Here is a 52,429-nt window from a genome sequence, read left to right as displayed (position 1 = left end):
AGAACACCGCTTGGGTTCTATTTGATACAACAAGGAACGTCCTCTTTAAATGCAAAGTTCTTTTGCTAATTTCCACGGAGAATACAGAGTTGGTTAAGATCCTGGAACTTCTGGGAGGGGGTTGCGAGGGAGGGCTGTGGAACGCAGGGAGGGGCTAACACAGAAACCTGAGACAGTCCCGGCACAGGTAACACTTCCCCTGGGTTTTAAAGAATAGCTCGCTCTTTATGAGCCAGAAGGCACAAGGAAAAGAAAGGGCAGAGAGGAGGAGGGTGGGAACTTGAGAGGAGGAGGCAGAGCTCGCCACTGTAAAATGCAGATTTCAGAGTCCATTGTTTAGAACTCAGTTCATCAGTGGAGAGGTCGAGGGAGAATTCAGACTGACGTAAATTTCTCAGTGCCTGAGAAGGAAGATTCGGTCTGGGGACCCAATGTGGTTTGGTGTCTCTGCATCACAGGCAACACATGGGGGAAGTGGTGGGAAGCAGGAACTCGTGGGCACTGCAGACAACTCCATCCTATTGGTCTGGGGGTACAGAAGTGGTCAAAACCCTGCAGGAGCAAACACTATGCTTACCATGTGGAAGAGTAATTGAGATACCGTTAAGAGTAGTAGTCTTAGGCTTACGTTAATGCTTGCCAAAGCTGGTCATAGTGGGCCCTCAATCCCCATTGGCATCAGAAGGGGAGAGTTTTCACTAAGGCCCAATAGGTTTCTGCCATGTTGGGTTTCAGCAGCAGCCACAGGGCGCACACAGTGCTCAGGAACCCAAAGAGGAAACTCATTGTCCTGAGGAGAGACATAAACAGAACCCTGGACCCACACCAACACCAGGTCAGGTCTCTTCCAAGTGCCAGTAGAAAGATCCTTCCATTGCTCCCGAGGGTGATTTGCAACAGGATTGCTTATCTGCAGTGGATGCTCCAGCAGAATCCACCAATAAAAAATTTAAAATATGTAAAACAAGGGAAAAAATAGAATGTGGAGAGGAATGATGAGTCCCTAGTTCCCCCTTTTTTTTACTTTAGTAAAATATGTTTGTTTGGATTTTTTTTAATAGTTCAAATTTTTCTTTTCTTTTTTCTTTTTTTAAATTAATTTTTCTATTATCAGCTTGATACAGTATATTCTTATCTTAATGGATTCTTTTGGATTCTCCAGAAGGTAATGTATGGTAACTGCTTTTTCAAGTATGATTGAGAACGTGTCACCCAGACACCTTGGAGATTAAGGATAACCCTGAAGGTCACTGACCTCCATTTGTTAACAGTAGCATGCCAGCTAAGCCTTTTCATTTTCACAATCCTCTTCAAGCTGGTGTAGTACCTACTTTTCAGGAGTGGCTCTGTGCAACATTTATTGGCCTCCTGAAATTCATTTAGCCCCCCTTTGAAGATACCTTAAAATTTATGAGCCTGAATGTAGCCATTATAAGACCATTAGTTATACTCCTTGTGAGCTGCCTGTTTTTTCTTTATGGTTCTAAGTTGTTCTTTTGCAGAGCTGCCAGCCTAAGTTGTGCTAGGATCAAGAAAAATGGGCCTTGGCAGTTTGTGTTCCTGGAGTTGTATCCATGCCAGTGGATGCCCACACACTTCAGAAAAGAATTTGACATTGCTGCTGCCATTGTTGCTGTTATAGCAGTGGCAGCCACCGCTGCTATATTTATGGAATTACCATTTCATAATTGCTTACTACAGCTAGCACAGTGGAGACCCTGGCAGCAAAAGTAGCTACCACAGTTAGTTAATCTTTCATTCTATTGGACATGATAAATTTAATTCAATTGTTATATACATTTTGATTGGCTTTGAAAATTATAAATTTATAAACTCAAGTTCCATTTGCTTTTGGGATACCATCTTACAAGGACTCCAATTTGCAGTAAGGCTCGTTAAGGAAGGGAATGGCTCAGTTGCCCTTAGCCTAGTGGCTATGGGTGGGTTAGGACTTCTGTTGGTCTTTTCTGTGTCGAACACACAGATTGCAAGCCCAGTGCCACTTTGAGATCTTTGGCAGCAGTTGACTCTGCAGCTCACACATGATTGAGCCTGTATGATAATGAGTATTCAGAGATGGGTAATGCCTGGGGGCGCTCACCAACCTAAGACAGAGTGCCTGAGTGGCCTGGACAGGCATCTCCATGACGGGTAAGGGTGACCTGCTGACATCCCATGCAACCTAAGTCAGAAGCTCATTTTTTAGTAAAAGGGGGACCTGTAGGGCCCTGGCGCCCATTTTGGGTAACTGTTGCCTTGCTTACTGACCTTGACCTTGATATCCTCCCTATGCTAATTCCCTGCCAGGTTCCACCCCCCTGAATGCTTAAGGGAAGCTCCTTGTCTGTGTATCCTGTATATTGAGCGTTAACAGCTTAGATGAAAGATTGTAAAACATTGATAGCGAACTTCTGCCCTCCGGTGTTCTCCCATTGTGCTGTAAGCCTGTATTTAAGACCTCCTCCCTCCTTCAATAAATGGCATTTGGAACTTAAAAAAAAGAGTCATAGTCTTGGACTTGGTTCCCAATTCCAGGCACAGCTTCAGAAGCTCTCAGAACTCTGGGATAGTGGACAGCCCTGACTCCTCTCTGGTTTTAATGGAATTGGTTTGAGTTTTTCTCTATTTAGGATGTTGGCTATGGGTTTGTCATATAGGCCTCTTATTATGTTGAGGTCCTACGCTCTCTCTCAGACTTTTACCATGAAAGCCTATTGGCGGGCAGTGGTGGTGCATGCCTTTAATCCCAGCACTCGGGAGGCAGAGGCAGGCGGATCCTTGTGAGTTTGAGGCCAGCCTGGTCTACAGAGTGAGATCCAGGAAAGGTACAAAGCTACACAGAGAAACCCTGTCTCAGAAAATCCCTATTGGATTTTGTCAAAGGCTTATCCTTGATCATGTCATTTGTATTTAAGTCTGTTTATGTGATTTGTGATTTATTTTTATTGATGTTGTGTGTTGAACCAACCCTGCATCATTCAGTGGTGGGGTAAGAGGAACATCTGACATTCATAGCATGCTTCCGTTAGCCACATCTAAGCTTCTGCTGAGGAGATGACCCTTGGTGGGCCCCTAGATAGCTTCAGGATGGGTCAACCATGTGGTTAAAGGGCTACGATTCTCAGTCTCCACCCCCAACCCTCGGGGGTGGGGGGTGGGGAATGGGGATCAGATTCCATCACCAAAGGCCGAAGATGAAACAAATCATGTCTATGCAGTGGAGTCTCCATACCTGCCCTCTCCCCCAATAATAGGATTTGGAAAACTCTGGCTTGGTGAACACGCTGGGGTGGTTTGGAAGGTGGCATGCTGGGAAAGGGAACTTGGAAGCTCCTTGTTCCCCATGACCTCTCGCCTTGTCTTGTACATCCCTTCGATTTGGCTGTTTTGGAGTGAATGCGGTCTGAGTGTGAGATGTCTCCCATAGGCTCTGGTTTGAACATTTGGACTTCCTCAAGTGGTGGTGTGATTCTGGGGGGTGATGGGACATTTGAAACATGGGATTTCACTGGTGGAGGCAGTGGTCTAGCTCTGGTCCAGGGTGTGAAACCATACTGCAAGCTCCTGCTGCCGCCGACGGGCCTCTGCATCCCCCAGCCTCCCTCAATACCATGGGCTGCGCCTTCTAACTGGGAGCCAAAAATCCCTCTCCTTCCTCCAGCGGCTTCTGTCAGGAACTTTGCCACAGCAGTTTAAGGCCCCCCGCAGCCACTGACCCAGTGACAGAGCTGCTTTCCTGGGGTCTGTGAGCTATTCTAAGGATTTACTAAAACCTGAACGGGTGTTGCAGGAACTGGCAATTTATAGCCGGTTGGTCAGAGTCCGGTTGTAAATTGAGCCTTATGACTGTCGTTTGAAGAGACAGGGGAGGCTTGTGGTACTGAGCCCTTAACCTGGCATCTGTGTTAAATCAAGATGATTAGCATGGACTCGGGCAAGGATGTAGCTCAGTGGTAGAGGGTTTGCCTTAACTTGCTATTCAGTGACCTCGGTTTGCTCCCCAGCATTGCCAAGAGATGCTTAGCATCGGAATTGAACTGTAGTGCAGCCCTCTGGTGTGAGAAGTGGATAATATCCACACACTCTGTGTCAGAGCATTCTGAGTAAGAGTGAATTTTTTTTTTTCCCCTTGCAGGAAGAATTTTTTGTTTTTGTTTTTGGTGAGACTTCATTAAAAAAAAAAAAATTCTAGGTTTTCCTCCATTAGAGCCTCTCCCATTCTTGAGGTTTTCATTTTGTCTAACGTTTCCTTAATACATCTATGCTAAAGAGACCAGATCGGGTGGTACATGCTGTGCCAATCGCTCCAGCACTCTGGCAGAGTCTGAGGCAGGTGGATTGCTGGGAGTTCAAGGCCAGTGTGGTCGACATATGGAGTTTCAGACCAGTCAGGGCTACATAGAGAGAACTTGTCTGATGACAAACAAACAGTTAATCCAAGGGGGCCGGAGCGACGGCTTAGCAGGAAGAGTGTGGACCACGCTTCGGGGACTGAGTTTGTTTCCTAGCACCCACCCTGGGCAGCTTACAACCACCTCACACTCCGGCTTCGGGTCATCCCAGGCCCTCTTGCCTCTGTGGACACCTACATTTGTGTATACTCTCTCTCTCTCTCTCTCTCTCTCTAAAAAAAAAAAAAAAAAAAAAAAAAAAACAATGAAAATAAATCTTTATCTTAAAAAATGATCCCAATGAGCCATGAGTCATCTGGACAGGAAAACGTCCTCCAGAAAGCAGTCAGTTCTAGAAACATCAAGAAACATGGCCTATCTTAAGACACACTGAGAGGAATAGCTGTCCCCTTAATGAGGTGGGGACTTTCGCACCCCAGAAACCCTTCATTCACCGCAGCGGCTATAGATCTTCACTGCTAAGCCAACCCAGTTTCTGAGTCCTAACGCAGGAGCATGACTTTGTCTGAGCTTCCTCCTTTTGATCTCCCTGGTGTGAGCATGGCCTAAATCCTAACCCTCCTTACCCAGCCACTGAGCGCTCTCTCTCTCTCTCTCTCTCTCTCTCTCTCTCTCTCTCTCTCTCTCTCTCTCTCTCTCTCCCTCTCTCTCTCTGAACCACACCCCACCCCCCCAGCTGCTGGCAGATGGCCATTGCTACACCTGTCTGCTTTCTTGGCCTCTAACTCAGAAAGCATGACTTTCCCCTTAGTCATCTCTCTCCAAAAGCAACCTGCCCTGTTGTTTTTTAATTAATTGCAAACTCCAACAAAATTATCCTTGAGTTTCTCTCTTGGTCTGTTTGTAGACCCTTTTAGCTGAGTCTACGCACCTGTAAACAGGACTCTGTCCTGAGTAACACTTTATACGAGACTAGGAAGAAGAACATTGGCCTCTACCCACTGAAGCTGGGCATGTCTGCGTAGCTGGCTCTGGGCTATGGAATGTGTGCTGCAGTGACAATGTGCCAGTTCAGAACCGAGGCCCTTGGAGGTCTGCATGTTTCTGCTTGCTGCTCTCAAATCCACCATCTGCCATTTGCCACGAGAAGCTTGCCCTGGATAGTTGAGACCCAGAATGGGAGGCAGGAAGAGTTTACCTTGACTGCACCCATAGCCTGAAGCAACAAAACCCAACATCCAGGAGCTAAGGCGAAGATTTCTAAATAAGACACTGATGTTCTTCTTTTATTCTTTTTTCAGAAGCCAATGAAGTTGATGTTTCACAGAAAGAAAGGAAGAGGGAGAGGGAGAGGGAGAGGGAGAGGGAGAGGGAGAGGGAGAGGGAGAGGGAGAGGGAGAGGGAGAGGGAGAGGGAGAGGGAGAGGAGAGGGAGAGGGAGAGGGAGAGGGAGAGGAGAGGGAGAGGGAGAGGGAGAGGGAGAGGGAGAGGGAGAGGGAGAGGGAGAGGGAGAGGGAGAGGGAGAGGGAGAGGGAGAGGAGAGGGAGAGGGAGAGGGAGAGGAGAGGGAGAGGGAGAGGGAGAGGGAGAGGGAGAGAGAGAGAGAGAGGGAGAGAGAGAGAGAGAGAGAGAGAGAGAGAGAGAGAGAGAGAGAGAGAGAGAGAGAGATATCCAACTAATGTATTTGTTTGTGTTCAGACCTACCCTTCCCATTCAACTCTGCTTGTACTGGGAAGGGCAGCTAATTCCCAACAGGTTGTATCTTACACACTATGTGTCAGCCGCCTTTGGCCAGGTTCCATCAAGGAAGGCACTGGAAAGATGACAGGATGTTCCTCCCTCACTCTCTGGTGAAGATGGCATCTTTCACATGGCTCCCAGCTCTACAGGACAAACCCTGCCCTGGTGCTGATGGCTCTGGAATTTGAGCTCTTTCTTTGGACTTCCAAGTCTAGAACTGTTGTTGGGGTTTTTTGGCTCTTTTTTTTTTTTGTGTGTGTGTGTGGGGGGGTTGCTACCCAGCTTTCAAATAAATCACACATGGAGGCTTATTCTTAATTATAAATGTCTGGCCTTATCTTATCTTGTTTCTAGCCAGCTTTCCTTAACTTAAATTATCCTGTCTACCTTTTGCCTTCGGGCTTTTCCCTTTTCTTACTCTTACTCCATGGCTGGCTGTGTAGCTGGGTGGCTGGCCCCTGGAGTCCTCCTCCTTCTCCAGCTGCTAGCTCTCTCACTCCAGGTTTCTCCCTCTATATATCCTCTCTGCCGGCCAGCCCCGCCTATCCTTTCTCCTGCCTTGTTATTGACTGTTCAGGTCTTTATTAGACCATGAGGTGTTTTAGACAGGCACAGTAACACAGCTTCACAGAGTTAAACAAATTCAACATAAACAAAAGTAACACACCTTAAAATAATATTCTACAATACAGAACTGTAGTGGTTCCCTGCTGGTTCCCATCTCTGGGTCACACCATTGGCTCTTTTTTAAAATCTCCTCAGCAATTCCATTTCCTATAAAACCAAATCCCGGCTAACCTGCCTCTCATTGAAGCACCTAGAGTGGTTTGTGTTTTCTAACCTGACCACTGTACAGAGTTAGTTGTAGTGGGTAGCCGTTCCAGCTTTGACCTGGAAATATCTCCCCCATTGAGGCTTCGGTAACTGTCACACCTACAAGGTGGAGCCAAGAGAGGACCCTGAAGACCCGAGATCCGGATGAGGGAGCTCGCTTGGTTCCTGGACCCTGGACACTGGAGGTAGACTGAGCAGAGTTCTCCAGAGAACACCACCAGACTGTGCTATATCTTTCCAAGACTCTGTAACCTATTCCTTCACTTGTAAGTTACCCCACAAAATAAACCTCCCTTTTAACTACGTGGAGTTGCCTTAATATTTTAACCCAATATGTGGCGCCCAATATCTGGCACCCAATGTGGGGCTCGAACCCACAACCCTGAGATTAAGAGTCTCATGCTCTGTCGACTGAGCTAGCCAATAGTTAGTCACTTTTTTAAGCTGAGCCTACAGGAATGTAGAGTTTGTGGAAAACATCTTGTAACCAAAGGGAATCTGAGAGTAATGCCAACACTCAAAAGAGAGTCAACGGATTCTGGTTGTCTTAGTCAGTGTTCTATTGCTGTGAAAAGACACCATGACCACAGCAACTCTTATAAAAGGAAGCATTTAACTGGGGGTTTGTTTACAGTTTCAGAGGGTGAGTCCGTTCTCATCATGCTGGGGAACATGGAGGCATGCAGCTCGATCCTATGGCAGAGAGAGAGAGAGAGAGAGAGAGAGAGAGAGAGAGAGAGAGAGAGAGAGAGAGAGAGAGAGAGAGAGAGATCTGGCTCCAAAGCCCACCCCCCAGTAACACATTTTCTCCAACAAGGACACACTCAGTCTAAAGAGGCAGCAACCTCGGTTCGAATCCGAGTCACAGCACCAGATGTTGGTTTTGAGCAGCACTCTTACCCTGTGAGGAAAAGTCACAAAACATGACAGAATCCACTAACATGAGTTCTATTAAGATGAGGAGAGAAGGATAGATGTGATCAGGTCTGCTGAAAGGACACATGAGTGAAGGGGCATGGGGGAACATGGGGACTGGCTTTTAAAGGCCAAGCCCCACCTGTGAACACAGGCCCACATGGCTACCCATGCACATAGATCACATGGTTGCACCACACGCTTTACAAAACCACGCAGCCACAGGGTCATGGGTCACGCAGGACATATGACCCAGAAATGACTAGGTGGAAATGACTAAGTGTCCCACTGGGCATTCGTGACCCTGGGGGCGTGGTGGGAATTCCTATCAGCCATACCTCCTAATCCTTCCAAGCAGTTCACCAACTAGGGGATTAAGCATTCAACTCTATGAGCCTATGGGGGCATTTTTATACAAACCACCACACTGGTGATGCTATTTGGAAATCTTAGCTCACACTGCATGAATCTAGAGAATTTCATCGTAAGATTAATTATTTCTTTTTTGAGCTTTTGTGAAATGAGTTTGAAGATTTTTTTTTCCATTACATGTAACTAAATGTGATGGAAACTTGATGATACTTGAATGATAAGCCAATCAGAGAAAATATGGTCTCCACAAGCCCCTGTCAACATTTGGGACATCTTAGAGATGGAGCAGGGGTCTGGGAAGTGCATCTTCATGCTGCTGTTCTTGCTGTGTGGTTACTTTTATATCTCTGTTCAGATATAGATGGTATTGTCTCTATAAGTTTGGCAGCCTTAGACAACAGACATTCACTCTTTCACAGTTCTGAAGGCCAGAGATCTAAAATCAAGGCTCCAGCAGAGCCAAGCTCCCTCCAAAGGCTCCAAGAAAATCTTCTCTTGAATCTCTCAGATTCTCATAGTGGCTTTTAGTATTCCTTGGTTTATGAATGCATAAGTCTAACCTCTGTTCCTCCCCCACCCATGTGTGTGTATGTGGGTGTATGTGTGTGTCTGTCTGTCTGCCTGTCTGTTATAAGGAAGACTAATCAGATTTGGGGCAAAAGCCTACTTCCAAATAAACTCATATTCGGAGGGCCAGGTAGACATGAACTGGAGTGTACAATACTTAACCCACTACATAGACATTCATCATAACTGTTTGTAGCTAAAGTTTTCCGGTGTCCCGTCCTGCCAGCAGTCAGGACAAATCTCTCCTATTAGCGTCCCCCAAGGAAACACACAGAGACTTATATTACTTATAAATTGTATGGCCGTGGCAGGCTTCTTGCTGTCTAGATCTTACATCTTGAATTAACCCATTTCTATTAGTCTATAAGTTGCCACGTGCTCGTGGCTTACCGGTATCTTAACATCCTCTCATGGCGGCAGCTGGCAGTGTCTCCTGACATCCTTCCACTTCCCAGCCTTCTCCTCTCTCTTTGTCCCACCTATCCTTCCTGCCTGGCTACTGGACAATCAGCACTTTATTTATTAAACAATTAGAGCAACACATTCAGAGCATACAGAACATCCCACCGCAAATGTTGTTATCACAAAAAGTCATATGTACCAGGCTTTTTCTTGTTTTATTTTGTTTTTTGTTTGTTTGTTTGTTTGTTTGTTTTGTTTCTGTTTTTCAAGACAGGGTTTCTCTGTGTAGTTTTGGTTCCTGTCCTTTATCTCACTCTGTAGACCAGGCTGGCCTTGAACTCACAGAGACCTGACTGGCTCTACCTCCTGAGTGCTGGGATTAAAGGCGTGCACCACCACTGCCTGGCTCAGGCTTTTTCTTTTGGGCCACCAACCAGCTGCCAAATCATGACATGGAGACTTATTATTGGTTTTGAATGCTTGGCCTAGCTTAGGCTCATTTTTTACTAACTTTTAATTTAAATCAACCTGTTTCCCTTTATCTACTTTTTGCCTAGGGACTTGTTACTTTTCTTTCTTTCTATGTATCTTACTTTCACTGCTTTTCCTGTCTGGCTGGCAGTTGCCTGGCTTCTGGCCCCATGTACCTCCCTTGTTCTCTCCTCTCTTCTCTTCCTCTGGAGCCTAGATTTCTCTTCTTATTTGTTCTCTCTGCCTGCCAGCCCCACCTATCCTTTCTCTGCCTAGCTATTGGCCATTCAGCTTTTTATTAGACCAATCAGATGCCTTGGGCAGACAAGGAGAAATATGCAACACATCTTTACGTAATTAAACACACATCCTTACATTGTTAAACAAATGCAGCATAAACAAATGTAACACATCTTTTACACAATTAAAGTAATATTCTGCAGCATAAGCAAATGTAACATATCTTTACATAATTAAACACACATCCTTACATTGTTAAACAAATGCAGCATAAACAAATGTAACCCACCTTTACACAGTTAAAGTAATATTCTGCAGCATAAACAAATGCAACACATCTTTGTCCAGTTAAAATAATATTCTGCAAGTCATATTACATGAATTACTTACATAAAATATTTGTTAGTAAAATCATTAGCATGCTTACAGTAGCACAGAGATCAGTATTGTTTTTATTGTAGCTAGATCTCAGTTGACATCTGCTGAAGGTATAATTTAATTGTGAATAAGTCAAGATCTCTATTACGCAGAGATTTCTCACACAACACACAATGCACACTCCATAGCTGACACCCAATAATGTCAAACCATTAAGAACAGTTCCAAGGGGCTGGAGAGATGGCTCAGTGGTTAAGAGCCCTGACTCCTCTTCCAGAGGACCCGGGTTCAATTTCCAGCATTCACATGGCAGCTTACAACTGTCTGTAATTCCAGTTCCAGGGGAACTGGCAAAACACCAATGCACTTAAATATATATATATATATATATATATATATATATATATATATATATTTCCAAAACCATGATGTAAATAACAAAAGGTCTAAGAAACTAACTCAAAGCAAAATGCACATCAACCACAGTGCATTTTCAGCAACAAAGCCATCCTTGTAGGGCTGTAAAGAGATCATACCTTGGGGGACAGTGGAAGTTTTGAAGGATCTTCTGTGTTTGAAAAAAGGTTTTTGTTTTTGTTTTTAGTCAGACAAATAACTCCCAATGTAATGTGCTTTAAAAACTCAGGCTTTCAAACATGATGCTTCCCGAGTGGAACATACTTTTGAAACTGGGAGGTCAGAATGGAGAGACTGGTTCTGATGGGAGAGAACTGGTTTTGTTGTTTTTTTTTAATGTTACAACTATGCCAATTTCAATTAAAGAGACAACCACTAAAACATGGCTATTAACCTAACCACCAATTAGAAAGCCTACACATGGAAAGTAGATTGTAGCTTATTTGCTGGAACCCTCAATTACTAATTGTAGTGTTAAAATCAAGGTAGACAGGCTGGTCAGTGTGCTTAGGGGATGGAGTAATAATTAAGAATGAATACGGATGTGACATTGTGAATGAAAGCTTGAAGTGAGAGAGAAGCAAGTTAAATCAGGGGATCCCTCACCCAAATCCACAGGATCCAGAGGGGATCCCTCACCCAAATCCACACGTAACCAATGAGGAACAGAGGCTGAGAGCAGTGACTGGCATGGATTTCCTGCCTCTGGCACACTTGCGACCACACTGCCCTACATCCTTGTAACTCCACAGACAAGGGAATAAACACAAGGCAGTCCTTAAAAAGGCCGAAAGTTTCCAGCAAGTGACTTAAAAATATTAAGAGCCATGTGCAAAGGGGGAATGTTTGTTCATATTTCTCACTGAGCATAGTTTCAGTTCTAAATTAATCGTATTCAAATATTTAGGCATGGGGCATACATGTAAGAAAAAAATTTAGAATAAAAATTGCCAAGCCATGACTCATCAAGCAAGATTTATATAGCACAATTTATTATTAATGAATCAAAAAGTTTTTTTTGGTGCTGGGGACTGAGCCACAGTTATCCTTAAGGCTTTGTAGGGAAGTGTACATATCTTCTTTTGATATCTAATTTAAAGCATCAACTTAAAACCTGCCTAAATGAGGAAAATTGCCCCATAGTTTTAAATACAAATATTGGGAAACACAAGGTGATTTTAACAGACTTTGTAAATTTCTATATAGTCAGTAAAGAGTTCTGAGATGAACTGCAATTAAAAAAAAAAAAAAAACCCAAAACAGGAACAACTGCAGTCTGATATCATCAAGTCCATTTATCATGAGTTGGTCAATTTTTAATGACTGCCTTCTCCACTCAGAATTCTGGGAGAGCAGGATCCCTGGGCTTAGCCTGACGCAGAGCAAGAATGCAGTAATGCTGCTGAACTGTTCTCTAGTTCTTACCTTCCGCATAGACGGATCGAAGTCGCTCTGGACAATTCACCTATTATCGGATCATCTCTCCTTCCACGTCTGTTTCACACTTCAAACTGAGTACACCCAAGGAAACCACACCGGGCCTCCACCACAGCTTGTTTTACCTGTAGTCCTACATCCGTCCGGTGCCACCACATAACAACCCAGGCCCGCTTACACACTTCTAGACACTTCTTTCACACCCACCTTCTGAGCTAGTTTAGAGAGTTGTCACTGCTTTTACTTTTATTTATTTTTAATGACAAACTAGCCTAGTCCCTTCTTCAAAATCCTTGGAAACGAACCCCCGCACCCACCCCCTACACACAAATAAATTCCCTCCTTATAATCATCTCAGCTGCCTCCGGGAAAGCATCTACGTTCTTCAGTGTTGGTTGGTCTACCTTCTTCTTTGCACATACCTTCAGACTGCTGATATGCTCTCTCTCTCTCCCGCTCCAAACTTCGCTTATTCAAAACGAATACTCCCCAAACATTTCGCCTGCCTCCCCACGACCTGTATCTGCTGTTCCCTCTGCCTCGGAAGCACTCCTCCTTCCTTGCAATGACCTCCTCTGGCAGCTTCTTACAGTTCCTTCAAGATCTAGCCGCTCGCAAACCTCTGACCATCACCCTCCTTCACAGACGTCCGTTTCCACGCTCCTCAACACTTTGAAGACTCAGACTGTTCTCATGTTTCATATGAAAGCAACAGTGTGCCGTATTGTTTTTGTGAGAGACCACGCTTCCGTTCATTCCCACGCTTTTAGAGATGGAGAAAGACGAACCACCGAGGTGTCATGACTTAACAAAAGGGACACAAGTGGCTGGAGGCGAAGAGCCTGGGCCAGAACACAGACTGCCAGGCTTTCAGCCACATTTAAAAAAAAAAAAAAAAAAAAAAGCCACTTTTGAAGTTAATTCCCAATCACTACAGTGTAACACAACCACATGGTTACATTGTTGCTTTGACATTCAAATCCCCTTCCCCCAGGTTTCCTGAAGGCCAACATCCTCCTTTGGCATCCAGTGGTGACGGCAGGGTTCCTCTCCATCTCTATCTTTCACAGCCCGGAGTAAGGGGGGGTGGGGGATGCTCTGTCTGAAAGACTTCTGTTTAGGATCGGTCCCTGCTGGGTTCGTTTGTGTTTCTGGAAGCCTTCAGCGCCCATCCGGACGTGAGCGGATTTTAGGATCGGAAGCGGTTTTAATCAAACTCCTGGGAAGAGCAACATTGCAGGGCGCTCAGAAGCCGCCTAGTCCTGCGTGGCAGGACAAACAGAAGGGCTTGTCGCTGCCACTGACCGGCCAGACGGACGGATGCTCGGGTACAGCCTCCAGCGACCTGCAGCCCCGGGGGAGGGGTCCTCCTCCGTCCAGCGGCGCGGCAGGAAGCCCCGGGGGGCGGGGCTCCAGGCCACACCCCCATCTCTGATTGGCCCCTTCGAAACAGGCGGCGAACCGCGGCGGCGGCGGCGGCGAACTGCGGCGGTTGGCCCCGGAGTGCTTGCACGCTCAGATTGAGCCCGGGTCGCCCGGCAGGGAGAAGTGACTTCGCTCCCGGGCTGGTGAGTGACTTCCCCGTTGGATTTCTTTTTTTTCCTCCCCAACTTTCCGCCCCTTCCTTTCCCCGGCGGTCCCGCGGCCTCTCGGCTGCACGCACCTCGGCCCGGACTCCCGCCCGGAGTTCTAGCGTCCCGGGTGAAGTTCAGGTGGGCTGCAGAGCGGTGGGATCCCCTCTCCAGGAGTTCTGCGATTGGCTGGCTGGAGGGAGCCGAGGGCTGCGATTGGCTGCTGGGGCTGTCACGGTGACGTTTCAGCTCGCCTCCTGACACCTGCCCGCTCCGGTGGGTGCGTGGGGGCGACAAGTGTGAGCTGGCCGGCCCGCGGGAGGGGCGCCGAGGTGGAGCCGCCACCCGGCCAGCTCTGAGCGACAAGCTAGTGCAGGATGGATGGCCAGGGCACCCTCCTCCTCAGCGCCCAGCCAGAGAGGGTCACTGGATTCCCCCATCAACGCCCTGGGAAAGACGTGATGTGAAATCACGGGCCCTGGCCAGACTACGACTCACGATCACACTGCTGTCCCGTCCCGTGGCAGGCACTTGCAGGCTCTTCCCTATTTGTCCTCTGCAGGGCTCCGATCTCCCAGACTTAACGGAATTAGGGAACCTGAGTGGCGCCCTTGCGCAATGCTCTCCCACCCACACCCCTGGGTTTGGAGAACTGAACTGGGGGAGGCTTGCAGAATGCCCTGGGGAGGATGGAGGAACCCTGGCGTCCGTCCCTATGCAGCCGCCCCCGGGTTGCATCCTAGCCCTTTGAAACCGAGGGACCGAGTCGTACACATTAGAGTACTCTTTACATTTTTTTTTTTTAAATGTGTTTTTCTGCAGGCCCAGTCTAGGTCAGAGTTTGGGTTTGGCACAGCCCACGTGAGAGCGTTAATGACTACCCTTAGAAGATAAGCAGCTGTGAACTGCTATGGGCTCACTTCTCTTGAGCGTGACCACAGAATGATTAAAACTTGGGATTTTCCCACACTTTTGAGTCCCTTTAGGAGGAAGGTAGTAAGAATATTCTGGTGTGACTCCCGACGTGGTGTCATAGCTGACTCATCGGTTTAAAAAAGCTCACTATGGCCAACTGACACTGAATGTTAGCTGTCTGCTGCTTTGACGTTGTTGAGTTGAAAGTGGGTTTTTCTGTTTGTTTTGGTGTGTGTGTGTGTGTGTGTGTGTGTGTGTGTGTGTGTGTGTGTGTTTTAAAGTGTTTCAGAGTTGGTAAGCATGTGGAGTTCGATAGCACTTTTTTGCTAGATGTGCAACTTTAGTTAAATTATTAAATCTTTCTAAGCCTAACTTTCCGAATCCATTTTTTAAAAAAGATTAATAATAGCTTCCCCTTTATTGCCACGAGGGCTGTGGGGATTAAATGAAATAATCCATAGAATTACTGTAACATAATGCCAGACACTTGGTGATTATTATTTCCATGTTATTTAACTTGGGCTAAAAGTTATAAAACTATTATTTTTTATTAAGCGGCTTCCCTAGACTGTCTTGTTTGTAAGGCTTAGATTGGTGCTTTGCTATGCAAATAGACTTATTTAGAATATTTCGTGATTTAAAATTACAAATAACTTATGATGGGAATTCAAAGTGTGTGATGGGAGATTGTCAAAACATGCACATCATCAGTTAAGAAAAAGGAATTCAATGGTGTTTAGAAATGAGTTCAAAAGGAATGCTTCCTAATTTGTATTTTCCCATTTGGTTTTTATTAAGCTTCCCCCTCCCTTTTTAATATCTTAATTTCAGTTTGGAGATAAAGGGCAAAGTCACTTACCTCAATAATGTTTTTCAAACTTACGGTTGAGAAAAGTGTAGAATTAAAATTAATGTGTACAGGGTTGGGGATTTAGCTCAGTGGTAGAGCGCTTGCCTAGCAAGTGCAAGGCCCTGGGTTCGGTCCCCAGCTCCAGAAAAAAAAATTAATGTTATTATATTTATTAATTATTATTATATTATTATTATTGTCTTTATATATTATTATTATATTTATTGTCTTTCAGTAGTGTGTGCTTCTTACTCGTTTTCCACGTTTGGATTAGGTACACCTTTACAAACCTAATGATGGGGTGTATATTGAGAGAATGGGAAGCAAATCTAATTTATCTCAAGTTGAGTTTCTTTATATTTAATTAGAATTTTATAATCATAGAGAACTGCCTCAGAAGTAATTTTTGCAAGACAATGGTTGAAATTACACTTCTTAGGTGTTTCTTCTAAGAACCCAGTAAGTTTTCTCATTGAATTACACTGTGACACACCAGATGTTTTGATTAACAAAAAGTTACTAAGTATTTCATATATGAATTATAAATCTTCACAGAACTTGGCTGTAATACAATGTAGGACACACATGAAATGTAATTCCATCTTTGTTGCTGATAGGATCTTGGGAGTATTTACCCATCAATCAGTCATATGCTAGGTATGGATGGAGTGCTTCATGCAACATAAATTTGTTGTAAGAACATATTATGTTAGCTATGGTGGAGTCTCTCTGTCTCTCTGTCTCTTTCTTTGTGTGTGTGTTTGTTTGTTTGTTTTGGGGGCTGGAACTGTGGGCTTTATGCATGCATAGGCAGCCTATGACTTATTTATATTTCTGGCTGAAAATAAATTTAGTTATTTAAAAATGTTTGACTCTATTTAAAAATGTTTGACTCTATTAAGGATTCTTTCTCTCTCTCTCTTTCTCTCTTTCTCTTTCTTTCTTTCTTTCTTTCTTTCTTTCTTTCTTTCTTTCTTTCTTTCTTTCTTTCTTTCTTTCTTTCTTTCTTTCTTTCTTTCTTTCTGTCTTCTTTCCTTCCTTCCTTCCTCTCTCTCTCTCTCCCCTCCGTCCCTCCCTCCCTTCCCTCTCTCCTTTCTTCTCCCTCCCTCACTCTCTACGTTCCTCCTTCCCTTCCTTTCTTTTGACCTGTGCTGTGTGCTGGTTTGAATGAGAAAGCCCCCACCTCCACCCCCAGGCTCATATGTTTGAATACTTGGTCCCTAGTTGGTAGAACTGCTTGGGGAGGATTTGGAGGTGTGGCCTTTGTTGGAGGTGTGTCACTGTGGGGCTAGCCTTCATTCCCAGTTAGCTCTTTCTGCCTCATGCCTGTGGGGTGGAGCAGATGTCAGCTCTTAGCTACCACTCCAACTTTCAGATAAGGATGTAAGTTCTCAGCTACTGCCCCAGTACCATGCTTGCCTGCCTGCTGCCATGGATGGTCGTGGACTCACACTCTGAAACTTTTAAGCCCCAGGAAATTCTTGCTTCTCTAATCTTCCTCGGTCATGGTATCTTATCACAGCAGTAGAAAAAAAAGCAACTGTTGATTTGGAACCCAGGCTATCCTCCTGTCTTAGCCTTCTGAGTGCTGGGATTAATGGTGTGTACCACCATGTCTAGAGAAAAGTTGTTGCTTTTTACCCACACATATTTTCAGAACAGTACGAATGTTCCTTAAACTGTTTGATAAGTTTTCAGTTAATGGATAATTACATATATTTTTTCTAATATTTTGTTATGTTGGTGTACCATGCAGTCTTTTAATTGGAGTGATGAAATTGAACTGATTTTAAATTTGTTTTAAGCCAGGCGGTGATGGCGCACTCAGGAGGCAGAGGCAGGTAGATCTCTGTGAGTTCAAGGCCAGCCTGGGCTACAGAGTGAGTTCCAGGACAGGCTCCAAAGCTACACAGAGAAACCCTGTCTCAAAAAAAAATTTGTTTTGAATGTTTTTGTCAAGGGGTGGGGGCTAGAGAGATGGCTCAGTGGTTAAGATCGTGTACTGCTTTTGCAGAGGACCCAAGTTCAGTTCCCGGCATCGCTGCTGCAAGGTAGCTCAAAACCACCTATGACTAACTCCAGCTCCAAGAGATCAGGACCCTCCTTTGTCCTCCTTTACCTGAACTCACATGTATATGCCTTCTTAAACATGCACACAATTAAAAAAAAACTTACAAAACAGTTTTTTTGTATCCCAAAACTAAACTGAAATTTCTAAGATGAAACTGAGTTTTTCAGATTCAATATCTGCCGAACACTGTAAGAGACATTTTCAAATTCTCTAACAAGGGAACTATCTCTGTATTTTGTAAGTGATATGTGATGTTTTAGTAAGTGAACTGAAAATCTTGCTCCTGCTTTCTTATAGTTGTGGAGATTGAAAGGCCTTGTGTATACTAGCCAAGTACTCTATTACTGAACAATGTCTCAGTTGACAAATTGTATTTTTCTGAAAAGTCTTCATCCACTATTGAAGCTGCATTTTTTGGTAGGTGAATATACCACAGATGTATGTCATTATTAAGTATTACCTTTTAACCCTTAATAATATACATTGAGGTACCAATCTAGTTTTTGCTTTATGTTAATTTTTCTTCTTTGAATTTTGAGGCAGGATCTTGCTATATAGCCCAGGCCTTGAAATCTTAGACCTACTGCCTCAGCTCCCCAAGTGTTAGAAGGTTCAAAGCCACACAGATGTATTGTCTTGTAGTTTGAAGATAAAAAGACAGAGTTTTAATGGTGCTTATGAATGAAGGTGTGGGCAAGGCTGTATTACTTCTCTCCCTCTCTTTGCCTTTTCCAGTGTCCAGGAAGCCCCTGCATTCCTTAGCTCCTTCCATCCTCACAGCCTCGGTCTAGCATCTCAGATCTCTGACGTTTTCCCATCATGACGTCTCTTTGCCTCCTATGACTGTGGCCTTTCCTCAACCCTCTTTTAAGAACTCTTGGGATTACTTGGGATCCAACTCTTGAGATGGATCATCTCTCATCTCAAGGTCTTTTATCTGTCTGCAAGGTTCTTTTTGCCTTGTCCCAGCAGATATATTTTGCAGGCTCTGGGCAATAAGGATCATCTCTGGGTACCATTTGTCTGTCTGATACAGATTACAGTATAATAATATGACTGCATCCAGAGGGGCAGTCATGTGCATCCTTGAGTATCACAGTGGTCAGAGTCCTTGCCTCTTTGTGCGATTATTTTGTCCTGCAGTCTTGGAACTCTGCCTGCCCTCCAGACTTGGTCGTTTGCTTTTCTTAGTGAGCCCTCTGACTTAACAGCTCATGTCACTTGCAGGTACTTCGAACAGTCAAAAATCCTTGCCAAGCTCAGAGTCGCTCTCTTGATCTGTGGATCAGGATGTAGCTCTCAGCTACTTCTCCAGCACCACGTCTGCCTGAGTGCAGCCATGCTCTGCTGCGCGATGATAACGGACTGACCTCTGAAACTCTAAGCAAGTCCCCCAGTTAAATGCTTTCTTTTCTAAGAGTTGCCTGGGTTGCTGTGTCTCTTCACAGCAATAAAGCAGTGACTAAGACAGAGGTATATGTAAATTCTGTTTGTATCTGCAGGGGAGACACTTGTGGATACCAGTTCAGTCAGCGTTATCTGGCATTGAACTACTTTTGGGGCTTCCTAGTTCTCCCCCCTTCAGATTGCGCTCCCTCTCCTGGGGAGGCTCCTTATGCTGCCTCGCTGTCTGTCCCTGTCTCCCCCTGGTTCCTTTCCCTCAGTTCTTTTTCTTACATCTCCAGCCACATGCATCTCGTTTTCTGCTCAACTCAGTTCTGTTTTACTCCTGTATCCCTTTGTCCCCAGGGAGCTTTTTAAAACTCTGAGTGAGATCATGCCCCGACTCCTGCATTAACACCGTTTAGTGGTTTCCCGCTGCATCTAGAGTGAAATCTAATTTTCCCAACACTGCCTGTGTGGTGGGGCCACTCTCCAGCGTTATTCTAAGCTGCACGTTCCCCATCCTTCAGCCACTCTGTTTCTGTAAGTTTTTGGAATGCGTCATACTTTCTTCATGCGGGGCCTTTGTTAGAGCTGCTCCCTATGCACAGAACCCTTTTTCTTTCTTGGCTAGACTATTACCGTCCTTCAGATTTATGCTTTTCTTACAGGAAAATGATTTCATTCCATTTAAGTCTAAAGTAGGACCCTGATATTTTTCTCTTGAGAGATTCTGTTCTTTGCTGTTAAAACATTGCATGGTTTAACATCATACATGTATTTGTCTACTTTCCATTTCAGTCTCCTCCAGTGGGGTTTGTTATTAGCTCTGTAAGGGCAGTAACATGCTCATCACGTTTATCTTATTTATGGTAACTAGTTCAGTAAAGTATGAATATGATCAAACATCAATAGATGTTTATTGAAGACATGAATGTGTGTATGTCACACGAAACAGGATATGTCCTGAACAGTGACCGAGAAATAAGGCTAAATGGAGCAAAGAATCTGTGTTTAAAATACCAATTTATGGGTGGAGGACGTGGCTCAGAGTAAAAATACTTTCTTTGCAAGGATAAGGACTAGAACCTATATAAAAGCAGGGCTTGCTTGCATATGTCCATAACCCAGCATGGTGAAGTAGAGACGGGTAAATCCTAAGAACTCCCTGATCAGCCAACTTGCCTAAAATGGAGAGCATCCAGTTCAGTGAGAGACCCTGTCTCAAGGTACCAAGGCAGAGTGAAGGCGTGGACGTTTGATGTCCTGCGGAGGCCTCTGCATGTGTGGCCTCTTGTGCATACACGTGCATTGCACATTCCACAACTTTATGAAGACTTATTCTAGCAAAGAGAATCCTAGGTTGTGTATTCTGACTTCAAGTTTGGATGTGGCTTTTATTTTCTTTTATAACCATACATTTGTTAGCAAAAGTAGCCTTCTAAGTTATATTTAATGGTGTTTGAATTCTGTTGGTCTTGTCTTATCTTTTTAATTTTGTTAAATGGACTGTAATTCTGTCTCATCATAGGCTTAATTTAAGTCATTTGCTAAGTGCTCCTAAGCCAGGTACTTTCTATGTGCCATCTCATTTTATTATTTTTTTTGAGACACCTTTAAACTTTATTCTCTAGCTTTTTTATGCTTCCCCATTTTATTTTTATAACAGCCATCTGAGGGTGATTGTGATACCCTGTTTTTCTGATAAACTTTTAGGTTCCAAGAAGTTGGCTATATCACGGTCATATAGCTGATTTATGTTGGAGCAGGACTTGAATCCAGATGAATCCAATACCTTGGAATATCATAGTGCTATTTTGATGGTGAGTATATTAGTATATACTTTAAAATATATGAGAAATATTTGGTATAGCTATGGCATTTCTATTTTCTCTGCTAAGCATCTAGGAAATATTTAAGAATTTTAAAGCTAAAAATTTTAAATTTTGACATATATCAGGAATACTATATTCTTCAAATATTATTTTAGAAAATGACATTAAAATGGCAAGGCATTTTGACATACATTGCAGGCGTACAGACTAGTAGAAAATGCCACTCCTTTACTGCTGTTCCAGCTTGGCGCTGGTCATATCCTTGCAGCTCACATGTATGGGCAGTCATGGGGTGGCTGAGTGCGGAATGAATATGTGGGTCAGTAGCTACCCCCCCCAACCACAAAGAATCTTACCTTGTTTGCCATTTTGCAGCTTTCCCTAGTTGAGGCCAGATTTCTGTGTCATGGGACTTAAGTCCTTCCCATCAATCCTGTAATATGGGAGAGGAATGAAGTGTGCTGTGGTTCAGAGCCTGCAGCTCTGGGAAGGAATGCTCCATGGATTGCTTTTCTCTCCTATGATCTGAGGTCAGAGTTACAGAAGAGCCTTAAGAAAAATAATTGCAAGGATCTCGCTCTTGCTTTCTGCAGTGAGTGGGTCTGGCTCAGTCCTGGTCAAGTTGCATGTGGAAGACACATCCTGTTTCTAACATTTTCCCTGGAGTTTCAAAGCCTTGTTTGCTTGTGAAAGACTCCCATCAGGATCGGGGTGCAGTTTGAACTTGGTCACGTGAGAGTTCTTGTTTTGTTTTTACTCAGCCAGAAGGGGGTAAAAGCCTGACAATCAAAAAGTCCTGTTAAGGCTGGTAGAAAATCGAAGTCAGTTACCCCAGTAAGACAGGAAGGAAGAAAGAGAAAAACTAAGTGAAGTGCGCCCGCAGGAATGAAGTGCACCCCAGGATCAAGGTGCACCCCCAGAATCGAAGTGCACCCCCAGGAACAAAGTGCACCCCCAAGATCGAAGTGCACCCCCAGGAGTGAAGTGCACCCCCAGGAATGAAGTGTTGTTGCTTCAGATTGAGGCTGAGATTCAGGGGAACCTAGAAATAAGGAAGACAGGATAAAATGAGGAAAGGATGATTGAGGTTGTGGTACGGACCAGAGTCGGGCTGACCAAGCAGCTACTCTTGGATGTGGAACTGGCTTACAAGAGGAATATGAAGAGCTAAGATTTGTGTGTGTGTGTGTGTAAATGTATTATCTGTATGTATATAAATATATAACACATGCATATATATATACTGGCTCTCTATATCCAGAATGTAGTGAGTGCTCATTAAGTGCCTGATTAACTGATTTAGTCTGGACAGTTTATAAAAGTTTCCCCCTAAATGAGTAGTGCACACAATAGCTTTTCATAGCTGAGGATCTGTTACAACTTACCCGAGGACTATTTATTACAAATGAACTAATTCCTTTACTGCTGTAGAATGGGTTGAGCTCAAGGCTTGGCATATGCTGGACAAGCGTCCTGCAGCCGAGCCGTCCCTAGCTCTAAAGAAGCATTTTTAGAGGTAATGCGGGGCGTTATGTTTCTACCATTACAGGAGTACTGTTCAAGAAGAATTCGAAAACATATGACTTTTGCTAAAGTTCAAGTGATTGTTGTGCACAAATTCTTCATTTCCTTCATAAAACGAATTTTGTTGCCTTTTCCGTAAAAAGTGCAGCTGCTGAACATTCCCGTGACGGCTCTTTTGTGAATGTGCCACTGTTCTGGGTGCACGCACGCCTTATAATTGCAGCTTTCTTTTGTTGGTGGTCGGCAGCTCCAACTGTTAGAGCTCCTGTCTGATTATGTGGAACTTCATTTTAATGGGAGCAGCTTCTTGGCTGCATTTTTAAGACATGGTCTCGGAAGCTTCCCACTGTGGACCTTTGTTGGGGACAAAGGGTTATTTATGTTAAAGGAAAATGTATCCCCCCCGGATTAGCTGGTGGGCAGCATAACAGGCCCATTAATTAGCAATGCTCGCCTGTGCCTTGGCCTTTTCTGTGACGGAGGGAAGGAAAACTGAAATCAGAAAGGGCAGTCTGTGGTCTTTTGCCTTCTGCAGAGAAAGTGCGCTGTGACGTTAAGCTCTTCGGCTAGCTTTAGCACGGTTCCCCGTGGTGCTTAGAGCATGCAGTGTGTAGCGTGTCGCTGTGCAGGAGATGTGTGCGGGGGAGCTCGGGGGAGGGCATGACTCTGGAAACAGGTAACAGCTGAGGCTTACAAACAGTTCATAATTTTCTCTGAAAGTCTTCTAGTGGTAGTTTCTGATAAAAACAGAGCACGTTACGCTGCCGTAGACAAGCAACAAACCTATGCTTTTATGTAGTCGATGTTCTTCTGTCTTCAAGCCTTCCACTCACTTTCTCCCCGAAAACACGTTAGAGAATGTATTGACCTCATTTAATTTATTAAAGCTGATCTTTCCTTTGTAGATTTCAAGAACAGAGCTTCAGAGCCAACACTGCTGTTCCTTTTGTTTTTGACAAAGTCTCACAGGAAGGTATTGAGTGTTTTTTTTTTTTTTCTTTTAAATATATTTTTTAAGATTTATTTATTTATCATGTATACAACATGTATGACTGCAGGCCAGAAGAGGGCACCAGATCTCATTACAGATGGTTGTGAGCCACCATGTGGGTGCTGGGAATTGAACTCAGGACCTCTGGAAGGGCAGTCAGTGCTCTTAACCTCTGAGCCATCTCTCCAGCCCCCAGGTATTGAGTGTTTTTAATTCACAGTTGAAATTGATAGTTACCTTCACTATCTTGTTATCTCGCGGGAAAAGCTTATGGCTAAGCATGTGATTTATAAAGTCCATCTGACTCATAAAGCTATGATCACTGCAAAGAGATAAAAGATGCTTGAGTTTCAGTGTCTCAGGTGTTGAGTCAGAGGGAGCGCTGGGCGGTGGTGGCACTCGCCTTTATTTAATCCCAGCACTCGGGAGGCAGAGGCAGGCGGATCTCTGTGAGTTCGAGGCCAGCCTGGTCTACAGAGCGAGATCCAGGACAGGCTCCAAAACTACACAGAGAAACCCTATCTTGAAAAAACAAAACAAACAAACAAACAAACAAAAAAGAGGGAGTAAAGCACATGCCTGATTCTTGTAATTTGGGATTTGAGGGAGTGGGAGCTCTGTAATCGTCTGCATGCTAATGCCTTCGTCTCTCTCCAGAATATTAGTTTCATCTCAGTGGACATGACCATGCAGCCTGCAATCCAGGTAAGTTTTCTTCTTGTAAAAGAGGAATATAAATTATGAATTGATATTATTGATGCAGTTCTTTTCATGGCATGAGTTTTTTTTTTTTAACACTACATTTTAACAATAGGCATACTGCATTGTGACTTTCTAGCTCCCAGATTTTAATTCTGAGTTTGACTTGTGCTAGATATTTGAAAGAATCAAAAGTACTTGGGGGCTGGTGGGCCAACCTGGGCAAATAAGTAGAATGTTTTAGAGCCTCCCCCTCATTAGACCATGGGACATGTTTGTAGTTGAAGGAACAGGGAGTACAAAACAAATACAAGATACAAGTCTTAGGTAATTATACATGTGCTTTATAATGACCCTGTACCTGACTATGTGTTAAAACTGATATTAAAATGAGTAGGGTTTTTGTTCTGTTTTGTTGTTGTTGTTTGTTTGTTTGTTTGTTGCTAGATGAAGCCAGCTGTAGGGAGTCACAGAAACCATGATAGTCTTAACATTTAAATGATTTTCAAAGTTGATATTTGCTGTATTTTTTTACTTTTCTTTTGTTAGTTTTGCGCCTTTCCTGGGACTCACTTGGTAGCCCAGGCTGGCCTCGAACTCACAGAGATCCGCCTGGCTCTGCCTCCCGAGTGCTGGGATTAAAGGCGTGCACCACCACCGCCCGGCTTTCTTTGGTTCTTAATAGAACAATGAAATGTTAATTTAAAGGCAAAAGTCACAGTGATCCTTTATCTGGAAAGATGCAGTCAGCTGGGAATAAATACACTGGAAAGTCAGAATTTAGAGTCAGTCACAGCTTAGTTCCGCTCCCACATCTGTCAGTCTCAGGAGGGAGAGTCTGGTGAATTATCTCGCCTCTTATGCCTCTGCTTCATCACCTGGAAGGTAGTGGGAGGGTAGGAATTCACATTCTGCAGGGTAGTTGGGAATCAGTGAGAGAGAGAGAGAGCACACAGGGAGAACCTGCTAGGTCGCATACTGCCTAGTGGCCCTTCCGGAGTTTGTTTCTTTGGACGTTTTTTTCTCTAACATATGTTTATCTTACCAGAGGCGATTGGAAATGGGCTTTTCTTTTTCCCCTTTATAGTTTGTCTGCTCAAGTTCAAGCCAGACAAAAATCCCAGGAAAGAGAAGGGAAGTGCTCATGAAGACCCACCATAGCCAGAAGCCATGGTTGTTATCTGCTGGGAGAGGGACCATCTATCACTTTCCTGAGTGTAGAAACGGGGGTGTATAAACGGCACTCCACGGCAGACCTCCCACCCAGCAGTACTTAAACAACAGAAGTCAGATCAACTTCCTGATTTTTTTCTCCTGTGATTTTTTGATCCGTCATCCTTGGAGTGATGCTTGGCTTTCTGTGGTCAGATCCTAAGGCTCATTTCCCTCCCATTCCATACTTGTCTCTTTCTCTAGCAGTGGGGAAAACGGCCTCCCGTTCACTAACTCTCTCTATGTGTGGAGAGCTTTCACTGTGGCTGCGCCTTCTCCCAGTAGAGACCCACAGCTCACTTGGTTCAGAAGCTGTCTGTGGAAGCTGCCTGTGGGCTGTCCTGCTTTACCTCAGTTGAGTCCCTCATGTCCAGTTCTGAAGCAGACACCTTGCATAGGGTCATCCTTATGCATCCCTCAGGCTCCTGCTGTTCACATTCCAAGTCGCCTCCCTTGAATAACTTCCTGCTCACCTTACTCAGGCTCTAACACCCTTCTTGAGGACAGGAACCATTTGTACTCCTTTAAAAAAGTGATTTCATGCCAGGCGGTGGCGGCGGCGCACGCCTTTAATCCCAGCACTCGGGAGGCAGAGCCAGGCGGATCTCTGTGAGTTCAAGGCCAGCCTAGTCTACAGAGCGAGATCCAGGACAGGCACCAAAAACTACATTGAGAAAACCTGTCTCCAAAAACCAAAAAAAAAAAAAAAAAGCTTTAATTGTAGGTCATAAAAAATACAGATAAAACAAATTTGCTTGGACTATAGTTTGCCATTCTATTGCTTTAATCAAAGTATTTAGAAAAAAATTTAAAGATAGCATTGTAGGGGTTGGAGTGATGGCTCACTGGCTAAGAGCACATACACTCCTGCAGAGGACCTGAGTTTGGTCCTGGGACCCAGGTCAGGTGGCTCACAGCTACCTGTAACTGCAACTCCAAAGGATCTGACGCCCTCTCCTGGCCTCCATGGACACCGATACTAATATGCACAAACCCACAGACACACACACACACAAAATTAAAAATAATCAAATAAATATCTAAAACATGACAATTATGATTTGAAGTTTGCAGATGCCGTTTATGCGTGCATCCGTGGATCCACTCAACAGATGTTGGTTGAATCTGCTGTCTGTCAGGGCCAGTACTAGATGCTACAGACGTGTGTCTTGTGAGGCAGGTGTCATTAGCCCGTTTTATAGCTATGATGTGGGAATTCCGGTTTAACAAGTGGAGAAAAAAAGTACTATTGTTGAATTGTTTTCCTCTCGACTCTGCAGCAGAACTCATTCATTAATTTAGTGTCCATTGACATGGACCACTGTGTTAAATATTGAAAACATTCAGAAAAATTCAGTTTGCTTCTGATTTATGTATTTCTATGAGATGGTGCAGTTTTGCTTAGTCTGTATGGCTTATGCCTGCTTATGTAAACACGGACACATGTGGGTGGGTTACGGTGACTTTCCGCAAAGGTTGGTGTCTTTCAGCTGTTCAGTGTTTTGTCTAGGTGTGGTTTGGAGAGGACCTACCTCTGAGTCCCAGGTGTCCCCTGACCCCCAGACACGGACCAGGACTGGCTGACGTCTGTCAGTATGATGAATGGATATCCGTGAGGCACGAGGCCACTCTACTGCCCATGCAGGAAGACCTCTCGATTTGGTTATCGGGCTTACTGGGTAAGACTTGCGAAGATACTGATTTTTTTAATCTTCATTAAAGAAGTGATTGATTGTTCCAGATGCTGGGGATGTGCTAGTGAATGACAGCCAGGCCCTTGTTTTCACAGTCTGCAGAGCTAAAAAGATACTCTCACTCTCAACTTTGAACTGTAGGAAACTTGAAATTTGATTGAAGTGGCCAGCCCTTTTGAATAATCAGTACTTCATGGTTAATTTTAATATGTTTCAAAAAATTGTGTATGTCTAATATTGATTTTTTTTATTGATTTTCCCAATCTTATATGAGCTGTAAGGTTATAAATGGAAGATATGCGATATAAAAATGAATACTGTTTCTGAAACACTGAGGGGTAGAAGCAAAGAAAACCAAAAAGGAAATGTCAGTTGGAGAATTCCTGGCATTATATTTTTTTTACTCTGTTCAAGATTTTTTTTTTTTTTTTTTTTTTTTTTTGGTTTTTCAAGACAGGGTTTCTCTGATGTAGCTTTGCGCCTTTCCTGGAACTCGCTTTGGAGACCAGGCTGGCCTTGAACTCACAGAGATCCACCTGCCTCTGCCTCCCAAGTGCTGGGATTAAAGGCGTGCGCCACCAACGCCCGGCACTCTATTCAAGATTATGATGAGTGTTCTGAGCTTTCTTTCTGGGGCAGAAGTGGGGCTGACTTTTTGCTTTATGTATGTGTGCATATATGTGTATGCACGTGTGTGTGTGTGTGTGTGTGTGTGTGTGTGTGTGTGTGTGTGTGTGTGTGTGTTTGTTTGTGTGTGTAACCCTGTGCATGCTAGCTTAACTGGCCACAAGCTCCAGGAATCTGCCTGACTCTGCCACAGGCACACCAACGCACCTCACTTTTATGTAGGTTCTGGGAACCCAAGCTCAGGACCTCATGCTTTACTAGTGAGCCTTCTCCTGAGTCCCTCAGGTCACTTAGCTACAGACGCTCAGGTAGCATCCTGAGATTTTCATGAGAGGGAAAGCCTGAAGATGGCCTGAGGCCCTTGGAAGATAACCACACACTAAGCAGTTACACTAGTTTTGTCTCAGCTTGGTGATTGGAAAGAATTTAAAGTTGGCAGTGTAAGAATGCTTTTAAAGGCAGAAGTTGGTATTCCCAGACTGCTTATTCTGATACTGTATTTAATCTTTAAATTGCAATGTAGTCCATTTTATTTATAAAGAACATTTTTCCCTGTACAAGTGATATTAATGTGCAGTGAATTTATCTAACATAAATTTTTTCTGAACTTTACGCACCACAGATTTTTTTCTTTTGTGATTAACTGACATTGTTTTAATATACCTTTTTTAAGGGTGGAAACTTAGTTTCATCTGGTATTTGTTTAGTTTTCTAGGTGTTACCTGATCATGTTTAAGTTGTAGCCACCGCTTTTGAATTTGCTGCTTCTAGGTGGGTCTTAGCTTTAAAATATGTTTTTAGGTTTTGACATTAAGGCAGAAAGATTGTTGGAAGAACTTGATAACGGAGTGCTGTTGTGCCAGTTAATCAACGTTCTCCAGAACATGGTAAAAGCATGCCACTCCGAAGAACCAGGGGTAAGTAAATACTGACCACGGTGAAGTTAATTGCTCCTGTCTACTTTATTTATTTGTTTTGCATCCTGACCACAGTTTCCCCTCCCCCCTCTTCTCCCAGCCCCTCCACCCCCTCTGCCTCCTCACCCCATCCACTCTTCTGTTTCTATTCACAAAAGGCTAGGCATGCCTACTTATTACCTCTGTGTGGGTACATCATTTAACTGGCTGTAAGGCTTTGAAAGCTGATTTAACTCTTTGTGCATCTGAAAAACCATTATTTGTAAAATAAAGTCAGTAGCATTCACCTTGAGGATTGGAAGGTGGCTCCGTTGACAAAGTGCTTGTCATATAACCTGAGGACCTGAGTTCGGATCCCCAGAACCCATGTAAAAAGTGGCTGTGGCAGCTTGCGTCTGTAAATCCCAGTGCTGGCACACAAAGACAGGCAGGTCCCAAAGGCTCCAACTAGTCAGTGAGTTTCAGGTTCACTGAGAGGCCTGTCTCAAGAAACAAATCTCCATGGGCATGCACACACACACACACACACACACACACACACACACACACACACGTGCGAACACAAACGTATACACACCAGAAATAACAACAGCACAAATGTTTGCCTTGCGGGATTTATTTGTGAATGTTCACTGATGTTAAGTCCATAGATGGTGTCTAGGACAGTGCCTGATACACTTATTGTAGGTGATCTCCAGCAGCTAGATCCTCCACACATTGACAGTACCTTAAGTTTATGACAGTCTCTGCCTGTGCTGCCTAGTTTTATATCAACTTGACACAGGCTAGAGTCATCTGTAAGGAGGGGACTTCAATTTAAAAATGCCTCCGTAAGATCCTGCTGTAGGGCATTTTCTTAGTGATCGATGGGGGCACCATCCCTGGGCTGGTGGTCCTGTGTATAAGAAAGCAGGCTGAGCAAGCCATGATGAGCAGACCAGTGAGCAGCATCCGTCCATGGCCTCTGCATCAGCTCCTGCCTCCAGGTTCCCGCCCTGCTGTGCTGACTTCCTTTGATGAAGGACAGTATCACATGGAAGTGTAATCCAGATCAACCCTTTGGTCATAGTGTTCTGTCACAGCAGTAGTGACCCTAACTAAGATGACATCATCTCCTCCTCCTCCTCCTTCCTTCTCCTCCTCCTCCTTCCTTCTCCTCCTCCTCCGCCCCCTTCCTTCTCCTTCCCCTTTCTTCTTCTTCTCCTCCTCCTTCCTTCTTCTCCTCCTCCTTCCTTCTCCTCCTTCCTCCTCCTCTGTAGTCTTCATCTGCTACCTAAGTGGTAAACTTATAAATATTGGTGGAATATATAGCATTTTAAAAAGAACAGCTTAAAGTGATGATTTGAAGTAGATTAGGTTTTCTTTCTTTTTATCAAATGTTAAGTGTTTGTGGGAGCTTGGAGCCTAGACATACTATTAGTTAGATACAAAGTGGTGCCGTTATTCTTGGAGGACAACAAGTGAGGCACCTCTCTGTATGTGGATGTGGACATGCACACATGTGATTTCATATATGTAATATTGAAAACAAAGTGCACCTTTGATATATGAAATTCTCTGCTTCTAGGAATTCATTCTAAGAAAATAATGGGTAGAAATGACATAATCTGCTTATCAATAGAGGAGTTGTAAAATTAATTGTGTCACCTAAACATTGGAATATTATATATTTATTAGAAATAATTAAATGTGTTCTTCTTAAGTCTTCAGTATGCCCACAACCTGTCCAGTGTACATACGTTCAAAGTGCATGCACACACATGCACATTGAATTGTAGAATCCTATCTCTGTGGTACTTTCTAGGTACATATGCATGGCTTTGCAGAGAGAGATTTTATCAAAACGTCAGTGAGAGGGATTCACTTAATACTAATCATCTTTGTATTTTGCTATATTTATTTGTATATTTTTGGTAATGATAATATATTCAGTATTTAATCATGCATGCAGGCTATTTCAGTTCTGCAAAGTAATAGCACCCGGAAGGAGACGCGTAGATTTGGTAATAGCGGTTGTCTCCAGGGAGAGAGAAACCGGCAGTGATGGAGGAAGACCTACTGTACCTATTGCATTAACAACATCACTCTTAGGAATTGCTAAGTACAAAGTAAAAGCAAAAGACCTCCCCTCTTCCCATCCCAGCCCCAGAGGAATAGCAGAAGAGTCTGGGGCTGGACAGTTAAGAAAACAAAAGTAACAACTTAGGGTCTTATGAAACTTAGGTCATCAAAGAACCTGAATTAAGAATGGGCAACTAGGGGTTGGGGATTTAGCTCAGTGGTAGAGCACTTGCCTAGCAAGCGCAAGGCCCTGGGTTCGGTCCTCAGCTCCAGAAGAAAAAAACAAACAAACAAAAAAAGAATGGGCAACTACTCCCATATTGTAGTCTCTTTAAGAGACTCAGGGTAGCCTTTATGATTCTGTGTGGGAAGAAGGAAGCAAAACTGAGTATTTGTTGATCTAAAGCATAGAGTAGTTTTGTATTTGAGTAGAACTGTGTGGAGGGACACCGTTGATGCTTTGTAATTACCAGGCCGCCATTTAAATTGTGAGAGACTTGTACTATTTTAAAAAGAGGATTAGAGAAGCTTGAATCTACTGCTGATTTTGAGTTGACCATTTTCCCAAGTGTCTTTTTCTGGAAGATACTTAAAGTAAAAGAAGAAAGTCAATTTTGAAGATTAATTGTTTTCCCTCCAAATGGTGTCGTCCATAGTTGTACTTAATACATTGAACAGTCACTTTATCATAGTAAAATGAACACTAATGAAAATGTCATTGATTCTTTTTTTTCCCTTTTTTTTTGGTAAATTGCCCTTATATCTTTTCTAGAATTTTCCAATGAGAAAAGTGCCTTGTAAGAAAGATGCTGCGTCAGGTTCATTCTTTGCCAGAGACAACACGGCAAACTTCCTCCACTGGTGTCGGCATATCGGGGTTGATGAAACTTATCTCTTTGAATCTGAAGGTTTGGGTAAGTATTGTTGCTGTCGGAGCTTGTAGTGTTTATTAGGATGGGTTTGTGTCCCTCGTCTCTAAATTTCCTTTCTAAATAGTGACTCAAAATGCCATATCACTATTACTTACAAAATTAGTACTTTAGTTGTATATGAAATAGTTGGGGAATCAGATATCAATCAAATATAGTAAGCTTTTCACTTACGTTAATAGGCTTTGTATATCTAGCATTTTCTGAGTTGGCTGCCAGAAGATTCTGTATTAATGCTCTACTAATGTTTTCTTTTTTTTGTTTTTTGTTTTTTGTTTTTTGTTTTTCAAGACAGGGTTTCTCTGTGTAGCTTTGCGCCTTTCCTGGGACTCACTTGGTAGTCCAGGCTGGCCTCGAACTCACAGAGATCCGCCTGGCTCTGCCTCCCGAGTGCTGGGATTAAAGGCGTGCGCCACCAATGCCCGGCGCTCTACTAATATTTTCTTGAAGATTGACTCTACCAGGTCTAAATTCTAACAATTCCTCTTTAACTAGATCATTATAGAAATAACAGGTGAAATGAGCTTATAGTATTTGGATTTAATTGTAAATAATAGCTGCCATCTTTATTATCTAAAAAGAATAAATTTTTTTTGACATTTCACTAAAGAAATCATTCTCCAAGCTGGGTGGTGGTGGTGCATGCCTTTAATCCCAGCACTCAGGAGGCAAAGTTCAAGGCCAGCCTGGGCTATAGAGTGAGGTCCAGGACAGCCAGGGCTACACAGAGAAACCCTTCCTTGAACTCCCCCCCCCACACACACACACAAACACACAGAAATAAAATCGTGCTCCACTGAAAAATTGTCGATGTATTTTTCTGATTTTTCTGAAGTCAGCAGACGCATTTATATGGCACTAACAGAGCATCTGGCTGGCTGTTTTACACACATTTCAAAGCATTTATAGGTGTGTATATGTGTACATAGGCATGTATAAAAATACACATGCATGGAACATATAATCGCTACATCGCAAAGAGGACACCGTATTCCTGGACAGAAGTTTTATCACTGGCACTGTTTACAGGCCCTGATTTATGGGGATGATTAAAAGCCAGCCAACTTTTAGTTGAATTTGTTAGTTTTAAAATCCTCCACCAACAGCGTGAAGTGTGGTCTGCTCTTGGATTATCTGCAGCCTGTTGGTGCTTCTGGCCACCCCCTGCCCAGGATAGAATGGGATGCGGTGCTGTGCCCTGAAGGCCAGCTGTGCCGGACCCAGGTGTGCTGGTCCTTACTGACAGTGAAGCTGATTCAGTGGCACATCCAGCTACCAGAGATCAAAGGGAGGAAGAAATGCTTTGAATTCTTTCCTCTGTAGCTTATTCTTTCTGAAAAGCTCTGAGATTGCCATTTATTTTTTAAATGTAGAAGACGTCTTCCAGACTGCTGAAGGGCAGTGTAGGACTAAGAACAATACTGTCAATACCAGTCACTCATTTGTAGGCATTGAAGTGAGAGATACATATTTACATTTGCTTGGAACTCACTGTGATTTTAAAAATTAAATATGCTCTTTTAAGGTACTTAGGATTTTATAAAAATAGATTTGAAATATTTCATGTTAAGTTTCTTTATTTGTGTAGATTTAAACTGAAATAGAGGCCTTTTGTTGCTTTCAAAGCTAATGCTTTGCACCAGGCATGTTGGTACACACCTGTAATCAAGGCCTGTTTGGGAGGAAACAGATGGGTTAGTGTATATAATAGATGCTATTCACGCCTCGGAGAACAAGTCCCCTTTCTGTTGGTGGAATCAGTGTGTGGGCTCAGAACACACTGCACATTAGGTTACGATTCCAGACTTCTTAGGACTTCTTGTAAACTCCGGGGAAAACCATTTCCACAACTATCTGATTAAGCCAGCTTTATTTAGACTGACCAGATGGCTGCCTCCCCCTAAGTTGGGGTTTCAGAGAGCAGCCCCCCACTGGCTTTTCGGGTCCCTTTTATGGGGAAGGGTTAGGGTTTATAGTAAACAGCTGTTGAGATAATTGGCTGTCAGCGCCTGGACAGAAGAGTCGGGGCTCAGGGCTCAAGGCTGCCTGTGGGGTGGATAAGCAAGAACACATCATGTGGAAGGGGGTTTCAAGGTGTCTGCTTAGACCATCTTTGTAAGGCAATCATATATCACAGACTCAGGAGTTTAGCAAGGTAAAAGGGTCATCGTGGGGTCACAAGTCCAGCGCAGGCCTGGAATTACAGTTCTGAGCAGTCATGTGGAAATAAACCAGGGTCCTCTGGAAGAGATCGGTGCTCTTAACTGCTAAGCCATTTCATCTCTCCAGCCTCAAAATAAAACGTTTTAAGTTTAGCTTGCGGTGGCGGCGCACGCCTTTAATCCCAGCACTTGGGAGGCAGAGCCAGGCGGATCTCAGTGAGTTCAAGGCCAGCCTGGGCTACAGAGTGAGATCCAGGACAGGCACCAAAGCTACAGAGAAACCTTGTCTTGAAAAAACACTGACAACAAAAAAAAAATAAATTTGTCTCTTTTCTTTACTTTTTTGTACTTTGTCATATCTAAATATTATTGCCTAACAAAGGCAGTGAAGATCTTTACCTGTTTATCTCTTATTGTCTCAAGGCCACAAACAGTGAATGTTGAATAAACTGGTGAGTTATCTTTAACCTGTCCTTGGGAGGAAGATTTTCCACCACTTACCTTACGTGGAAATGGTATTAGAATGTTATTAGCCGTACGTTTTTCCTGGATGTCTTATCAGATGGAGAAAGTTCCCTTCTGGCCTCTTCGTCTTTTGTGTCACAGATTCACATGGTGTTAGATTCTTTCTGATTCTTTGATCTGTGTGTTGTCCCCCTTTTTTGTGGTGCTAAGACCCCTGTTTCTAGTACTTACCTTGGTTGATTTTCATATATTGAACTGTTTGCCCTCCTGGCCTAAATCTCACCGTCTCCTTGCACGTACTTTCTGTATGCTGCTGGGTTGTGTTGACTGTGTGTCAGATCGTTAAGTCACATCTTATGAGGACTTAGGTACTGGGTTTTAGTTTTCTTGTGATACCGTCCTCTGGCTTTGTTTTGAAGATAACGATGCATCATAGAGTAAGTAAGGAATAGCTGCTTCCTGTCCTTGTAAAGTTTGAGAAACACACCGTTCAGAGTAAACTTGAAGTGACATGTCTCTTCTAACAGCGGCTCCTGTGGAGTGATCTGTCATACACTGTGCTGGGGAGAGGGCAGAGGTCATCAACAAGGGTCTTCGATGTTCTCCACCTTATTGTTGGGGCGGGGGTTTCTTGCTAAACCTGGAGCTCATCGATTCATCTAGATCCGATGGTCATTGAGCTTCAGGAATATTCTGTCTCTGTCTGTCTCAACACTGTGGTTATGGATGTGTGCCCCATACATGGCTTTTGCCTGGGTTCGAGATATCTGAGCTCATGTCCCAATGTCTGTTCAGGAAGAACTTTGGACGGAGCCATCTCCCAGCCCTTAACACCATTTAGTGCTACTAAGTCCATAGGTTTCCGTCTGAAATGCTAAATAAGTAAATGTCCTTGGCCACTGCCTGTTCTCTTCGTGCTCGCTAGTTTATTTTTAATGCAGAGGAAATTGCTGTGGTGACAATAAAAATGTCTTTTCTGAGTCTTGTCCAGACAAGTAAGCCTGTTGTCTGCAGTATTCTTTCCTTTTGCTCTCTCCTAGGCCAGAATGCATTTCCCAGTTTAGATCTGATTCTAAAAACATATGGTCTTATTTTTTCCCCAGTTTTACATAAAGACCCCAGACAGGTGTACCTTTGTCTTCTTGAGATTGGTCGGATTGTGTCAAGGTACGTATTTCTCCATATTTCAGCATGTCAACATCAAAAATACCTTCAAGCAGCTTGATTTGATCGTAGTTTCTATCCTGAAAGAATACTCCTCTTGATTGGAAATGAAGTACCCGATTCTCTGTCCTGTCTCTCTCTGTCTTTATTCATATCTGCATGCTCACATGTCTTCATTTGCTGTCTTCATTTACCTTGCTTCTTCATTTCATACGAAATTGTGAAAATGCTACTTAAAATTTTCAGATCAAGAATAGGGTAAAAATGGGTAATTTCAAGCAGTTCAAAGCAAATCAAGTCCCATTTGGTGAGAAGTCTGAGGCTTTGTGTCCCCATGCCTGCATCAACCCTGTCCACCCACCAGCTTGTTTTTAAGCTGCCTTTCGGGACTCCAAAAAATATTGAAAATATTACATAACCCAGATATATGCTGTGATATAGAGATTATAGTCTGGTTTTGGGGCAGTCTGCAACATTAAAAAAGACTTCTTCCAGCTGAGCGGTGGTTGCGCACACCTTTAATCCTAGCACTCAGCAAGCTGAGGCAGGTGGATCTCTCTGAGTTTGAGGTCAGCCTGGTCTACAGAGCGAGTTCCAGGACAGCCAGGGCTACCCAGAGAAACCCTGTCTCAAAAAAACAAAACAAAAAACCCAAAAAACAAAAAAGAACTTCCAGCTGTCCCTGGGAAACAGTTTGTAGGGAAGAGTCATGCAGACCTCGCTCCAGAATAAAACGTCCCCTGTTTTGACTGTTTGATCTGCAGAGATGTTGCATGATCGGATTTCCTGGCTTGTTTTCAGATATGGAGTTGAGCCACCAGTGCTAGTGAAACTCGAGAAAGAAATTGAGTTAGAAGAGACGCTGCTTAATACCTCGGGGCCTGAAGAGTCCATCAACATCCCCAAATCTTGCTGTCAGCATGAAGAACTCCACGAAGCTGTAAGTAACTCCTGTGCTTTGTGGGCTGTTCCACCTGAAGGTTTACAGTTTTATGTATTTCTAAATTGCTGCTGGAAATACTGCGTATAGAAGAAAATGGTTTTTATTCAGAATATGTGCCAGTTACTAATCTGCACTCTGATGAGTTCTGAGAGTACGTGAAGAGTGTTAGTTAGGGGCTGTGAGAAGTCCATGTTTTTGTCTTTGTTTTTTAAATATAGCATTATAATCTGACTTGTGAATAATAAAGGGTTGCTTTGTTGGTCATGTATTGTGTTTGTTTTACGGTACTAACCCAAGCATGAAGGGACGAGAGTTTCAGTTTGAACACACTAATGAGCAGTGGAGCAAGAGGAGCAAATGTAAGCCGTGTTTAGGAAGGAGAATTGACAGGATTTAATTCATGACTGGGAGGGAGAGAGAAGTCCAAGGTGGTTGGTGAGGTTGAGTAGACGGTACACAGGTACTGGGAGGCTACAGGCGGAAGAAGGTTGTGAGGGAAAACCGGAGGGTTTTTCTGAACATCGTCCCTAACAGACAATATGCAGACTTTTTAATATGACAGGACGTGTCCTGATGGTCTTCTCAACAGTACCTGTTCCTTCTGTAGAAATTACTAGAATCGTATTCCTTTAGGCTCTAGAGCAGGGCTTCTCAGCCTTCCTAACACTGTGACCCTTTAATATAGTTCTTCATGGTGTGGAGACCCCAACCATAACATTATTTCATTGCTATTTTATAACTGTAATTTTGCTACTGTTATGAGTTATAATGTAAATATCTGTGTTTTCTGGTGCTCTCAGGCAATCCCTGTGAAAGGGTCATAGAAACCCCAAAGGGGTCATGACCCACGGGTTGAGAACCGCTGCTCTGTATCTCTTTCAATGACTGGTATAAGTGATGGAGGTGGACAGAAAAAACATTTTACACTTACTGTAATTTAGAATAACTAAAAGATTTGTGGCATTTTAAAGAAAAGTTTAGTGTATAAAATTACTTAATAATAAGAATAAATATTTAGTAATGCTTCTTGTTAAATGTAGTTTCTTTGATAAATCACTCAGCTTAGGGCCTAGAAAGCAGTTGGTCAAGTACCTCGGCACAAATGTGAGAAACTGAGCTCAGATCTGCAGCACCCCTGTGAAAACCAGCTGTGCTGGTCTGTGTTTGTAACACTAGTGCAGGGACTGAGGCAGAGACACACAGCTCTCCAGAGCTCGCTGGTCCGCCACTCTAACCAGTTGGTGAGTTCTGGTCCAGTGAGAAACTCTGTCTCAAAAAATAAGGTGAATGAAGAAGAAGACACACTTGTTGTAGACTTCTTGTCTCTACATACATGAGTTCACACATGTGTCCACTCACATGTATGCAGACATACACAACATATAGATAAACAGAAATGGGCTGAGTTTAAGCGTAACCACTAGTCAGTAGTAAGCCTGAGCTAACGGCCGAGCATTTTTAATTAATATAAGCCTCTGTGTGTTTACTTGGGTCTGAGCAGCTATGAATTGGTTGGAACACAGGAAAACATTCAGCTACAGAAATATATTTTGTTAAGTGAAAAATAATTTGTTATATAAAGACAGTACATTTGATAAGAAAAACACTTTCAGTGGGCAAATGTTCAAACAAGAGTAAAGTATAATGTTGACACTTGGTAATTCAGGGAATAAGGCGAGAAGACAGTCACAAAATACCATTTTGTTCTAGTAGCAGAAGTTTTAAAAGTTGGAAAATTGAAAGCTGTATAAATTGTGGTGAAACTATACTTAAGAATTATTATTGTTAATGAAAACTCATGTATAATTTTGAAAAATCAAAATTAAGAGTTACAAACATACTCCATTTTTATTATAATTGAGTTCAGTAAAAAATAAAAATGTTTATTTTACTATTATTTATAATGGTGGAAAATTTAAGTAACATACAAACCCTCCAGTAGGGCAAAGGCTTGATAATCTCAGTATTGTCACAGAATGATTGTTTTATGTGATTGCTATGACAATTATGTAGCAGGGAGAAAATGCTGATTTTATGAAAAATATGTATACATAGACAAAAATATGGGAGTGAGGAGAATGGAAATAAGGCAATTTTGATGTAGATTATTTTCTTTAGCTATTTCCTTCAGTGTTAATTATGCAATAAGTAGATATAGAAATTACAATTACTATTTGATTGATTATGTTGGAGCCTGTTAAATATGCAAATAGAATTTTATAAACTTCAGAAATTTTTACAGAAAGTAATGGCTAACAGAAACGCCTCCCATCCAGTTACTTTGGTTAACTAATATATAAACGTATTCTACTAACTGTCAGCTTTACCAGATTTCAATGTCTGTGGTATATATGAACATAGATGCATATGTACCAGTCTATGAGCAAGAGAAACCTTATTGAGTGACTTAGAGATTAATCCCAGTTGTTTACAAGCACATTTTCCTGTTACGTAAACAACATGGAAATTGATTCTATTAATGTTCTTATCAAGCCCTGTGAATCCGTAATTGTTAACTTACTTTTGGTAGATAATTAAGGCAATTATAAATTCCTCTTAGTGAGCAGATAAATTGGGCATATCTAAAGAGACTATTTAAAACGTTAGGCCTAAATTCAATTAAATGAATATATTTTGATATGCTTTGTATGATAAGTAATTGCAAAAAATAGTTACCTTTTTTGTTGTTTTGTTTTGAGATGGGGTCTCACTGTGCCACCCTGGCTGGCCTGGAACTCAGTATGTAGACAAGACTGGCCTTAATAGAGATTCCCCACCCCTTTTTCTCCTGAGGGTTGGGATTAAAGGTGGGCACCAGCGTGCTATTTCCAGGCATGACCTTTTTTTTTTTTTTCTTTTTTAAATGTAATTTGAGGGAAAGCTCAATATTTATCTTACTGGCTGATATGTAATGTTTTTCACTTAAAACATATTTCAAAATATGTCATCATTTAATCAATTTATTTTATTTTTCTTGTTTAAAATGTAGAATTACTAAATTTCTTTTTCTAGCCACTGTAATTTTACCATTTTCTTGAGGCTTCTCTCAAGGTTCAGGGACCATTCCGGAGGGGAAGGTCCAAAGACTGTAAGATCCAGAGGTCATGGAGGAGTACTGTGAAATAGTTCTGATACACTCTTGAACTCATAAGACGTGCACCACAAGATCAAGCCAGTCAACATCCCAGCATGGATGGGCTAGGATCTCAAGGCTTCTTAGCCCAACTAAGAAGCAGCTGGCATTTTATCCATATGGGGGTAGGGGTCAGATTTCCTCAGGTTGTCTGGCCTTTGTAGGTTGTCCATGATCCAATGGGTAGTGGTGTACCTACTTGTATATGGCAGCACTAATTGTACTCAGTGGATTATCAAAGAGACAAGGCATGAAGTTGGGAGGGGGACATGAAGTATCTGAGAGGATTGAAGAGGGAGAGTTGGAGGTGATAGATGTGGTCAAAATACATTGTATACATGTTTGAAATTCTTAATCAGTAAAACAGCATTTTGAAGGGTAGAAGTAAAGTTATTTTCCTTTCCTTTCCTCATGAGGTGTTTGAAATGGAGCAAATACTTCTAGAAAAATGCTTCCTGAATTGAAATATTAAGAATTTTACCCCATCATGAGCATATAGACATATGTCTCTGTTTATATTAGCAGTAACTTGGAACACATGTAGGTGTTTTTCTTACATTTGTTTATCAGTTTAGCGTTGTCTTAAGGGAAAAGCAAAAATTCTTACTCAGCCTGTATCTGACTGGATGGTTTTTGATTTGACACAAATGTAATTATTCAGAACTTAAAAATAACTCAAGTTTAATGATGAGCTCATGTTCCTAAAGATCAGCACAAGTGTTTTAAGTTGACTCTATGGTCTTAATCCATTTTCAGACCTTCAGTGTTTATAACTTGAACCCTGGTTTCAGGTCTAAGAGACAGGGAGACCTGGCCCTCACCATTGCCGGCTGTTGTGAATTTAACCGTCTGATTTCAAAAGCTGTTAGCAAGGAAAGGAGAAGAGATATTAGATAGGTGAACCGGCTATTTATTTTCCTATCCAATAACATTGCTTTTGATAGGCTATTTTTTTCTAATAAGCACTGAATATTGATATTTATTTTTAATTTTAGGTTAGACACATTGCTGAGGACCCTCCTTGTAGCTGTTCACATCGATTTTCTATTGAATATTTATCTGAAGGACGGTACCGGCTCGGGGAGAAAATACTCTTCATAAGGGTAAGTTTGCTGTTGGCAGCCTGCATTCATACAAGCGTGTCTGGGAACTGGGCTTAGTCTTTACCAAGCTTCTGTTGATCCCCCTTTTACTTGTAAAAAAAAAAAAAAAAAAATAGAATAAAGGCTGCTATTAATGGAAGAATTTCACTGGACAGGAAAATATGGTATACTTGATTTCATGAATTTTAAGTGACTTTGGGCAGATGCTTTTTAACATTCAAGCTGAGACTATTTAAAACATTGAATATAACTAAATAAAATATCCTCATGTACTTTGGAAGAATTTACTGCATTTTTCAGATTTTCTTAAATGGAATGATTTTCCATCAGCTCCCTAAGAAAAAATGAGCAAAATACAATATCCAGTAAGATTAATATTAATAGTAAGAAAATAAACAGAAACATTGCCATTCATAATGATAAACACTTGCAGGTGTGAGCATGAGATCCTAAACCATGCTCACATGAGCATGAGATCCTAAACCAGTGTGCGGATAATCCATGTTTACTTCCTTTGTCCCATCTGCAGTTAATTGTTTCACTTTTGTTGATAAGGAAATTAAAATTTCACCTGTTTAGCATTTTTCTACTTTTGATATAATGTAAGAGCTGTTTTCTCTCAATTGAGGAACATAATATAAAAGTACTTAAACATACAATTTCACCATCTACATTTTCCTCTATTTTACATAGAATCATCATATTTCCAGCCTGTACCCAGCTCATATAAAAACACCCGAATTCATTTTCTGTCTCCTAATTAGCTTTCTTGAAAATCTTTATTTGCTAATTTCCTTGTTGAGTGATTTCATGTGTGTACATGCTGTATTCTGATTATTCTCCTTACCTTCCCTCCATCCTCTCCTTCCTTCTTCTCACCCCCCCCCCCCCCCCCGCACCCCAACCTCTGTCAACTCGGTCTCCTCATGGCAACCAGTCCCTTCTGGTATGTACGACTTTGGTTTGGTTTGGTGACTTAATTGTTTTAATGGGGACCATCTTTGTAGCTGCTGGATTGGAAACTATTCACTGGAGCCCGGCAGGGTCATCGGTGGTTACACCTGCAGGCAATTTCCCCTCTCCGTGAATCTGCTGAATAGCGAATGGAAGCAGAAACCAGGTCGACTTGACTGTTCATTTATTACCCAAACTGACCCGAAGAGAGATCAGGGAATAAGTGACTACTGTAGAGGCTTCCTGTTTTCTTTCTTAGCAAATAGAGAGGTGGAGTCCCCGAAGCCCCGCCCCCACCCATGCCCGGTGGTTGGGCCCAGTCTTGTTCAGACTCTGCAGCTGGTTACTGCAGCTGGGAGTTCATTACTGATGGCTGTGTCTTGCCCAGTAATGAACTTCCTCAGCCCTTTTCCCTGTCATCTGGCTCTTACATTCTTTCTACCCCCTCTTCCAAAATGTTTCCTGAACCTTAGAGGACTGAGCACTCATCCATCACATAGACTCAGCACTCTGTGCAGCCATGAATCTGTATTCACCACTGTTTACTGGAAAGAGGAGATTCTCTGGTTAGGGCCAAGAGTACGGAGCACTTATCTGTGGTGCGAGCATGATACACTCAGAATGGGACAGAGAGTCAAAGGTGAAAGCTCAGCCCATATTGATGTGAAGATCTACCAGCTGAGGGGACAGGGACCTAAAACCCAGCCTGGGCTGCACTGGCAGAGCTGGGGTTTGTTTTATCCCCACAAAAGCCTGGTGTGATCGAGGCTAGCCACAAATGTCTTCATCTCTCTGAGCCATTCATATCTGCAAAGACAAACTAATAGTAATTTATGTAAGTGTTTTAAAGATGAAATTGATAGAATATAAACTTTTAAATTTACAATTTTAGTTTTAGTTGTTTTTTTCCTCATTACTTTTTGTCTCCCACGAGGCTTTTTTCTGCCTCTGTTTCTTGTTCCTTTCCTTCCTTCAGTACTTGGTCCAGTGAACAATATCACTATTGCAGTTTTCTATATTAACTATGTGGATTGTAGATGAAAATTATTTGTAAATATTTTCACTACAAAGTGGAGCGCTTTTATTACTAGCTGTATAATCTAATACTAAATTTATTATTTTAATACCAAAAAGAGACTGGTAATTTGAAACAAAGCTATTGGTGAATACTCGGAGTTTCACAGGTCACAGAAAATACAAATCATGACTGTTAACAGACTGAAACTATAAACCTCACAGTTTCACCGTTCTATTTTTTCATTCTTGTTTTGGGGCAGATGCTTCATGGAAAACATGTGATGGTCCGTGTTGGCGGAGGCTGGGACACTCTGCAAGGATTTCTGCTCAAGTATGACCCCTGTCGGATACTGCAGTTTGCTACACTAGAACAAAAAATTCTAGCTTTCCAAAAAGGAGTTTCTAATGAAAGTGTGCCAGATGCACCAGCCAGAACACCCCAGCCCCCAGAAATGAACCCTTTGTCAGCGGTTAGCATGTTTCAGAAACAAAATTTAAAACCTGGCACACCCGCGAGTGTGCCAAAGAGCAAGGAAAAACAGGTGCGTCCACCGGGAGCGTTGCCTCCAGCATCCTCAGGGAAGGGTAGTCCAGCTTCCCTGTCCACCCGTTCGAAACTCCCCGAGTCTCCAGCATCACTGTCCCATGCCAGGGTCGCATCCTCAAAGGGCAGAGCACAAAAGCCACACGCTCCTCCCAACACTGCGTCGCTTTCCCTGGCTTCTTTAAATCCAGCGGGGAACAGCACCACACCAGCTTTGTCAAGCACTATGCACTGTGCATCGGAGCCAGCGGGAAAATGTGTCACCGTCCCCAAGACTGCTAAGACCGTGGCTACTCCAGCCCAGAAGTCAAGAGACCTATCTCAGTCTAGACGTTTGCCAAGTAAGTCTTCTGGAAAAACTGAACCGAAGTATTTGAAACACAGTCATCTTTCTTCCAGGAGTGAGTCACCTATAAATTTATCATCCAAGTGTCCAAAGCTCCCTAAAGGAAACATGCACGGGAGGCCTAACCCTTCTCTTTTCCAGTCCCCTGCAAAAGTGACCAAACCCAGTTCCAAAACCAGAGCCATGGGTCTAGGGACGCAGACTCAGCCCCCTGGTAGAACTCTGAAACCAAGGTTCATCTCAGCACCAAGACTTCAGCCCACCTTGAATGTCAGCCATCCAGCTTCTGTGTGTTCAACGTCCTCCACAAAAGCTGCTCGGGAAGCGAAAGGTGAGAATACAGTTTCAGTTGCCAGAAAGCAACCACAGAGTAAGGGTGCTACCTGCCCGAAGACAGGACCTGGCTCTCCAAAGTCTCCTGGCCGTACCCCACTGTCCATTGTGAGTGTCCCCCAAGCTGCTGCCAAGGCAGAAACTGTCTCAAAGTTAGCACAGACTGCAGTGAAGGGCCCGTATGCAGCTAGAGGGCCCCCCAAAAGTGGCACGCCACCAGCGTCCACCAGGAAACCACCCTCATCTGGGAAGGGCACAGCCAGTGGAGATAAAAAACCGACTGCCAAGAAGAAGGAGGACGATGACCATTATTTTGTTATGACTGGAAGTAAGAAGCTTAGAAAATAAATACACTTGCATCATTTTAACAAATCCAGGTGACCGAGCAGAATGGGGATCCCCTCCACCAGGACCTCAAAAGGTCTTCCTATGTGTGTTTGTCCAGAGAGCTACAGACATGAGGTCAAGATGGAGGATGAAGTCAGGAGACAGGGCTGGGTCGAGGAGAAGACTCACACGTGTTTTGTATGTTAATAGGCACATGCATGAGTTTAGATCTGTGCCGTCTGTTAATGTCTGCTGCTTGAGGAAAAATGCAAACGTTCAACAACACTACTAGAATTGTAACTATATAGTGGGTGTGTCTTTGAAGAGGTATTAACTATGGAGATTTTCTGCTAATAGCAACTCTGATGCTTTTAACACTAGTTACTGTGTTCAGTCATAAAGCAACGGTGTGTTTGGCTTTGGGGTGTACCCTCTAATCCCAGCTCTGAAGGCTGAGGCAGGACACCTGCCGGGGTACCTAGTAAAACCCAGCCACGGTTGACACATGCTGTAAAAGGCACTGAAGTTAACTTTCTGATCAGGAATCCTGGTCCAGCAATCCTAAGTACCCATGGCTGCTGCTGCTGCTGCTGGGTTTGACATTCTGGATTAAATGGAATTCTTATTATTTAATTCTCTATAACCTTTCCATATCAGAAGGAAATGTTTTTTTTTTTTATTAAAATTGGGCTTTTATTAATATTAGTAGCATTGTATAATCAATATTTTTGGTAAAAAAAAAAAAAGAAAACCCAACCAAGTAAATTAACTTATTGGAACATAACCTGAGATTTAGTAAAAAGTAAGGTATTTTTTTAATATGACAACCTACACACTTTGTATCTTATTTTTTTAGATGAAATCTGCCGTATGACAGGGAAAGAGACTTAATAGCTTTTAGCATATTTTCTATGTGTGCAGACAAGTACTTTTACATTAAAACAATGTGTTTTGATGTCAGAATTAGGTTTTAACGATCTTAAAACTAAGATGATAGGGACTGGGGATCCCTACAGTTTGGATCCTTAACATACATAGAAATGGGTGGGCATGATGCTCTACGCGTGTAGTCCCAGCACGCAGGAGGAAGAGACGGCATCTCCTGGGATGAGCTGTCTGGTTAGACTAGGCAAACTGATGAGCTCCAGCTTTTTTGAGAGATGCTGACTCATTAAATAGAGTACTAAATAACAAAGGAAAACACTCAATACCAACTTCTGGTCTCTCTCTAGACACATACTTGTGTACCTGCACATGTGTACACACACACAAAACTAAGATGGTATTAAAAGGGCCTTTGAGTGATACTATGTACACATTCTATCAGGTGACTTGTATGTCTTTTGATAGCACACTATCAGTTTTAATTAGATTCTCCAAATTATGTTAATCCTCATCAATAAAGCCATATTGTACTCAGTTTTCCAGTGGCCAGCAGACAGACATTATGTGTGTGTGTCCATCCGTCTGTTCTGTAGGCAGATTCTCTTCAGGAACATCCAGATGATGTAATGACAGCATAAATTCCTTCCACCCACAGGGATACTTGTAAATAATTTGCATATGGGTCTGTCACTATTTAAAGTTTATTAATGTACTTTGGGAAGTTTTAAGGGTTTTAAGTAACTTTATGGTATTATCAATTGTCATAAGTTTTAGAAAAAAAAACAGATACAGTGGTACATGCTTGTAATTCCAGAACTTGGGAAATAGAGGCAGGAGGATCAGAAATTCAAGGTCATGATCAGCTGTGTAATGGAGACATGTCTCAAGAAAAAAAAAATGGCATTTTGACTATTATAACTCCAATGCCTTCCTTTTTCTACCTCCTTCTCATCTTTCTTTTCCTTCGTTTTCTTTGTGATACTGAGGATCCATTCTGGGGCATCTCACATGCTAGATAAACATGACCACCGGGCTTCATCTCCATCTCCTTTAAATACATGCAGTTCCCAAAGCCAAACAAAACAGTTTACACAGAAGGGCAATCATGGAGTGACTAAGCCTCTTAGCTGGCTGCTGCCGTTCTACCGACGTATAGTGAGAGAACCTTGTGTAAAAGTCACTGATCTTTACCCAAGGATTATGCTTAAAATCAAAGATCTACTCAGGATAGCTTGCGATAGAAAGCCACCGAGGTCTTGGTTTACTTCCCCTGTTCTGAGCGTTGACAATGGCCATATTTACATCTTTGAAAGCACCTCTAGTGTGTAGGAGGTGCCAAGAACATTTCTAGTAATCGGGAATATCTAACTCACCCTCCATAGAGGAAGGGCTGTACCTTTATAGAGGTTATTCCCTCATGTAGGGGACCATAAATCATTTGTGTATCAGTAACTTCTGGGAATTAAGAGAAAAATGTAAATGGTATTATAGGCAGCCCTAGTTGTGACTCAGTAGATTTTTACAATTTTAATTATCTTTGTGTTGGGTAATCAAGAGTAAAGATAATTGCTCAGGTACCCGGCATAAATTCTAGAATTTAGAATTATTTATTTGGAAAATGAAGTGTATTGGTCTGTTCTTCCGCAGAAGAGAATTTCTCCAGCTATAGTCATATAGAATGAATTTCTCCTTTTGTGTAGCTTGACTTTCCCAAACATACGCTTTATGTGAATAAGAAATTAAATTCCATAGGGCTGGAGAGGTGGCTTAGCAATTAAGAACACTTGTTACTCTTGCAGAGGACCCAAGTTTGATTTCTAGTACCCCCACGGTGGCTCACAGCCATCCAGAACTCCAAAACTCCCGTTTCAGGGTATCTGATGCCCTCTTCTGGCCTCCCCAGGCACCAGGCATGCATATGGTACACATACATACATGCAGGTAAAACATTCATATATGCAATAAATGTAAAAAACCTTTCCCTCCCTCACAAATTAAAACTTAAGTTCCTTCAAGTATATTGTGAAATTTTCTAAAGAGCTGATGAATCACTGGTACAATTTAAAAAAATATATTGTAGTTGTATTCATTTTTTCTTAGTAATAGTGTAATATTACATAAGGTATTTTTATGTTTAATATTTAATAAAGCAAATATTAAGCATAAAATGCTGAAGTACCTGGAAGATATGTGTGGTTTCTTAAAAATGGAATGTTTTTATTTTTCTTTGCTATAATTTATGAATGTATAATTATATAAAACAGAAAAGTGAAACACTTGTTTTTAGATCGGCCCTCAAGTAAGGTGTTTGAAGAGTGTGCCTTCAGAATGCTTGGAGTAATCAGGGACCTAGAAGTGTCGTCCACATTATTTTTTTCTTAGACAAGATCTCCTTATATAGATGTGGCTTGCCTGGCACTCTCTATGTAGCCCAGGCTGGCCTTGGGGTCTGTGGGGCGTTTACCCACCAACCCCACAGCTCCCCAGAGTTTTTTTGAGTGTGAGCAGCAGGAAATATTAGATAGAAGGATTTATTGTGGAGAATCTTGCGGAGATAAACAGAGAGAAAATAAAGGATAGCCTCGAGAGGGCCTGGAGCCTTTTCCAATGGGCCCTGACTGTCTCTGCCCCAGGGTTTTTATAGAGACACCAAGGGGTGGAGCAAAAGACCTCCCCCGCAGACAGCCAAGTGCAGACCATCTCAGACACCTGCACTCAGGCCGGTGGTTCTAATCATCCTCCTCTATGGGGACCTGCTGGGTAAAGCCACAAGGAACCTGAAAACGGGCTCCCACGGGGCTCATAGCAGTCCTCCTGCCTCAGACTTGAGTGCTGATTTTGAGCTACTACACTCTGCCAGAGTTTGTAGTTCTTAATGGATAAAGGAAGAGTTTGAAGAAAACATTTTTTTTCTGCAATCATTTCATGTCTAATTTAAAAATCTGTTACTTCCTTAAAAGGAGCTAATAAAGGTTTTGATGTACTCTTACATCCAAGTTTATACCGACTCTATGTGAGATTGGATTTGTATGGATTATGTTTTTGGTGTGTTTGTGTGCCAGCAGTATTTGTATCCAATTTAACTTATTTTTTCTCAAGTATTAAAATGTAAACATAAACCATAGTCTCTGCTTTTTTTTTTTTTTTGGTGTATTCTGAATGTATTTATTTGATCCATTTGGAAGTTGCATACATAAAACTCATAAATTGAGAAGAGTTTGAAATCTTAGGTTATGTTAAATTTTTTTTATTGTATTGCTCCTAGATGTTTGTTCCAGAAAGGCCAGACTCATAGTTAATAATCTGTGAGATCATAGAAATCATCAGTTATTAAAGTCAAATTCTATAGGTCACACAAGCATTGTATGTTCAGACTTCTGGTTAATAATCTGTGAAGTCATAGAAATCAATTTTTTTTAATTTTTTTCTTTTATTTTACAATACTATTCAGTTCTACATAACAGCCACAGATTCCCTTGTTCTTCCCCTTCCTGCCCCCCTCCCCTTCCACCCAGCCCACCCACCATTCCCACCACCTCCAGATCAAGGCCACCCCCGAGGACTGAGAGCGACCTGATAGACTCAGTCCAGGCAGGTCCTGTCCCCTCCTCCCAGATTGAGCCAAGCGTCCCTACATAAGTCCCAGATTTCAAACAGCTAACTCATGCAATGAGCCCAGGACCTGGTACCACTGCCTAGATGCCTCCCAAACAGATCAAGCCAATCAACTGTCTCACCTATTCAGAGGGCCTGATCCAGTTGGGGGCCCCTCAGCCTTTGGTTCATGGTTCATGTGTTTCCATTCGTTTGGCTATTTGTCCCTGTGCATGATCCAACCTAGGTTTCAACAATTCTCGCTCATATAAACCCTCCTCTTTCTCACTAATTAGACTCCCAGCGCTCCACCCGGGGCCTAGCTATAGAAATCAGTTTTTAAAGTCAAATTCTCTAGGTCACCCAAGCATTGTATCTTCAGAAGGTCCCATAGTCCTGTTTCAGTTTCATGCTTTGATTCGATGTGAATGTATTTGAAATACTTGTCTTATCTCATTTTTTTAATGACCAGAGCAAGTATAAAAAGCAATTAATCTAGTATGTATTTCTGTGTTGTTTCCAAGAATGAAATCCAAAAATCACAAATGAAGTTTTATGTTTTCCATAAATGTGGAGAAAAAAAAAAAAAAAAAGGCTGGGCAGTGGTGGCGCACGCCTTTATTTAATCCCAGCACTCAGGAGACAGAGCCAGGCGGATCTCTGTGAGTTCGAGGCCAGCCTGGTCTACAGATCGCGATCAGGACAGGCACCAAAACTACATGGAGAAATCCTGTCACGAAAAACTAAAAATAAATAACATAAATATAAAAAAATAAACAAATTTATTTTATGAGTTTTAGAAAACATTGGGAACACTTAAAACCTTTTGGAGTAAGTCTGAAAATACAAATTTTATTAAGTAGTTTTGCAGTATCTATACTGGTTATGTAAAAGAACACAATCTTGAAGAAGTAATACAAAGATAGTGTATTTCTATCTTTCTACATTTCGTTGGGAACAGTTAAAGTAGTGGTTACAGGTTCCATCAATACATACCTGTTCATAATTAACCTCCATGGCCCATCTTTTGAGTTCATACAGTGCGCTGTATTGGAAAGGATCAATTTTCTTATGTCACTTTAAATTATTTCACAGATTACAAAGGTATGCACCAATGGAATGCATTGAGCTTGTGTGTGACTGTCTGCCTCTAATGATAGCAGTGTTCAAGTCGGGCACAGAAGAGCATTGTGTTTAAGATCTTTGGGTGTGTGTCACAAAACAATTAGGTAACACCTGGCTTTCCAGGGATTCAATGAGCTAGGTATTATCTTCCCTCGACTGTTAGAACCTTTGGGAAGGCAAGAATTATAGCTATGTTGTTTACCTCCGTGTTCTCAAGACCTAGAACAAAGTTTGGCACAGAGTAGGCATTTAATATTTTTAAAAAAATAATAAAAGTACTTTTATTCATGGAGAATTGTATACAATGTAAACTGATGCTTTTCACCCCTGGTCTTCCCCCACAATTTCACACACACACACACACACACACACACACACACACACACACACACACACACACAGTCTCTTTATGTCATTATTTCCTCCTCCTAAGAGAGACTATCTTGTCCGGTCCTCTGGCTTTTTACGATCTTCCGCCACCGCCGCCTCCTCTGTGATGTTCCCTGAGCCTTCAAGGCAGGGCTTGTGTTGCAAATGTATCACTGCAGCAGGCAATCCGTGCTCCCCTGGTCTCTGTGTTTTGACCATTTGTGGATTTCTATAGTGATTGCCATCAGAGCAAAAAGGAGCTGCTTTGATGAGGAGTGAGAGCCGTACTCATCCCTGGATGAAGAATTAGCAGTAGAATGCGGTTAGGGATCGCACTGGTTTAGGAAACAGAGATAGTCAGTTGTCCAAGTCCCAGATCAGCTCCTCCAAATCCTCTGTCCTAAGTGTATGTCATCTTCAGCAATAGGCTGTTACCTTCTTTTTTGGAAAGTACCAAGGATGATGGCAGTGGTCTATATTGTTCTGGGGTCTCTTGTACTCACCTTTGGGAGTTCAGTCGAAGAGAGGGAAGAGGGATTATATGAGCCAGGGGGATCAAGATCATGATGGGGAAATCTACAGAGACAACTAAACCAAGTTCACAGGAACTCACGAACTTTAGACCAACAGCTGTGGAGCCTGCATGGGACCGGACTAGATCCTCTGCATAAGGGACACAGTTGTGTAGCTGGGTCTGTTTGAGGAGCTATTGGCAGTGGGATCTATCCCTGGTGCATGAGCTGATTTTCTGGAGCCCATTACCTTGCTCAGCCTTGATGCGGGGGTGAGGGGTGGGGTGGGGGGGGAGGCTTGGTCCTGCCTCAATTGAATGTTCCAGGCTTTGCTGTCCCCCCACTGAGAGAACTACCCTTTGGGAGGAGGGGGTGGAGAGGTGGGGGGTGGAGTGGGAGGAAGGATGAGGGGGATCTGTGGTTGGTATGTAAAATGAATAGAGTTTTAAAAAGTGGCACAATCAGAGGTGAAGAAGGGTGGAGTCGAAGTCGCCAGCGAGATGGAGAACAAGTCGAACATACAAAATGGGATAGAGGTAAAGGCCACAAGCCTTGGGGCAGTACATGGATTAATAGAAATGGGTTAAGTTGTAAGAACTAGTTATTAACAAGCCTGAGCTGCTGGCTGAGTATTTACAGTTAATAGAAGCCTCCGTGTGGTAATTTGGAAGCAGGTGCCAGGATGGGAAAAGTTCACCTATAATTCCTTCTCCTTATGTAAGTCTCCTCCACTGTTTTTCCCATTTTCCTCTTCTTAGCAAATGTATCCTACTGTTCACTAAATGAATAAACTTGATCTTTTATAAAATGTGTTATTTATGTGTATGTGTCCATGTCAGGCACATGGTTGGGAGCGTAAGCCACAGCGCATGTGTGAAGGTCAAAGGACAGCTTTATGAAGTCAGTTCTTCTCATCCAGGGATCAAACCCCAATGGCCAGGCTTGCACAGCGAGCATCTTACTCCCTACACCATCTCCTCCACCTAGAACTCCCTTCTAGTGCGTGAGAAAACTAAGAGAGTTACTTAGTGTACATAAAATACCTACTGCAATTCATTAGTTAAAGTTTATTTAAAGGGCAATTTTTAAATTTATTTATTTGTTTGATGTTTGTTTTTACATCCCGACAACAGTTTCCCCTCCCTCCTGTCCTCTCAGTCCCCCTCCCCCACCCAGGCCTCCTTGATTTCTTTTGAGGAAAGGGCCGGCCTCCCATGGATATCAACCAGCCATGGCATATCAAGTTGCAGTGAGACTAGGTACCTCTTCACCTATTAATGCTAGAGGAGGCAACCCAATAGGAGAGAACTTTTCTAAAAGCAGGCAACAAAGTTAGGCAGCCCCTGTCCCCACTCTTAAGAGTCTAAAGGACAACTTTTAAATTATATTTATTTTCTGTGTGTGGGTACATACGTGTGTGAAGGCCAGAGGACAATTTGCACTCTCTCTACCATATGGGTTATAGAGGATGAACTCAAGTCTGGCTGATGAGTGCTTTTACCTTCTGAGTCATGTCATTGTTTGTTTTTAACTATTAATAATCTCCTATAAAATGTTGATTTGCTCTTTATGTTAACATGAGCCAGAAAATAGGATTTATGTACCATCTTTTTAAAGATCTGCTTTTAATTATTTCTGCTTTTTCACTTTCTTGGAAAAAAACTTCAATATAATTGCTTTTTAACAACCCTTTTGTCATTTATAATAACCCTTTTGTCAGTATTGCAAATGTTAAAATTTAGATATTAGTTTATTCTGAAACTTTAGTTTAGAATTTAGATATTAGTTTATTCTGAAACTTTAGTTTCATTGTAAAGTACCTGACTATGTTTAAAGCACTGTTGTTAGAACAATGAACTATTGCATTAAGTCCCCAGGACAACGGAATAAAAATGCTCTGTAATTAACACAGGTAAGTGAATGAATAAAAGAAATGAGTTAAATGCACTACAGAACACTTATCTCAATTAAATTGACAGATAGTATAGTGGAAGTGGATGCTGGTGAAAGAAGATATAGGTGTCGCCTAGAATCTCCTTTATTTAAAAAGA

At 42.5% G+C, this 52,429-nt stretch overlaps 1 protein-coding gene across 1 annotated transcript; it reads left to right on the top strand.

Moving 5' to 3' along the window:
• The first annotated feature begins 13,580 nt into the window (after positions 1–13,580).
• Gas2l3 (growth arrest specific 2 like 3) lies at positions 13,581–44,644 on the top strand. The gene is made up of 11 exons (XM_006979831.4): positions 13,581–13,691; positions 20,630–20,736; positions 23,178–23,245; positions 23,921–23,968; positions 26,685–26,853; positions 28,297–28,412; positions 31,246–31,387; positions 35,133–35,196; positions 35,995–36,133; positions 40,265–40,372; positions 42,604–44,644. Exons 4-11 carry the CDS (start codon positions 23,945–23,947, stop codon positions 43,912–43,914), a joined length of 2,073 nt encoding a protein of 690 aa, XP_006979893.1. The 5' UTR covers positions 13,581–13,691; positions 20,630–20,736; positions 23,178–23,245; positions 23,921–23,944; the 3' UTR covers positions 43,915–44,644.
• Positions 44,645–52,429: the final 7,785 nt, after the last annotated feature.

This window comes from Peromyscus maniculatus, chromosome 18 (genome assembly GCF_049852395.1).
Source record: "Peromyscus maniculatus bairdii isolate BWxNUB_F1_BW_parent chromosome 18, HU_Pman_BW_mat_3.1, whole genome shotgun sequence".
NCBI classification, from domain to species: Eukaryota; Metazoa; Chordata; class Mammalia; order Rodentia; family Cricetidae; genus Peromyscus; species Peromyscus maniculatus.
The sequence above is the reverse complement of the archived record's forward strand: the minus strand, read 5'-3'. Positions and strand labels throughout refer to the sequence as shown.

Excerpts from the sequence above, each read along its gene's own strand:
- Gas2l3 (XM_006979831.4), top strand. The coding sequence starts at position 23,945 with ATGACCATGCAGCCTGCAATCCAG. Across the intron at positions 28,413-31,245 it reads GCCACTCCGAAGAACCAGGG|AATTTTCCAATGAGAAAAGT; the intron begins GTAAGTAAATAC and ends TATCTTTTCTAG. Across the intron at positions 40,373-42,603 it reads AGAAAATACTCTTCATAAGG|ATGCTTCATGGAAAACATGT; the intron begins GTAAGTTTGCTG and ends GTTTTGGGGCAG.